Source organism: Hylobates moloch, unplaced genomic scaffold (assembly GCF_009828535.3).
Source record: "Hylobates moloch isolate HMO894 unplaced genomic scaffold, HMol_V3 SCAFFOLD_5, whole genome shotgun sequence".
NCBI lineage: Eukaryota > Metazoa > Chordata > Mammalia > Primates > Hylobatidae > Hylobates > Hylobates moloch.
Genome location: NW_026652280.1, coordinates 132,333,105 through 132,403,277, shown reverse-complemented (window position 1 = coordinate 132,403,277; position 70,173 = coordinate 132,333,105). Strand labels below are relative to the sequence as shown.

The window sequence follows — 70,173 nt, the reverse complement described above, 5'->3', positions numbered from 1 at the left end:
AGTGTAGTAGATTATATTACTGTTCACCCCATTTGCCCCTCTTTGTGTGAATCCAAGCATGGTCATAGCACTGACTTTGGCCAATGAAATGTGAGCAGAAATGATGTGTGTTACTTCTGGACAGAAGTTTTAAGAGCCAATGCATGGTTGGCTATGCCTTCTGTCTGCCGTGAAATCAGCAATGTTCCAGATGGAGGCAGCTTGGGTCCTAGAGTGAATACTGTATGGAGTAAAGCCGCATTCAGCCCATGACAGACATAAAGCATGAATGAGAAACAAAACTAGGATGTGGTAAGCCACTGATACTTCGAGATTGTTTGTTTCTATAACAAAATCTAGCCAATCCTGTCTGGTACACACAGTTTAAGTGACAAAACCTAAGTTTCTTTGATTTCTAAGCCTTGGGCACAGAAGAAAGGTAGTGGCATAGAGTAGGCACTCCATAAACATTTGTTGAAGGAAGGAATGTATGCTTGTTGCCCAGCATTGAACACAATACTTCAGATGTGATCCAATCCACATAAGAGTCATTAGGAGTACATTCTTTTTACACTGAACATCTGTTAATGAAGGCTTAGAGTGCATTAGCTTTTTTGTCAACTATACTTATTTCTTTAACAAAAAAATATTGTCTACCTAACATGTACAAGGCACAGAGTGAGGTGTCATGGCTGATACAAAAACAAAACATAAAAATGATTGTCTTCCAGCTGTTCATAATTTCATGAGTGAGAGTCACACATTCACAACCAGCTGTGTCACAAGGCAATGAATAGAGTTGGACAGTGTGTTTCGTTGACTGTAGACTGAGTATGGAACGAGGCAGTCATGAGTGTCAGTCATTTATCCACAAATACACATTGAGCATCAACAATGAGTTGAGTGCTATGTTCACTCCTGCAGATACAGGTTAAAAAAAAAATACAGTCCCAGTCTCAAAGGTCTCACAAGCTAGTGTGAGAGACAGATTATTTAATAGGGAACTATAATAGAGCATGATAAGAGCTATAATAAAGTTAAGCTCAGGAAGCTATGGATATAAGGAGGAAGAATATCAGCCTGGAAGGGTCAATGAAGGCATTCTGGAGGAAGTGAGTCATAAGTTGATTCCTAAAAGATGAATGAGTGTTTGCACATGAAGAAGGAGAGGGAATGTACTGATGTAGAGAAAAAGAAGTACATTCGCCTCGCCTGTAATCCCAGCATTTTGGGAGGCCAAGGTGGGGGGATCATGAGGTCAGGAGATGGAGACCATCCTGGCCAACACGGTGAAACCCTGTCTCTACTAAAAATACAAAAATTAGCTGGGCGTGGTGGCATGTGCCTGTAATCCCAGCTACTTGGGGGGCTGAGGCAGGAGAATCACTTGAACCCAGGAGGTGGAGGTTGCAGTGAGCCAAGATTGCACCACTACACTCCAGCCTGATGAAAGAGCAAGACTCTGTCTCAAAAAAAAAAAAAAAAGAACTACATTCAAGCCCCAGTGAGCAGTCGGTGGAAAGGCAAGGACATAGAGACAAAATAATTTGAAAGAACATGACTTGTTCTAGGACACAGCAAGTAATACACTGTCTTAGTCAGTGTGGGCTTCCCTAATAAAATATTATGGACTGAGTAGCTTAGAACAGAAATTGACTTCTTCACAGTTATGAGGGCTGGAAGTCTTACATTAGAGTGCCAGCATGGTCAGGGTCTGTTGAGGGTTCTCTTCCTGGCTTGCAGATGGCTGCCTTCTTGCTGTGACCTCACATGGCAGAGAAAGATTTCTTCCTCTTTTTATAAGGCCACCGATACTATCAGCCCCACTCTTATGATCTCATTTAACTGTAATTATGGCCTAAAAATACAGTCACATTAGGGGTTTAGGGCTTCAACATATGCATTTGGGAAAGGCACAAATATTCAACCCATAACATATACTATGGATTGAAAATAAGAAAAAATTTAGTCTGAGCATGGTGGCTCATGCCTATAATCCCAGCACTTTGGGAGGCCAAGGCAGGAGGATCACTTGAGACCAGGAGTTCAAGACCAGCCTGGGCAACATGGTGAAACCCTATCTCTACAAAAAATACAAAAATTAGCCAGGCGTGGTGATGCACATCTGTAGTCCCAGCTACTCGAGGGGTTGAAGTGGGAGGATCACCTGAGACTGGAAGGTTGAAGCTGCAGTGAGTTGAGATTATGGCACTGCACTCCAGCCTGGGTGACAGAGTGAGACCCTGTCTCAAAAATAAATAAATTTTAAAAGTGAGGTCAGAAGAAACAGAGAGGATGAATAGATTTCAGAAAAATTAAGAAGGAAATAGAATAAACAAGGTCTTTGGTGATCAAATGACTTGGTACATTAGAAGTCAAAGATGATCTCAGAAAGTTGGGTACCAGTGACTGGGAAAGTGGAATATGATGTGGTAAATGTGGAAAAACTCAAACTGCATTTTCCTCTGCTCTCACACAACAATCACAATCACTGGGTGTCCTCCAATTCAATTCCGACACTATCAACCTGGAGGTAGCGTTAGATCCCACAGGTTAAAGGCTGAGTCCCCAGGACATCCTGCCATACCCACCAGACAACAGTCACAAGTCCAGGCCTCTGGAACTTCTGATTGACTGGCTCAAGTTGAGGTTTCCACTACCCTCTTTGAGTTTGATTAATTTGCTGGAGTGGCTCCCAGAACTCAAGTAAACACTTTCATTTACGGTTTATTATAAAGGATATTACAAAGAATACTGATACGGTTTGGCTCTGTGGCCCCACCCAAATCTCCTCTGGAATTGTAATCTCCACATATTGAGGAATGGAGATGATTGGATCATGAGGGCGGTTTTCCCCATTGTGTTCTCATGATAGTGAGTAACTTCTCAGAGATCTGATGGTTTTATAAGGCAGTTTTCCCTGCTCTTTCTAGCTCTGTCTTTCCTGCCATCATATGAAGAAGTTCTTTGCTTCCCCTTTCCCTTCCACCATGATTGTAAGTTTTCTGAGGCTTCCTCAGCCATCTGGAACTGTGAGTCAATTAAACCTCTTTTACTATTATTATTATTATACTTTAAGTTCTAGGATACATGTGCACAACTTGCAGGTTTGTTACATAGGTATACATGTGCCATGTTGGTTTGCTGCACCCATTAACTTGTCATTTACATTAGGTATTTCTCCTAATGCTATCCTCCCCCAGCTCCCCACCCCACAACAGGCCCTGGTGTGTGATGTCCCCCACCCTGTGTCCATGTGTTCTCATTGTTCAACTCGCACTTATGCGTGAGAACATGTGATTTTTGGTTTTCTGTCCTTGTGATAGTTTGCTGAGAATGATGGTTCCCAGCTTCATCCATGTCCCTGCAAAGGACATGAACTCATCCTTTTTGATGGCTGCATAGTATTCCATGGTGTATATATGCCACATTTTCTTTATCCAGTCTATTATTGATGGACATTTGGGTTGGGTCCAAGTCTTTGCTATTGTGAATAGTCCTGCAATAAACATACCTGTACATGTGCCTTTATAGTAGCAAGATTTATAATCCTTTGGGTATATACCCAGTTAATGGGATTGCTGCGTCAAATGGTGTTTCTAGTTCTAGATCCTTGATCCACACTGTCTTCCACAATGGTTGAACTAATTTACACTCCCACCAACAGTGTAAAAGCATTTCTATTTCTCCACATCCTCTCCCGCATCTGTTGTTTCCTGACTTTTTAATGATCGCCTTTCTAACTGGTGTGAGATGGTATCTCATTGTGGTTTTGATTTGCATTTCTCTGATGACCAGTGATGATGAGCATTTTTTCATATGTAGGTTGGCTGCATAAATGTCTTTTTTTGAGAAATGTCTGTTCATATCCTTTGCCCACTTTTTGATGGGGTTGTTTTTTTCTTGTAAATTTGTTTAAGTTCTTTGTAGATTCTGGATATTAGCCCTTTGTCAGATGGGTAGATTGCAAAAGTTTTCTCCCATTCTGTAGGTTGCCTGTCCACTCTGATGATGGTTTCTTTTGCTGTGCAGAAGCTCTTTAGTTTAATTAGATCCAATTTGTCTATTTTGGCTTTTGTTGCCATTGCTTTTGGTGTTTTAGTCATGAAGTCTTTGCCCATGCCTATGTCCTGAATGATATTGCCTAAGTTTCCTTCTAGGGTTTTTATGGTTTTAGGTATTACATTTAAGTCTTTAATCCATCTTGAGTTAATTTTTGTATAAGGTGTAAGGAAGGGATCCAGTTTCAGCTTTATACATATGGCTAACCAGTTTTCCCAGCACCATTTATTAAATAGGGAACCCTTTCTGCATTGCTTGTTTTTGTCAGGTTTGTCAAAGATCAGATGGTTTTAGATGTGTGGTGTTATTTCTGAGGGCTCTGTCCTGTTCCATTGATCTATATCTCTGTTTTGGTACCAGTACCATGCTGTTTTGGTTACTGTAGCCTTGTACTATAGTTTGAAGTCAGGTAGCCTGATGCCTCCAGCTTCGTTCTTTTTGCTTAGGATTGTCTTGGCTATGCGGGCTCTTTTTTGTTTCCATATCAAATTTTAAGTAGTTTTTCCAATTATGTGAAGAAAAACAGTGGCAGCTTGATGGGGATAGTATTGAATCTATAAATTAACTTGGGCAGTATGGCCATTTTCACGATATTGATTCTTCCTATCGATGAGTACGGAATGTTCTTCCATTTGTTTGTGTCCTCTTTCATTTTGTTGAGCAGTGGTTTGTAGTTCTCCTTGAAGAGGTCCTTCACATCCCTTGTAAGTTGGATTCCTAGGTATTTTATTCTCTTTGTAGTAATTGTGAATGGGGGTTCACTCATGATTTGGCTGTCTGTTTGTCTGTTCTTGGTGTATAGGAATGCTTATGATTTTTGCACATTGATTTTGTATCCTGAGACTTTGCTGAAGTTGCTTATCAGCTTAAGGAGATTTTGGGCTGAGATGATGGGGTTTTCTAAATATACAATCATGTCATCTGCAAAGGCAGGGACAATTTGACTTCCTCTTTTCCTAATTGAATACCCCTTATTTCTTTCTCTTGCCTGATTGCCCTGGCCAGAGCTTCCAACACTGTGTTGAATAGGAGTGGTGAGAGAGGGCATCCTTGTCTGCTGTCGGTTTTCAAAGGGAATGCTTCTAGTTTTTGCCCATTCAGTATGCTATTGGCTGTGGGTCTGTCATAAATAGCTCTTATTATTTTGAGATACGTCCCATCAATACCTAGTTTATTGAGAGTTTGCAGCATGAAAGGCTGCTGAATTTTGTTGAAGGCCTTTTCTGCATCTATTGAGATAATCATGTGGTTTTTGTTGTTGGTTCTGTTTATGTGATGGATCACATTTATTGACTTGCATATGTTGAACCAGCCTTACATCCCAGGGATGAAGACAACTTTATTGTGGTGGATAAGCTTTCTGATGTGCTGCTGGATTTGGTTGGCCAGTATTTTATTGAGGATTTTCGCACTGATGTTCATCAGGGATATTGGTATAAAATTCTCTTTTTGCGTCATGTCTCTGCCAGGCTTTGGTATCAGGATGATGCTGGCCTCATAAAATGAGTTAGGGAGGATTCCCTCTTTTTCTATTGATTGGAATAGTTTCAGAAGGAATGGTACCAGCTCCTCTTTGTACCTCTGGTAGAATTCGGCAGTGAATCTGTCTGGTCCTGGACTTTTTTTGGTTGGTAGGCTATTAATTATTGCCTCAATTTCAGAACCTGTTATTGGTCTATTCAGGTGTTTATAGTATTTTCTGATGGTACTTTGTATTTTCTGTGGGATCAGTGGTGATATCCCCTTTATCATTTTTTATTGCGTCTATTTTATTCTTCTCACTTTTCTTCTTTATTAGTCTTGCTAGTGGTCTATTTTGTTGATCTTTTCAGAAAACCAGCTCCTGGATTCATTGATTTTTTGAAGAGTTTTTTGTGTCTCTATCTCCTTCAGTCCTGCTCTGATCTTTGTTATTTCTTGTCTTCTGCTATCTTTTGAATTTGTTTGCTCTTGTTTTTCTAGTTATTTTAATTGTGATGTTAGGGCATCAATTTTAGATCTTTCCTGCTTTCTCTTGTGGGCATTTAGCTATAAATTTCCCTCTACACACTGCTTTAAATGTGTCCCAGAGATTCTGGTACATTGTGTGTTTGTTCTCATTGGTTTCAAAGAACAACTTTATTTCCGCCTTCATTTCCTCACTTACCCAGTAGTCATTCAGGAGCAGGTTGTTCAGTTTCCACATAGTTGTGCAGTTTTGAGTGAGTTTCTTAATCCTGAGTTCTAATTTGATTGCACTGTGGTCTGAGAGAGAGTTTGTTGTGATTTCTGTTCTTTTACCTTTGCTGAGGAGTGTTTTACTTCCAATTATGTGGTCAGTTTAAGAATAAGTGTGATGTGGTGCTGAGAAGAATGTATATTCTGTTGATTTGGGGTGGAGAGTCCTGTGGATGTCTATTAGGTCCACTTGGTCCAGAGCTGAGTTCAATTCCTGGATATCCTTGTTAATTTTTTTGTCTCGTTGATCCAATATTGACAGTCGGGTATTAAAGTTGCCCATTATTATTGTGTGGGAGTCTAAGTCTCTTTGTGGGTCTCTAAGAACTTGCTTTATGAATCTGGATGCTCCTGTACTGCGTGCATATATATTTAGGATAGTTAGCTCTTCTTGTTGAATTGATCCCTTTACCATTATGTAATGGCCTTCTTTGTCTCTTTTGATCTTTGTTGGTTTAAAGTCTGTTTTATCAGAGATCAGGATTGCAACCCCTGCTTTTTTTTTTTTTTTTTTTTTTTCTTGCTTTCCATTTGCTTTGTAGATCTTCCTCCCTCCCTTTATTTTGAGCCTATATGTGTCTTTGCACATGAGATGGGTATCCTGAATACAGCACACTGATGGGTCTTCACTCTTTATCCAATTTGCCAATCTGTGTCTTTTTAATTGGGGCATTTAGCCCATTTACATTTAAGGTTAATATTGTTATGTGTGAATTTGATCCTGTCTTTATGATGCTAGCTGGTTATTTTGCCTGTTAATTGATGTAGTTTCTTCATAGTGTCGATGGTCTTTACAATCTGGCATGTTTTTGCAGTGGCTGGTACCGGTTGTTCCTTTCCATGTTTAGTGCTTCCTTCAGGGGCTCTTGTAAGGCAGGCCTGGTGATGACAAAATCTCTCAGCATTTGCTAGTCTGTAAAGGATTTTATTTCTCCTTCACTTATGAAGCTCAGTTTGGCTGGATATGAAATTATGGGTTGAAAATTCTTTTCTTTAAGAATGTTGAATATTGGTCCCACTCTCTTCTGGCTTGTAGGGTTTCTGCCAAGAGATCCGCTGTTAGTCTGATGGGCTTCCCTTTGTGGGTAACCCGACCTTTCTCTCCAGCTGCCCTTAATATTTTTTCCTTCATTTCAATCTTGGTGAATCTGACAATTTTGTGTCTTGGGTTGCTCTTCTTGGGGAGTATCTTTATGGTGTTCTCTATATTTCCTGAATTTGGATGTTGGCCTGCCTTGCTAGGTTGGAGAAGTTCTCCTGGATAATATCCTGAAGAGTGTTTTCCAACTTGGTTCCATTCTCCCTGTCACTTTCAGATACACCAATCAAACGTAGATTTGGTCTTTTCACATAGTCCCATATTTCTTGGAGGCTTTGTTTGTTTCTTTTCACTCTTTTTTCTCTAATCTTGTCTTCTCTCTCTATTTCATTAATTTGACCTTCAATCACTGATATCCTTTCTTCCGCTTGATCAAATTGGCTATTGAAGCTTGTGTATGCTTCACAAAGTTCTCGTGCTGTGGTTTTCAGCTCCATCACGTCATTTAAGCTCTTCTCTACACTGGTTATTCTAGTTAGCCATTCATCTAACCTTTTCTCAAGGTCTTTAGCTTCCTTGCAATGAGTTAGAATGTGGTCCTTTAGCTCGGAGAAGTTTGTTATTACTGAGCTTCTGAAGCCTACTTCCGTCAACTCGTCAAACTCATTCTCTGTCCATTTTTGTTCGCTTGCTGGCAAGGAGTTGTGTTCCTTTGGAGGAGAAGAGGCATTCTGGTTTTTGGAATTTTCAGCCTTTCTGCTCTGGTTTCTTCCCATCTTTGTGGTTTTATCTACCTTTGGTCTTTGACGTTGGTGACCTACGGATGGGGTTTGGGTGTGGATGTCCTTTTTGTTAATGTTGATGCTATTCCTTTCTGTTTGTTAGTTTTCCTTCTAACAGACAGATCCCTCAGCTGCAGGTCTGTTGGAATTTGCTGGAGGTCTTCTCCAGACCGTGTTTGCCTGAGTATCACCAGCGGAGGCTGCAGAGCAGCAAATATTGCTGCCTGATCCTTCCTCTGGAAGCTTCGTCTCAGAGGGGCACCTGACTGTATGAGGTGTCTGTTGGCCCCTACTGGGAGGTGTCTCCCAGTCAGGCTACACGGGGGTCTGGGACCCACTTGAGGAGGCAGTCTGTCTGTTATCGGAGCTTGAACGCCATGCTGGGAAAACCACTGCTCTCTTCAGAGCTGTCAGGCAGGGATGTTCAAGTCTGCAGAAGCTGTCTGCTGCCTTTTGTTCAGATATGCCCTGCCCCAGGGGTGGAATCTAGAGAGGCAGTAGGCCTTGCTGAGCTGTGGTGGGCTCCGCCCAGTTTGAGCTTCCTTGCCGCTTTGTTTACATTGTGAGCATAGAACCACCTACTCAAGCCTCAGCAATGGCGGATTCCCCTCCCCCCATCAAACTCCAGTGCCCCAGGTTGATCTCAGACTGCTGCACTGGCAGCGAGCAAGGCTCCGTGGGCATGGGACCCACTGAGCCAGGCACAGGAGGGAATCTCCTGGTCTGCCGGTTGCAAAGACCATAGGAAAAGCGCAGTAATTGGGCAGAAGTGTACCATTCCTTTAGGTACAGTCCACTCACTGCTTCCCTTGGCTAGGAAAGGGAAATCCCCCAACCCTTTGCACTTCCTGGGTGAGGCGATGCCCTGCCCTGCTTCAGCTCACCCTCCGTGGGCTGCACCCACTGTCCAACCAGTCCCAGTGAGATGAACCAGGTACCTCAGTTGGAAATGCAGAAATCACTCATCTTCTGCGTCGATCTCACTGGGAGCTGTAGACCAGAGCTGTTCCTATTTGGCCATCTTGGAAGCGACCCACCTCTTTTCTTTATAAATTATGCACTCTCAAGCAGTTGTTTATAGCAATGTGAGAACAGATGAATACAGATACAGATGAAGCTGTGCATAGCAGGGGAGGTGTGAGGGAAAGGGTGCACAACTTCCATGCCCTCCGTGGGTTTGCCACCATCCAGGAACTTCCATGTGTTCAGCTATCTGGAAGCTCCCAAACTTAGTCCTCCAGGGATTTTATGAAGGCTTCATTACATAGGCATGATTTATTAAACCATTGGCCACTGGTGATTGACTTTATCTTCAGCCCCTCTCCCCTCTCCCAGTTAGAAGCTTAGGCTGAAAGTCCCAATCCTCTAATCGTGGCTTGGTCTTTCTGGTGATCAGCCTCCAACCAGAAGATACCTGGGGACTGCCAGCCACTGGCCAATCATTACTGCACAAAAAGACGTCATTGTAGAGTTTCTAAGGATATTAGGAGTTGTATGACAGGAAATAGGCTGAAGACCAAATATATATTTCACATATCACAGGTGCTGTTCAATAAAGGAGAAGGATTTGGGCAGAGTGTGGAATGGATAATATTAATCATATAATTTGGAACATATTGAGTTGTGGGTATTGGTCAGACATGCAGCCAAAAGGGTCAGTAATTATATATACATACACGTGCACACACACACACACACACACGTATATATTTACCATATATATGTATATATTTATCATATAAATATATATGTATATATTTACCATATAAATATATATATATATGTATATATTTTTTGAGACAGAATCTTGCTCTGTTGCCCAGGCCGGAGTGCCATCGTGGCCCACTCTAGCCTCCATCTCCCAGGCTCAAGTGAAGTAGCTGGGACTACAGGCACGTGCCATAGCACCTGGCTAATTTTTTAAATTTATTTTTTGTAGGGACACTGTCTTGCTGTGTTGAGCAGGCTTATCTCACACTCCTGGGCTCAAGTGATCTCCACCTAGGCCTCCCAAAGTGCTGGGATTACAGGTGTGAGCCACCACACCTGGCCAGCAATTGGATATATTACTTTAGAACTTTGGAGCAAAATTTGGCCCCTAGACTTAGAGATGATAGGTGTATATGTTGTCCATGCTAGTGACCATTGGCAGTGAATAAGAACACCTAGATGAGATGAGCAGAGGGCTAAATGGCAAGATCATTAAATGAGAAGATGAGAGGAGGGAAAAGGATGGAACCCTGGAAAATACTAACATTCAAGAGATAAGTGGAGGGGAGAAAATAATATAATCCTGGAAGGCAAGAAATGAAGAGTTTTGAGAAGAAAACAGACAACAGTGTAAAATGCCCTTGAGAGGCCAAATAAGGAAAAGGCTGAAAATTCTATTACTTTGAGAAATTAAGAATTTATTGCTAACTGTGGCAAAAGCAGCTTCCGTAGACAGAGTGAGACCAAAAGATATTGGAGTGAATTAAGGTGAGAAAAGAGGTGAGAAAGGTAAAATGACAAATGTAGACCCCTCCTTTCAGTTCAAGAAGAAGGTTTGAAATTGTATTGCTAGGAGAAAGGGAGAACATGTTAACTAGGGCCAACTAGAAGGATCGGAGGTAAGGCTGGAGATTTTAAAAGAATAGTGATACCAATTTCTATCTGGTCTACCTTCATCAGCATCGTGTATAGGTTAGAGAAGGTGGGTACCTGGGTTCACCAGGATTGGGATTTTGCCAAGTGGGTATATAGAAGAATGAGGAAGAATGGAATTGAGAGTGTTAAGCAAGAGAAAGATTGAAAGGATGTTTTTAGGCTGCCTAGAGAAGGAAATAAAAACTAAAGGAAGCTGAGAAATTGGGGTGAAGTAGAAGAAGAATCAAGGGGCTTAGTGACTTTGATGCAATTAAAAGCACACATTGATAAGAAGATTGTACTCAGACATTGTACAATTTAAATTGTAGTTTAAGATTGCAGAAATGGAGCAATTCTAATTGATGACAAGATCTAGGAAGTAATTTAGAGTGTAGGCTAGAAAAAACTAGATATCGGGAAAAGATTAATGATCTGTGAATCTTGGATACTTGCGTGTGCTTATATGTTGATGCGATGAATCCACTGGAGAGGGAGAATGTATCAGTCAGCAGGAAACAGATGAAATACCTACTCTAATTCTAATGTGGAATTCTAACTCCACACAATGTGGAATCTTCTAATTCCACATTGGGATATTTGAGGAAGGAACTACTTACAACAGTGCAGTTACAATATAGAGAACCAACAGGATTGTAGAGAACCCTGAGGCAAGAAACAGTGAAACAATTACCTTAGATTTGAAAGGATGAGGGGAAGGAGCAATTACCAGAACCTGGAAGAAGGCTGTCTTGAGAGGACAATGACTTTGGTCAAAAGAAACAGCCAATCCAAGAGGACTTTTCTGGGAAGAATGCAGAGGAATAAATATAGTAGTTCCCCTTATCCATGGTTTCTCTTTCCAAGGTTTCAGTTACCCATGGTCAACCACAGTCTGAGAATATTAAATGAAAAAATTCCAAAAATAAATAATTCATAAGTTTTAAATTCTGCACTGTGCCAAGTAGCACAATGAAATCTTGCTCCATTCGGCCTGGGAAGTGAATCATCCCATTGTCCGGCATATCCATGCTATTTACGCTCCCTGCCCGCTAGTCACTTAGTAGCTCTCTCAGTTAGCAGATCAACTATTGAGGTGGTATGGCAGTGCTTGTGTGCAAGTCACTCTTATTTCACTTAATAATGGCACCAAAGCACAAGAGTTGTGATGCTAGCATATTTTTATAATTGTTGTATTTTATTATTAGTTATTGTTGTTAAACTCTTACTGTGCCTAATTTACAAGTTAAAAGTTATAGGTAAGTACATATAGGAAAAACATAGTATATATAGTGTTTAATGCTATATTTGCTTTCAGGCATCCACTAGGGGTCTTGGAACATATCCCCTGGATCAGGGGGGACTACTGTACCCTTATCTCATGCTCTTTTTTCTCTCAAGTACCTTGCTGGGGCTTCCCCATAGCCAAACCCTACCAGAAAGTAGAGGGCAGAGAAGTCTGTTGATACAGTTTATATAGACTTTGGCCTCCCCCAACACGCAGCTGGGTAGATAGAGAAGGATGTAAAGTTGCTCTGGAGAGGCAAACAGACAGCCATCCAGCCTAGTGAGATTAGAGACACTAGCTAGAGCAGGGCAAACTGATAATGCATATTTCTGACAAATTGGAAGAGATTGAGATTCAAGTCTCAGATAGTTGAATGGAACTTAAATAGGAACCATAACTTTGTTATTCTGAGAAGAGAGAAGTAGTAGAAAACGGGTTATATTTGCAGATAGCTTTTTATGGATTTCATTTTTTCTGTGAAGACATCTATTGAGACATAGCACAGGGAGGATGAGAATGGTGAAAGTTTTGGCCAGATCTGATTTGTGTGACCATCCCTGGAGGAAGAGGACACAGAGGAGAGGGAAGTCTTGTAATTGACAGGCTTTCCAGTGTCAAAGGGGTGAGTGAGAAGAAGTTTTCCCAAGCAAAATAGGGGTGTTGAGAAGACAGTAGCTGCAGATACCCATCACAGAGGTGAAACAACACGTTGAGCCTAGCAGCAGCATGTGACAGCTCATTTGTTTTCTCAGAAAGACTGCTTTATATGACAATACTCATGGTATGTACATGTTCCAATGAGTTCTTTAAAAGTCTCAGTACTTTTTTGTCACACATATTATTCAATTCTTAAGATTTTATGTAATGGCTAATGAGCATTAAAAAGCAGCATTCTAGTGATGCTTCCAAGGACAACAGCTAACACTTCTTGAGCACTTATGGGAGCTGGGCACTATGCAAACTGCTTTCTATCCATAATGTTATCTGATCCTCATAACTCCTATGAAGTACTGAAGTAGGCAGTCACTTATTGCTATTCTACTACCCGTTCCCCTTTCTTTTTTCTTAGTAGTGCCCAGATTTTCTCTGGGGACAAAGGGGGTCTTCCATTCTTAGCAACATTGCTAAAGAAGGGCAGATAGTTCCAGAGGGAGTTAGACTAGTCAGTCACCCATCTCCCTTGTCTCAATAACTGACTGGTCAGAGCTGGGCACGTGACATAGAGTGTTTCATCAGGAACTTGGGGGTTCTTGTTGGGAATGCTGGGACTCCCTCTTCCTCTGAGTTGCATGTGGTATGAGCATGGGAGGCCTAGAACGGCTGCAGCAATGCGGGGAGCTGGCCTCAGAATGCGATGACCACACAGAAAAGGGCAGAGCTGAGAGAACATTAGAGGTGCTGAACTTGGAGCCCAAATAACATAGTGAACCTCTAAATCCAGCCAGCTGGGGCAGCACTACCTCCAAACTGCAGTTCCATGAGCCAATAAAGCTCCTTCTGAGAAAGCTGTCGATTTTCTCTGAGATGCCATTTTCAAAATGGTAATGATAAAAAGAATTTTGCTTGCTTATTTTTAGAGTTAAATGAAATAATATTCAGTGGCAAATATTGATACTCTAAATACTTGTCGTTCTTGTAGATTGTGACAGTGTACCATCCTGAATACACTTTCATGGGATTGATTAGTATGTAGCTCTTTCTAACTTATGTACGTATACTTTAGAAAGTTTTATACTGCACAAGTATAAAGAGGCAAAATTATTTTAAGTAACGTGCATTTAATTTTTTTCTATTACAATATTATACGCATCATAGAAAATATAAATGGTCTATATAATTTATAGCTGTACTAAGTGTTTACAGTCTTTCTACAGAGATTGAGCATTGGGTCTTTGTTCAGCATCTAAATTCTTCATTATTTATTGTTCCATGGGAAATTGCCTTGGCTTTGACTATTTTCAACTTTTAATGATTGCAAGAGCATTGGACATTAGAGACATGAGGATTACCTGTATTTAAGTGGTCTCTCAATTTCTTTTTGTTTCTCAGATTCTGTCCTTAGGTTTGTGTTTATAGCATTTTATACAAAACAAGATAGGTGTGATCCTTAAAAGTTGTTTTTGGTTTTGTTTTTGCCTGCAATATATTCATTAAAACCCCAAAGAGAAATGAGATACATTTCTGTTCTTATGGTTAAGGACCTCTAATGCTATTTGTCACAAAAATAGAAAGATGGGAAAGTAGAAGAGTAAATATATATATAACGAGTTCATTTACATGGTTTTCACATGCTTAATCTTGCAAACCCAACTCGTGACAATAAATTTATGAAAACAAAACATTAAAAAACTTAGAAAGTAATAATAAACTATAAACACAATGCTACTGAAGCTCAGCTACAACAGCACATTCTCAGCTCTAGTTTGGATGGAACACAAGTGTTTTAAATTGCAGTGGGTGGAGGCCCCGGCAGGAAGGAAGCATCGGATATTGCTGGAACATATCTTTGTTTGAGCAACAGCTAATGAAAAAGGTCACCATTATGCTTTGCTTTCAAACACTGGGTCTGTTTTGAAATTAGTACTGCACATTTCATCACAAATGCTGGTTTATAATCATCGAGGTACATAATCCTGCAGTATTAATGTTGTTTTCTCTTAAGTCGCAAGTAAAATCCAAAGCTTATGTTCTCACCACTGTTTTGATCAGCATGTCAGTAAAAGATAAAATGACTTTCTATTTATGGACTCTGGGATTCCTGATTATTTACAAAATTCCAATCTTGAATTTAGAGGAAATTCAGCCTTCTAATTTTTTTCCTTCAGTTTTAGTGTTACTTGTACTCTTGTTAAACTCATCGCTGGCATTTGAAATGCAAGCCTTTTTGGACTTTGTTCCCTAACATTTATTGCATTTGTTTAGTGGATTATGTGAGTGGCACAGAAATCCTAAGAAAGAGCTTAACTTTTCTCTGCAAAGTGTTTGCTGACAAATGCGATAAACTTTAGAAGACCACCTTCTAGGAAGGGCTGACATATCGAGAACAGTAAAAACAGTAGTACCAGACATTTCTGCCACAATTTTTTCGGCAGTGGGGGGGAACAGAAATCTATTAAATAACTCAGTTTATATTTTTGGTTCTCCCTTTTGGCTAGGCTGTTGTATTCCCATGTCCACAGCACGTTCCACTGTGGGAGCCTGGAGCTCTTAGAATAAACTTTGGGAAAGGCTGGGTCCACCCTCTGGGGATAAAGGAGCCAGAGGGAGGAAGGGGAGGGGGTAAAGGAAAAGGGAAGGGGGCGGCTGTCTTCCTGTGTTTGGATGACCTTTCCTTATGTTTATCTGGAGGGACTGGGCAGCCACGCTGTGTTTGGTGTCAGCCTGCCATGTTGTCACATGTGATCTCTTTCTTAGCTTTATGTGTAGAGAGGACCTTTTCCTCTACTGGGAGAACTAGATTTAACTCTCTGAATTATGAAAGAAAAAAGGTGTACAAGACTGTTAGGCATTGGGGCCCAGAGATAGAAGTCTTATGAAACATGCACATATGCCAGTGTGCAGCAGATTCCCTAAGGGAAAGGCTTAGGCATCTCTTGGAGCCGTCTGAAGGCGGGCACACCTGTACTTCTTTCTTCTTGCTGAGAGCTGGCCTGGAGGCTGTCTTGCTTCTCCTGAAGCCTCATCATTTAGTACAATGCCCTTCACTTGTGGGTATTCCTTAACTATTTCTTGAATGCATGAGTGAATGGATGAATACATGAGCAGAGTCACAGAGAGGTGACTGGGCAACAGGCAGTGAGGTTCCTACAATACTTAATTGATTTGCTAGTCCCTGCTCTAAGAGCCCTAAGTAGCTCCACTTTAAAGAAACCAGTTTCAAGCTTCTCCGTCTGACATTCCTGGTGGGTGAATCACTTGTTTCTTATGGGTGGGTGAGAATAACACCTCTGGTTTCCACCTTTCTTTTTAATTTTAGTGCTGACGTCATCTGACCTGACCTTAGCTTGAATGTTATTTTCCCAGAGAAGCTATCCCTTAATCATCCTACTCTCCCACGCCTGAATTAGATCCCCCCATATACCTCTTATGAATCTCTATTATCTTCATAGAATGTAATACAATTTTTAACTATATTCATGTGGGTGATAATCCATCCTATGTCTGATTTCTCCACTAGATTACAACCTTCTTGAAGATAGGGGACCATATTTATTTTCTCATCACTGTGTTCTTTGCACCTGGCATAACACCTGGCATATAGGTACTATGGCATATAGGCTTAATACCTGGCATATAGGTCCTCTATACACATAAGCACTCAGCAAGCCTGTGTTCAATTAATGAATGAGCAGATTAATGAGTAAATTATATTTGGAAGGAGAATTCATACCAGGTTACTGAGCAGGGTTGGGGATAAAGATCAGAGTCCAAAAGCCCTATCCCAATCAGACCTTAGACACACTAATGAGTTTGAGATTCTGAAGAGGATGAAGTGCTTAGCAGACATAAGTGACATTGGGCATTTTACCTTTGGAAGCTAACTAGTAGTCTGGACTCCTGGGAGTACCAGAAACTTTCTCTTTTAACTCTACCCAAAGTAGCAACTTCTTCCACCTTCTCAGTAATAGCAGTATTCTTGGTTACCAGGTATCTGAACCACAGAAAGACTCTTGATGTTTTCCTCTTTTTCACGTCACACAGCTTCACAATACCTCTTGTTAGTTTTTTCCTTTCCATTCCCATGAGGGCCTTTTAATCTAGTGAATTAGTCGGTTTCTTTCTCTTGCAAGTTCCAGACACACAATTCCAATTAGCTTAAAAGCAAAAACTGGGAATCACGTTGTAGGGAAGTTGATGGGGACAAATGGCTTCAGACGTGTCTAGATCCAGGGGCTCAGATGTTGCTCAGGACTCCACCTTTTTTGCCATCTCCCTGATAAGTTTTTAAAATGAACACCTATAACTCCTGACTCACAATCTCCTCATAGCACCAGGAAGGACTCTGCACCCATGTGACTGTGGAATGAAGTGGAATCTGTCACTGCAATGGGGAGGGAAGGAAGGCTCTGATTTCTTGGCCTGGGCAACATGTTCAGATTTCTGCCCCCTTGTATTGTGGCTGGGGGGGATGAGGGTACAGTCATAGATAGAGTTCCTCAAGGAAAAGAGGAATTGTGTTACCCAGATAAGCTGTGGAAGAGGTGCTGGATAATAAAAAACAATAGAATGCCTTTCTGCAACAGCCATCCTGATCCAGGTGCAGTGCTAGGCCCTTAACCTACATGCATCAGGATATACAAGGGAAATGAGGCTGCACTGTGGAATCAGATTGCTTTGGCCCAAATCCTAGCTCTTTCTCTTACTCTCTCTCTTATTTTGGATGAGTTAACCTCTCTAAGTCCAGTTTTCTCATGATAAAACAGTGATGTAAAGTATTCAGTAGAATATTACTCAGCCTTAAAGAGGAAGGAAATTCAGCCTCTCAGCTCCTCCCATCAGCAGATGGCCCAGTCTTTAGTGAGGCACCAGCCATGTCCCTGAAACACCATGATGAAAGTGAAGGCCAGAGTAAATGAATTTGGCCACACTGGGTGCCTGGTCACCACGGCTGCTTTTAACTCTGGCAAAGTGGATATCATCACCATCAATGACCTCAACTACATGGTCTACCATGGAATCACATGGTTCCAGTATGATTCCACCCACAGCAAGTTCCACAGCACCATCAAGGCTGAAAACGGAAATCCCATCACCATCTTCCAAGAGTGAGATCCCACCAAAATCAAACAGGATGATGTTGGTGCTGATTATGTTATGGAGTCCACTGGCATCTTCACTACCATGGAGAAGGCTGGAGCTCACTTAGAGGGGAGAGCCAAAAGGGTCATTACCTCTGCCCCCTCTGCTGATACCCCCATGTTCGTGATGGGCATGAGCCATAAGAAGTATAAAAACTTCAAGATTGTCAGCAATGCCTCCTGCACCACCGGCTGCCTAACCCCCTGGCCAAGGTCATCCATAATAACTCTGGCATCATGAAGCGACTCAGGATCACAGTCCATGCCATCACTGCTACCCAGAAGACTGTCATGGCCCCTCTGGGAAACTGTGTTGTGATGGCTATGGGGCTCTCCATTACATCATCCCTGCATGTGTCTATTGGTGCTGCCAAGGCTGTGGGCAAGGTCATCCCCAAGCCGAACAGGAAGCTCAATGGTGTGGCCTTCCATGTACCCACTGCCAATGTGTCAGTCATGGACCTGACCTGCTCTCTGGAGAAACCAGCCAAATATGATGACATCAAGGAGGTGGTGAAGCGGCATCGGAGGGGGCCCTCAGGGGCATCGTGGGCCACAACTGAGCACCAGGCTGTCTCCTCCAACTATAACAGTGACACCCACTCTTCCACCTTCAACACTGGGGCTGGCATTGCCCTCAACAACCTCTTTGTCAGGCTCATTTCCGGGTATGACAATGAATTTGGCTACAGCAACAAAGTGATAACCTTCATGATCCACATGGCTTCCAAGAAGTAAGAGCCCCCAGACCACCAACCCCAAGAAGAGCATGAGAGGAAGAGAGAAGCCTTTAGTTGCTGGGAAGTCTCTGCCACACAGTCCTCCACTACACTGAGAATCTCCCTTCCTCATTGTTTCTACATCAGACACCCTGAAAAGGGAAGGACCTAGGGAGCCTGACCTTGTCAGATAACATTAATAAATTCTCCTGTACCCAGCCAAACAAAAAGGAAGGAAATTCTGACATATGCTATAACATGGATGAGCCTTGAGGACATTATGCTAAGTGAAATATGCTAGTCACAAAAGGACGAATACTGTATAATGCAACTTATATGAAATGCCCAGAGAAGTGAACTTCATAGAGACAGAAAGTGAAATGGTAGTGCTAGGGGCTGGGGGGTGGGGTGAATGGGCAGTTAGTGTTTAATGGGTACCGAGTTCCAGATTTGCAAGATGAAAGAGTTCTAGAGATGGACGGTGGTGATGGTTGCACAACAGTGCAAATATACTTAAAACCCCTGAACTATACACTTAAAGATGGTTAAAATGGTAAATTTTATGTTATGTATATTTTACCACAATTTTTAAAGAAGTGACATAAGGGTTAGATGAGACCACAGATGTCAAGTATTTAGTGCAGTGTGAGTGCATACGTAGTAAGTGCTCATAAATGTGAAATATTATTCTCATAACAGCCCTACAGATATTATTATCTTCATGTTTGTAGTTGAGTAAGTGGAGATTTGGGGGTTAAGTAAGTGGGCCAAGCCCACCCAGCTAGAAAGTGGTGAGACCAGACTCAAACCCACTGCTTGAGTACTAAGGCCCTGCTATTTTCTATTATGCCGTGTTACTTCCCAGCACTCTGCTTGCCAGCTACCACTGCCTAATATTTTTAAATATTGCTTTGATTATGTTAAGCTTCTGCCTAACAAAACTTAAGGGATCTACCTGTGGTCTAAAACACAAATGCCTCTTCCTGATACAATTCTTTTTGCAGTCTGACCCCAGTTACTTTTCTAGCCTCATTTTGATGTCAAGGCTCTGCTTTACCTTCCTTTGTGTTTTCTATGCTCTTAGCATATGCTAGTTATTCTGCTGGAACACTGTTGAAACTCTACCCACCTTTTTTGGGGGATGGGGGGACAAGGTCTCACTCTGTCTCCTAGGCTGGATGGAGTGCAGTGGCGCCAGCACGGCTCACTGCAGCCTCCACTTCCTGGGCTAAAGCTATCCTCTGGCCTCAGCCTCCTCAGTATCTGGGACTACAGGTGTGTATTACCACGTCTGGCTAATGTTTTATTGGTTTGTATAAATGGGATCGCAATATGTGGCCCAGGCTGGTCTTGAACTCCTGGGCTCAAGAAATCCTCCTGCCTTGGCCTCCCAAAATGCTGGGATAACAGGCATAAGCCACCACACCTGGCCTCTACCCATATTTTGATGCTCAGCTCAAGACCCAGCTCCTTCAGAAAACCTCACCTAACTGGGAGAGAGACGGGTCATTTCCTCCTGTTCACTACTACAGTGTTTATTATTTGATAGCAACACATAATATACTGCTTAAATCAAAGTTATTACTTCAGCTGTTCATGTCTTAGCCCCACAGCAGTGGAGAGCAGGTATTGTACCTATTACTGCTTTAAATTTCCCTCAATGCCAGGTTAGTGTTTTGCATTAAGTAGCAACTTGATAACAATTTCTTAAGGATGCTGATGCAGGAAATATGATTAATGATGACTAGTTCAAACAGTCATGATTTGGATTTAAGAAAAGCATGTATTATTTTCTTTTTGCTGGAAAAGATACTGGAGTTTCTCCTTGTACTTTTAGGTCAGTTCAGGACATAATGATTCCTAGTCAGCTTGGAAATGAAAAGATTGAGCCTGGTTAAAAAAGCAAATCTGCTGGTGAGCCTGTGTGAGAGGTAGATGTCTCTTGCTGATTACATTCTGAGAAACAGAAGCAGGTAAAAGTGTTTACAGAGCAACCAGAGATGCGGCAGTGGTTATTTTGAGAATATCTCAAAAAACAGAAGAGGTCATTTTAGGTTCTGCAAATAGTGCCTCCTATGCAAGTACTTCAGTCTCTACATAGGTACTGAAAATGTTAATCATGTATAAGCCCCTAAACCTTTCTAAATAACGCTGTCACTCACCTCCAGCCCCTGCTCAAAGGTCCTCTGTGGACCATGTAAAGGATCTGCAGACATGCCCAGGAAAGAATCAAAGCCACGGTGCTGGAAATGGCAGCATCAGCCAATATCCACCAGGATGCTCTTGTGTGCCAGTCCTGAGTGGTCATGGGGTTTGTTCTGAATGGTCAGTTTCTGTTCTTTAAATATGCTGAATATCACCTCTGGGCAGAGAGAACAGCACTGGAAGTGAAGGCAGTTCTGTGTGGTAGGAGCGCAAAGCACCAATGAGAGAATGACAGAAGACGGGTCAGGAAACACAGGTAAGGACCAGAACTTGAAGGAATTCAGACCATTTGGGCAGATGAGCCATAGATAACTATTAGGCAGAAAGGTATTATAAGCAGCTGTACATTTTTGAAGGATGAACAAGACTATTTATTAGGCTTTTGTAATGGACCTGATGAGAGGTGAGGAAGACTTGAATCAAGAACTTGGCAGTGCCAATAGGTGGCGGGGGGATGAATATAAGAGATATATTTTGAGGTCAAATTGACTGGATTTATGATTGAATGGAGAGAGTGGGAGTAGAGGTGTCAAAAGGAATCAGATCTGAAATGTGAATATTCTAATTGGTGGTATGTGCTAAGAATACATTGATGGTTCAAGTTTATTTTCACTGTCTTACCTCAAAGTTCAAGGAATAAGTTGTGGTTAATCATACATATGGTACATGAACAGAGCAGTTGAATGTGAGGTTGCTGGCAGCTCTTGAAAAAAGCAATCACCCTGCCTGACCACATTTTGGTTCAGTGAGAGTCTAGACTGGAACAACAACTCATTTAGAATTGCATGAGACCTGCTTCCCATGGCTGAAAGAAATATGGAGAACGTTCTGAGGCTGACGAGAACTATGAAAACAGCAGTCACATACCTTTGGACAAGGCCATTTTATAACCAATTTACAAGGCATCATTTCTGCTTCCCTGCAGTAGTCAGGCCCTGGGTATCATTGGGATTGGCACAGTTTCTTTGAGTCTTTCTCCACCTCACAGGCAGTCGGGCTTAGAGAGCTGTGATGGGGACGGGCAGGGTCTTGGGTCTGGGAAGTCCCAGAGGAAAGACTGCGTTCTTTCCCCAGGTTGAAGCTGTCAATCACCCTGCTGAAGGCTGGATTCACAGAGACAGAAAATGTAAAAGGGCTGCTTTATGATATCCATGGACGTGCCCTCATGGCCGTGAACTTCAATAGTTCTTAACTTTACTTGCCTAAGTAAGGGAAAACATAATAAATCAATAGGCAATTTGAAACATTAGTAGACTGTTATGTTTCATCTGAATTTTAGGTCTTCACTTTTGTAACTCAGGATTTTATGTGAAGCTATATTTCTTTAAAGATGGCAGCATTTTCTTCTTAAAATGAGGATCAGGACTGTGGTATCTTTACAGTATTAAAAATAAACTGTGCTTTGGACCTGCAAAGAAATATTCAGATGTCATAACCTGAAAATAACCTCTGAATTTTCCCACACTCTAACAAATCTCCAAACTGCCAAATGGATATGCACCAACATTTCCAGATTCCCCTGGGAACACATTTGAGAATGCTTAGTTCCAAAGAAAGAAAATGTTAGGGGAAAATATCCACACTCAAATAATAGGGGTTTACACCAAAAGTGCTCTTCTGTCAAAAGAAAGTATCTCAAGTGTAACATGGTAAAAAATATATATATACACAAGATAAATTATTTATACAATAAGAAGTTCAATTGTAATTTAGCTTTCTTGTCCACAAGAAACATCTTATATAAAGATGTTTAAAGCAACAACAAAACAAAAAAATTACACCTCTCTTCATTTATTCATATATATTATTATTTGGTGAAAGACAAACACAGTTACTTCTATTCTGTCTTTACTGAAAGGAAGACAAATAAATAAAAGTATCTTCATTTTTTTTTTGCCCTTTTCTCCTTCTGCTATGCTTGTCTTGCCAAACCCAATCCCAGTGTAAGACCAGCCAAATCATTCTTTACGCCTGCTCCTGAGTGGCTGAACATTGATGAAAATCACCTAAACTGCAGATTGATGCCACTATAAATACTTGGTTGCCTCCTTATCTACGGGACAATCTGATGGACTAGCTCTTCCATTCTTCACAACTGTTTCATATTGTCATTCTCTTCAAACATCTTATCACTTCCTTTTTATCTTATTCTAAATATGTGACTTTGAATAATATTTCCTCTAGAAAATATGGGCAAATCATAACCAAAACTCCAATGGGATTTTATAATGGAATATAAAGCAATTATAAACACTGTCCAGAAAAGTAAATACATAAGAATAGCCAATAAAATGAGAAAAACAAGAAAAATGGGAGTAATGTTGACCTATCAGTTATCAAACAAATTATAGAGCTACCATAATTAAATAATGTTAAATTCCTGCTGGAATAGACAATACATCAATGGCAGAGACCAGAGACCACATGTAAGGGTAAAATAAGATAAAGGTAGCATTTCAAAATGATGAGAAAGGATAGGATATTTAACAAATGGTGTTGAAAAGTTGGCTATCCATTTGAAAAAAATACAGTTATATGTCTACTACTTACCAATTTTGAAAAGTTAAATAGATTTTAAAAGCTATACATTAAATATAAAACAAAATTTCAAAAGTACTAAATGGACATATAAGAGGGTAGTTATAATTTTCTTAATGGGAAAGGCCTTATAAAGCAAGACATAACCCAAGAAAAAGCAAGACTTTGTTTCTGTACAGTTCTGCCTAGCAAAGCACTGATGCTCCTTCTTTTTCTTCCTGTAATAGCAGTCATGCCTAGTACCCAAGAATTAAAATTACTCTCTGTCCCTCCTCTTTATGCATCTTTTTATCTTTAATGGATTGCACAGGGCCTGGCACAAAGTATGTGCTCTAGGCTTATTGATTTCACTTGACTGAACTCAAATTACTTTGATTGTGCTACAGTCCTGGGGAGAAATAGACTTTAATCATCAATACTTAATAATACCCAAATGATAATAATCCTTCCTCATTTATAAAAAATTTTTTCATAGGTTATTTTATGAACCTCCTCTCCCCTTCTCCACAAAAGCCCCCAAAACACTAGAAAGTAGGCAGGAAAGATGGTAGTAGTAAGGTTCCCAATTTACCCACCTTCCCCATCCCCTGCTTCAGAGACATTGAGTAGTTTCCCCAAGATCTTGGTCTGGGTCTCTTCCAATTAGGTCATGCAGTCTCTGATTACAATTTGATGCAAAAAGCCAGGTGGGGCATTTGAGATTCCATTCCTTAATTCTACAGAAACACATAGTGTCTAGAAAAATAGGTTAAAAACTAATGTGTAAGGCCTACTCTCTTTTTCTACAGAGATGGCACATAATCCCTGCTAAAAATACCCAAGCCAAGTCACGTCATCATTTTTTTGGTTTCTCTTTCTGTTGGATGGGGTTGTATCTTGTGCACCATTTCAAATCCTCCTGATCTCACCTCTTAGTCCAGCCACTGCGCCAGGATCCCATTTTGAGCCAGTTTCAAAGGTACAACCTGACATGGCCTTGTCTCCTCCTGCACCTTCTACTTTTCACTTCCTCCCCTGAGGTTCTGTGGTGTCCACTTGGCATTTATGTGTGTGTAACCCTGAAGAGAGGGGAGTCAGTGCTCATGGACCACCCCTGATAGATGGGAATGGGAACCTTTGGGTAAATGCTGCCCCTTTCAGTTCCCAGGATGGACAGTTCTGAGACACATTTCATAAGTTTCCTCAGGAGGTTGTGTGGGTCAAGGCTGCCTGCAGCGTTGAGCAACTTAGTGATCCCAATTTGCACTGGACTGCCTCCTTCCCCTCCTCCTCCTCCTCTCTCCTGCTCCCTGGGATCACATTCCCAAGTGTACAACAGGGGAGCCATTGGCTCAGGCTCTTGTTGCGGGAACACCCAAACCAACTGGGATTAGCCATTTTCTTTTAAAGGAAACTATTGCTGTACAATACTTCCTAACATTTGTTTCATACTTTCAAGCATCCCTATTTCATAGTCACAACAAACTTATGAGAGAGCCACAACTATTTCCATTTGATAGATGAGGAAACTGAGGCTCAAAAGAAATTAAGTAACTTGATCAGGATCACAACAGTGAAAGGATGGTGGAACCAGGACTCAGCAGAGGTCCTCTGAGAGGGGAGGTCAGGGCCCTCTTTGCTATAACACAGCTGCCTCCTATCAAAATGTTTGCAGAGTGCTTTGATGTCAGTGCCTTGCACTCTGGAAAGTGTTCCTCCTCGCTTATCAGCCCTCTGCTGTAACACTCACAGCTGTTCCAAACATGTCCCCGCTTTTTCTAGCCGCAGACACATTATGCACAGATGATTTTTTTGTTGTGAACAAGCATAAAGGAATAGATCAGTAGCTGGAGAGGAGAATGTGGGACAAGATAGGGGGTTTTGAAGGTGAGAAATATGAGCAGATGTATACGCTAAAGAGAATCACCTAGATGAGAGGGAGGGATGGATGATGCAGGAGAGAAAGAGTGAATGAGAGGCCATAGGTCCCAAGGTAGAAATAAAGAGCCTATCTTTCGAAGACATGAGAGTCAATTCCTCTGTTACAACCAGAGGACAGAAGAAAAAACTCCTATAGATGAGTTCCGGTCTCTAGGTAAATGGCGATCTCCCTTACTCAAAAATACAAAACAAAGGGATGTTCTTTGGGTCTTATGCTGCACACTTCATGAACACAGGGGCCATGTCTGTAGCCCAGTACTGATATTTTAGAAGGCTCTCAGTAAACATTTGTGGTTGCTGAATAAATAGATATGAGTAAACATACATTCCCTTTACCACCAAAAACTTCTGAGACTAACACTAAATGATTAAGAAATGAATAAAAATGTCATTAAGAATTTTAGTAAGAGTTCAAATGACCCACAGATAAATCACTCCTCCAATCCTTGCTATTTAATATCGGTACACATGAGGTCCCCAGAAAACTGCCACAACTGCCCGAGTGTGGGGTGGTGGAGTCCTCACCTGGCAGCAATACCTGGGCAAAACAGACACAGGGGTTGTAGTAGACAAAGAGCTCAAGCTGAGTTCACAGGGTGGGGAAATAGTGAAGAGGAAGGAGATCCTCAGCTTCCTGTCCCAGGTGAAGAAAGGCGTCTATGGCCTGGGAAAATGGGCACTCCATGCCTACCCCCAGCTGGATGAAGCCATGTAGTAGTGTCCAGGTGCCACCCTTTCAAAGGCACATGCTGGAGCGTGCTCAATAGAAAGCAAACATGCTCTTTATAAATATACTGGAAACATTTCCCTATGAGGACCACTAAAGGAACTGAGTATGTTTAATCCAAGCAAAAAGACTCAAGAGGACCACCATAGTAATTTCCAAATATGTGAAAGGCTGTGATCTTTCCAGCACAATCCCTTTAAAACCTCTGAGTCAACCGCTCTTTGACCTCAGTTGAGCCTCCAATTGATTAATCCTACTTCCTTTTTGCTATCTCACTTTCTTCGTTGGTTAGCTCAGATTTCAAAGGCCAACATGGTAATCAATGTTGTATTTATACCCTCAAATTTCTCACTCTCTCACCTATTTGGTGCTTATTTCAGTGATAAAGGGGGGCAGGAAAGGGGGAGTCAAAGGCCCAGGCATGGGACAAGGCAGCCACCTAGGGTCCAAGACCTCACTTTCAATTCATGAAAGGGAATCTTTCTTCCCCATGCCTGCTGTTTTCTTCCATGTGGGGACATGAACTAGTGTCACACTCTTGGCTTCCTTCTACTCTCCCACTTGCCCTTCTCTACTGCACTCTTGCCAGATGGAATAACATACTTGATTAGTGGCTTTGGAAGGAGAACTGAGCCTGCACCAGATGGGGACACCTTCCTTGCCTCTCTCCTCTTGGCAACGAGCGCCTACAAGGAGCCACTCATTTCCTGACCTATTTCCTCCATGCTGTTAGTTTCAGAGAAGCCTACCTTGGAGAGGTCTGGGAGGGTTCACTGAAGCTTGGGTCTGGATGGGTAAGCCTGTCTAATTCTGGTGTTCAGTAAGTGAAAGGTCAAATCTAAGCCACATTTCCCAGCTATTAATGTCTTTCCTTCTAAAGGGAGCTTGCTGCCTTCGATGAGCATTGATTTCCCTCTGTTCATGGAGGATGAAGGCAAAACTCCCAATGGAATCAATCTTTTCTTCTCTCCCTCTCTCTCTCTTTCTCTCTTGTCTCTACCCACCAACCAGTCTGTCCCTGGAAAGAACATGCCCTCGACTGCACCTCTGCACCAGAGGCTTGGATAGGTGCAACACAAATGCTTGTCAGATCAAATAAAATAATGATGTTATTATGTCTTAAAGAAGATCATGTTTGAGGGTTAAGAGCAAAGTGGGGTCTGGAGTTTGGTGCTTAATCTTAAAGACCCAACAATAACATCAAATTTTAAGTGATCTCAAACCCTTCGTGCTGCCTGGCAATTCCAGCTGATTTCCTCAGTCAACTCACTCTTCCATTCAAGAGATTATTTCACTGATTCTTCTCTCTTCTCAAGCCCTCTTGCTTTTAACTCTTGGTTTGCTTCTTATTTCCCTGAAAAAATAAGAGCATAATAAGAGAGCTTCCACATATGTACCACTAAGTCCACTAAAGGTCCACATCTGTATCCTCACATGCTGTCTGCCCTCCCATTACAATGCAAGGCTCCTTCTGTAACTATGTTCATCTCCAAGGCCAGCCCTCACCTGGGCCCTGTGTCTCTTCTTCCCCCATGCAATGACCTTGCTCTTACCATCATCCCCTCTTCTGCATCAGTTTCTCTCTTTCTACTGGATTATTCAGATAAACATACAAATATATAGTGATATCTCCCACCCTTAACAAACGAACAACACCTTTCTCTCACATATCCTCTTCCAGTTGCTACTTCGTTTTTCTGATTCTCATTGTGACAAAATTCCTTGAAAAAGTTGTTATATTTGCTGTCTTCACCAACTCTTCCTTCATTTTCTCTTGACTATACGCCAGTCAGGCTTTCCTTCCCATCCTTCCACATCCCCCTAACTCCATTGTCAGGATAACCAATGAACTCCACATTGCCAAGTCCAGTGACCAGCTCTTAGTTCTCATTTTACTTGACCTATTAGCATTGTACAGATCTGATCCTGCCTTCCTCCTTCTTCATTTTTATTTGTTTTTTTGAGTGGTTTTAGGTTCACAACAAACTTAAGAAGAAGGAACAGAGATGTCCTTCCTCCTTCTTTTTTTTTTTTAAGACAGAGTCTCACTCTGTTGCCCAGGCTGGAGTGCAGTGGTGTGATCTTGGCTCACTGCAACCTCGGCCTCCCAGGCTTAAGCGATTATCCTGCCTCAGCCTCTCAAGTACCTATGATTACAGGCGTGCACCAGCACATCCAGTTATTGTTTGTATTTTTAGTACAGACAGGGTTTCACCATGTTGGCCAGGCTGCTCTCGAACTCCTGGCCTTAAGTGATCCATCCACCTCAGCCTCCCAAAGTGCTGGGATTACAGGTGTAAGCCACCACACCCTGGTCCTGCCTGGCCCCGCCTTCTTCTTTAAAGTTTGCTTCATTAGTTTCTGAGTCATCCTTCCCTGTAGGTACTTCAACCTCAATGACTACCCCTTCTCAATCTCCTTTGCTGGGTGCTGCAGCTTCCCAAATTCTGAATGGGAGAGTGCCTAGGGCTCCAGCCTCAGACCCCATCCTTTCTTCTAAGTCATAAACATTAAAATTCCAGTATGGGCCCCTTCCCTGAACCCCAGACAGACCTCAATCACCTTCTCAACACATCCTCCTGGATGTCTAATGAGTGTGTGAACCCATGTGTCAAAACTTGAACTTCTGATCTTTGCCCCTAAACCTATAGAATTTCCCATCTCAGTAAATGACAACTTCACTTTTCTAGTTGCTCTGGAAAATCTCCTTCCCTTTCTCCCCCTCCTGCTGCTCCTCGCCCCAAGGCCTTTGTACTCTCTACCCGAGATGCTCTTCCCCCTAGTTATCCATCCACATGGCTTGCTTCTTCCTCTCATTAGGGCATCTTCCATAATGGCATCATCTCAGAGAAAACTTCCCTGACTAAGAAACAAGACCCTCTTTCTCCCCACAATCACCCCGCTTTGTTTTTCTTCAAAATACTTGTTCCTATTTGATATTACCCTTATTATTGTTTAAAGTGTATCTCCCCCCCATCTCACGCCAGTTAGAATGGTGATCATTAAAAAGTCAAGAAACAACAGATGCTGGAGAGGATGTGGAGGAATAGGAACGCTTTTACACTGTTGGTGGGAGTGTAAATTAGTTCGACCATTGTGGAAGACAGTGTGGTGGTTCCTCAAGCATCTAGAACTAGAAATACCATTTGACCCAGCCATCCCATTACTTGGTATATACCCAAAGAATTATAAATCATGCTGCTATAAAGACACATGCACACTTATGTTTATTGCAGCACTATTCACAATAGCAAAGACTTGGAACCAACCCAAATGTCTATCAATGATAGACTGGATTAAGAAAATGTGGCACATATACACCATGGAATACTATGCAGCCATAAAAAATGATGAGTTCATGTCCTTTGCAGGGACATGGATGAAGCTGGAAACCATCATTCTTAGCAAACTACCACAAGAACAGAAAACCAAACACTACATGTTCTCACTCATAGGTGGGACTTGAACAATGAGAACACTTGGACACAGGGTGGGGAACATCACACCCCAGGGCCTGTTGGGGGTGGGTAGCTTGGGGAGGGATAGCATTACGAGAAATACCTAATGTAAATGACGAGTTAATGGGTGCAGCAAACCAACATGGTACATGTATACATATGTAATAAACCTGCACGTTGTGCACATGTACCCTAGAACTTAAAGTATAATAAAATAAAATAAAATAAATCTCCCCACTGGGAGGTAACTTTTTGAAGGCAGTAAGTTTGAACACTTTGTTTACTACTCTGATCCCTAACACTTACAACAGTATCATTTAAAACATAGCAGCCGCTTGGTTTAAGAATGAACTTCCAGGGAGTTAAAGTTGTTCAAAAGCACAAGGCTGCTTCAGAAAGCTGCCTCTGAGAGTCATTGCATTAGGCAAGCAGTGACCATCTGGGCGGGCATCAGTGACATGAATAAGTATTGGGGTTAACTGAACCCAAGACTCCATGATTCTGGGGGATTGTGCTCCCTGAAGTCATCAGTAGCTCCCTCAACAAAGAACCCACAGGTCTTTCTCATTTATGACACTTACAGATGAAGTTTTCTCTCTCCTTTCCCTCTGCTTAAGAGGCAGCACTGAGTTGGCCAAGTCCTCCACCTATTCCCTGACCACCACTCAGACAGACCCCTTTGCTGGCTCCTCTTTCTCTTGCTAGCCCTTTAAACCTGTGTGTTGCCAAATAGTTTTTTACTTTAACGCTCTCTCTAAATGCCTGTTAATCATTATCTAAGATGATAGCATGAGAAAGATTGCAAAAATGCTAGGAGTAATATTTAAAAAGCACAATGCATTTTGCTTTGCATGTTGGTGAAGTCTCCTGATTTTTATTCAGAAGACCTAGGCTTGAGCTACTTACCCATTTTGTGTCTGGGGACAAGACTCTTAACTTCTCTAGGCTTCTACTTCTGCATTTATAAAACAAGGAGAATAATATCTCACCTTACATGCATTATCTTAATGTATGAGGTTTGGGTGATATATGTGTGGATAGGTTTTATAAAATATAATCTGATCTATAAATAGAGATTTTATTATGATAAACCATAAAAAGGGGTCACTAAACCATTGTCTATAGAAGATAATAATTGATATAGGGCTGGGCATGGTGGCTTACACCTGTAATCCCAGCACTTTGGGAGGCCAAGGTGGGCGGATCCCTTGAGGTTAGGAGTTCAAGACCAGCCTGGCCAACATGGCAAAACTCTGTCTGTATTAAAAATACAAAAATTAGCCAGGTGTGGTGGCAGATGCCTGTAATCCCAGCTACTTGGGAGGCTGAGGCATGAGAATCTCTTGAACCCAGGAGGTGGAGTTTGCAGTGAACTGAGATCACACCACTCCACTCCAACCTAGGCAACAGAGCAAGACCCTGTCTCAAATAATAATAATAACAATAATTGGTATAGGGAATTGTCGTTTCATGTCTGTGTCTGTAAGGAGAAAGTTGTCCTTGTAGGCCTGTGATTGTTTTTAGGCCCTCTGTCAAGATCCAATCAAATCAGTAACGCACTATAACTGCCCATAGATCTAGGCTTATAGTCTCAAATAATGTACAAATATGCAACCAAAATAATTGAGCTGAACTGCTTCTTTTGTCCAAATAAATCAGGCCACTTTTTCATATCTAGAAATTAACAGTTCCTGAATCTTTTTTTTTTTTTGAACAGGTTTTTGCTCTGTTGTCCAGGCTGGGGTCTAGTGGTACAATCATGGCTCACTGCAGCGTTGACCTGGGCTCAAGCTGTCTTCTCACCTCAGCCTCCCAAGTAGCTGGGACTACAGGCGCATGTCACCACACGCAGTTAATTTTTAATTTTTTGTAGAGACAAGGTCTCACTATGTTGCCAGGTTGATCTTGAAATCCTGGGCTCAATTGATCCTCCCACACTGGCTCTCTGGGATTACAGGCATGAGCCACCGCACCCAGCCCCCTGAATCTTCATTGGCTTCATTCACACCAGCCCTGCCTGTTTGCTGCTGGAATCTGGCTGGATCATCTTGCCAGGAAAGGGGGCTTATTTGGGGTTTCAGGCAGGCATATCACCACATTCCTGTATAAGACTAGGGGAGTTTCAACATATTCCAGGCTGACCTTTCCTTTCAGTTGCAGATCAGACAGAGTCAACCTTAGTTTTATTTAGTTGGTTTATTGTTGTTTTCCCTCTGTGACATAGAAGTGTGCACTTTGAGGGGGAAAAAATCCTACCTGTTTTACAGTTAGTTCCATGAGAAGTCAAACTAGTTATTAAAAGTAAGAAATATTTTAAGTTGCTCAGCTGAAATTTTAACAGCTCTTGTCTAATCGTTAACATACAAACCTCCCTAACCAGAATATTTGTGGGGGATGACTTCTTAACAGGATCTAAAATCAGCACTTTCCCAAAAAGCCTGTTAAAAATTACACATTTGGAATTTTGTCCTAGTCTGACTAGGCTGCCGAATTCCCTTCTGATGTTTCCTGGGGGGTGGGGAAGAGATAAATAGCCTGATTTCATTTAATGTAGCACATTTCTTTGAAATCTGTTGTCAGATTTGAGAATTTGCTGAAAGGTAGGGTGACCAATCATCCCCTGGATTGAGGGGTTTCCAAGGACACAGGATTTTCTTTGATTTGGGAGGCCAAGTTGAGCTGATCATCCTAGAAAGGAAACCCTAGTCCAAATCACTCACAGGACAGGTGAGGAAACTGAGGCCCAGCCAGATGAAATCATTTGCCACCATATTACATAGTTAGCCAACATTGACTGCATTGCTGGGACCAGAACCCAAATCTTCTGAGTCTTAGTTCAAAGCTCCCCTGACCCACTTGACTTCTCCAAACTTAAGTTTGATGACTGGTTTGTCGGTATTTGACCGCTTTATTTAGTTTATATGTGAGCAGAGGAAAGCGATAGTCCAAGTACATTCTAATCAGTGATCATAAAGACACAGATGTTCTAAAGCAACATAAAAATAACATCTACCGAACACCCATGTTCACAACAGCATTACTCACAATAGCTAGAATGTGAAAGCAACCCAAATGTTCATGCATGGATGAATGGATAAGCCAAGTGTGGTATATACATACAATGAACTATGGGATTCAGTCTTAAAAAGGAAGGAAATTCTGACATTTGCTTCAACAAAAATGAATTCTGGGACATTATACTAAGTCAAATAAGCTAATCACCAAAAGATAAATTCTGTATGATTCCACTTTTATGAGGTACTCTATGAGAGGATACTTATAGATCTAAGATATAAATACTATACTTAGAGTGTTTGTCTACTCTAAGTAGTCAAAATCACAGAGCCAGAAAGTAGAATGGTGGTTTGCTGCAAGCTTGGGGGAGGGAGGAATGGAAGTTATTGTTTAACAGGAACAGAATTTCAGCTTTGTCAGATAAAGAGAGTTCTGGCCAGGCACGGTGACTCAGGCCTGTAATCCCAGCACTTTGACAGGCCGAGGTGGGCAGGTTGTTTTAGCCCAGGAGTTTAAGACCAGCCTGGGCAACATGGCAAGACCTCATCTCTACAAAAAAAAAATACGAAAATTAGCCAGGTGTGCTGATACATGCCTGTAGTCCCTGCTATTAGGGAGGCTAAAGTGGGAGGATTGCTTGAGCCCTGGAGTTTGAGGACGCAGTGAGCTATGATCTTGCCACGGCACTCTCAGCCCAGGTGACAAAGCGAGACCCTGTCTCAAAAAATAAAAGAAAGAGTTCTGGAGATGAATGTAATGATGGTTGCACAACAATATGAATGTACTTAATAACACTGAACTGTACACTTAAAAATGGTTGATAGTACATTTTATGTTAGATCTATTTTATCACTTTTTTAAAATGGACAAATAAAATAACCACAAATAGCTCATCTATTCCATTGGTGCAATGTTGCTGTTAAAGAGGTCTGCAAAGTGCTTTGCAGCCATTTATTAGCTTTGGGATGTTTTGTCAAATCAAACCACATTCTTTAGATAAGGAGTTTGGTTTGCTTTGATATTTGGTGACCTTCCCTTAGCTAGGGCATAGGATTTCCAGATGTGCAACACTCCCAACTTCTAGCTGCAAGCTCACAGCCTGGCACATAGTAAGTGCTCCATAAACATTTTTTAAATAAATAAATAACAGCAAGGGCTAATATTTATTTGAAGCACTTATTCAGAGGTGGGTTGAACTTGAAGCTGGTGACGCTTAAGCTTCAGGACGTCTCGCTTTAATAAGCCTTTTCTAGACCTTGTGTGCGGGCGAGGGGAGGACCTGAGCAATGTGTTCACATAGTCACATATTCATATAAAACTTGCAAAGGTAAGATTTAGCTTCTTTTTATTAAAGAGGGCTTCCAAAGTTGTATAGTCTTCAAGTCCTTTGAAACCCAAATCTGTCCCTGTACTTACTGCCTTTCTAAGTATTCTATGAATTCCTTTCCATGGTTTCCTCATGCAATTCTCACAACAACCTTATGAGGTTGATGCTATTATCTTCACTTCTGAGATGAGGAAATTGGGCAGCTCCACCATGGTTACCCCATGAGGGAGTGATGGGCAAGGACTTTCACTCTGGCATTTGAGGCTAACTCTACAACCCCACTGAACACTAGGGATGCCCCACTGAACACTAGGGATGGCCAAACCTAACTCTAGCTCATGTTAAATTAGGCATGTAGCCAGGGGTGGTGGTGCATGCCTGTAATCCCAACACTTTGGAAGGCCGAGATGGGAGGATCTCTTGACCCCTGGAGTTCGAGACCAGCCTGGGCAACACAGCAAGACCTCGTTCCTATGAAAGAGTTAAAAATTAGCCAGGCGTGGTGGTGCATCCCTGTAGTCCCAGCTACTTGAGAGGCTGAGGTGGGAGGATCTCTTGAGTGCAGGATTTGAGGCTGCAGTGAGCTATAATTGCACCACTGTATTCCAGCCTGGGTGATGGAGCAAGATCCTGTCTTAGAAAAAAGAAAAAAAATTAGAGGTGGTCTCGGTAAGTACTATAATTTCACCTGATGTAACTGTAATAGCAACGATTGCATGATTGGCTGGTCTTTAAAAATAACCTGTGATTTGGGGAAAACACTTATTTTACAGGTTTTTTCCTGTCTGTATCCTCACTTCATATTTTTGTTTGGTAAGATAGAAGGAAGTTTGGGAAAGGGGAAAAAGAAAAGGGCAAGGCCAAAGAGGAGAAAGGAACAGAGATGTCATCCTATGTTAAGGAAGATTCTTCTTGCCCCCTCCACAGTTTCTTTCTCTTTCTTTTTGAAGGATGTACAAGGGTGCTTTGTCTCTTGGGGAGTTCCTCTCTGGTTTCACCTATTCTCTGAATCTGCTCAACTTCTACATTAGAGTCCCTATTTCTAGTCTGACAGTCCTACAAGTCAAAGGGCAGAAAGGAATCTTTCCTGTAAACATCCTCTGGGCCACTCCCGGAAAAGGTGACCAGCAACCACCGCTTCCTGTCTTTATTCTGACTCTTGGAGCAAATAATACAGTTTTCTATTCCTCTAAGATTTCTTGGAGCCAATAGGAGAACAGAACTGAAAACGTCATAGGACTGAAAATATCCTCCTATTGAGGATGCTGCTTTCTTTAGATTCAGGTTCTCCACTTTAAAAAGTCATTCCCACCCCTGTATGGCTTCCATACAGATGCTGGGGATACGCGCTGTGCCTGGCACTTAGGAAATGCTGCTTACTGACTCCCACCTCCTCAGAGAGGTGCTGCCATTCACCCAAAGTCAACCCCACCCCAGTTTCGTGTCCCTCTCCCCCACTGCCCAGAATTTTCTGTCTTGATTTCCCTATTTCTGACTGCAGTGCAGGTATCACCCAGCTGGTCAAACCCCAGGGTCACTCTGCCCATCCTTCGCTTCCCTCAGACCTCATTAATCACCAAGTACCATGGGTTTTCCTTCTTATTCATGCCCATACTCATTCTCTGTTTTCCATTTTCTTTGCTGACAGTTTGTTCGAGGCCCTGCTTATTTTGGGTCTGGGACATTACAATTGCTTCCTGGCGGGGTTCCCTGCCTTTAGAGTCGCTCCCTGCTGAAAGTGGATTTGTCATGTAGCTAATAAATCTCAAGCTCCAGGACAGATGCTTGTACCTAATTTTGTATCTTGTGACTTTATATTCTCGATCTGCCCCACCCCCTATCCATTTTGCACTCAGCTGCCAGATTAATCCTTTTTACAATAGGTTTTATTTTTTGAGCAGTTTTAGATTCACAGCAATATTGAGCAGAAAGTAAAAAGAGTTCCTGTGTGTCTCCTGTCCCCAGACATATATACACAGCCTCTCCGATTATCAGCATCCCACATCAGTACATTTGTTTCAGTCAATGAACCTACATTGATACATCATTATCTCCAGAGTCCATAGTTTACATTGAGTTTAATCTTTTAAAAATACTATTCTTTCGGCTGGGCGTGGTGGCTCACGTCTCTAATCCCAGTACTTTGGGAGGCCAAGGCGGGTGGATTATCTGAGGTCAGGAGTTCGAGACCAGCGTGATCAACACGGTGAAACCCCATCTCTACTAAAAATACAAAAATTAGCCGGGCGTGGTGGCAGGTGCCTGTAATCCCAGCTACTTGGGAGGCTGAGACAGGAGAATGGCTTGAGCCTGGGAGGCGGAGGTTGCAGTGAGCCAAGATCGTGCCATTTGCACTCCAACCTGGGCAACAAAGCTAGACTCTGTTTCAAAAAATAAAAATAAAAAATAAAAAAATACTATTTTTTCATATCACTGGTCTGCTTTAAAACTGTTCATAAAAATGCTGACCATCAGGACATATTTCAGAATTGAAGGAAAAAATTGAAAAAATTAAATAAAATTCTGCCCATATCTCCAAAGTCTATGTCCTTACTTGGATATTCAAGGCTTTCCACAATCTTCCCCAACTTTCAACCTGATTTCTCAAGAGTCATCTGTGCATGCTCTTTGCAGGGGGTGCTCTTCACCGACTCCCACCCGCCGTCCCCATTGTCACATCTGTGGCTTTGCTACACGTAAAATCTGATTGAATTCAACTCCACAAAAATGTGCTGTGACTTACTTAATCTAGGATGTCTATCTGCCTCCATTCTGACCATGAAAAACCCAGCCAGTTTACTATGCCAGTCCACGAGCCCCTCCTGGCTGCAATCCTGTTTGCCTCAATAGCAGCAGTTTCTAGCTTGAGAGGGGTTGAAATGGACTAGTAAGACTTTTAAAAACAATAATAAAGTACCGGGAGGCCGAGGTGGGTAAATCACCTGAGGTTGGGAGTTTGAGACCAGCCTGACCAACATGGAGAAACCTCGTCTCTACTAAAAATACACGATTAGCTGGGTGTGGTGGCACATGCCTGTAATCCCAGCTACTCCGGAGGCTGAGGCAGGAGAATCACTTGAACCTGGGAAGTGGAGGTTGCAGTGAGCTGAGATTGCGCCATTGCACTCCAGCCTGGGCAACAAGAGCAAAACTCCATCTCAAAAAACAAAAACAAAATAATAAAGTACAACATCTGATTGTCAATTTTTTATTCTGCCAAATAAGAACTTAAAAAACAACTACCACCATCACAATATCTTATTTTAAAAAAGACATTTACTAATCAAAAAGCATGAAAGGCATAATATCAGAATAACTGTTGGTTCTTTAAATGTAATTCACTTAGCTTTAGGAAAAAAATCATTTTTAAAAAAAATTGTATGACTGTCTGAGGTAGCGATCTCCACCACCTGTTTCGCATTTAATCACAGGCTGCTTTGGGGCACACTTTGCATTGTTGCCTCTCTATTTAGCTTACTGTGCGCATGTTATTTCCCCAACTGGAAGGTAAGCTTTATAAGGAATCTGTAAAAGGACTGCATGCTTAACTTTCCAGCAAGGCTTTGCACACAGAAAATGTTCAATAAATATTTGTCGAATGAATGAATCAACCTTTTCTAAGCCTGTGCTAACCAATAAATCCCCTCTTAATGGGATCTGAGCGCCCCATCCTGAGGCAATTTCTCTCAACAGACTTCTTTAAAATGAATTATCCAGTACAAATTGCTTTACTTTTGAGTGAAGCCTAAAAATAAAAATTGTTTAAACCTGATATGAAAAGTAAACAGTTTTTTCCTCAGGGCAGTAGCAAGCCCCAACAAGGAGGAGAATCAAGACACAAACACACTTCTGTACCTGCCATTTAATTGATCCTAGTTATTTTGGGCTTTGTTGGTAGGCATGCACACAGTCCATGCTTCTGGCTTGACTTGACTGCATAGGGTGGTTGGCATTCTTTCTGGGGCTCTCATCCCTGTGCCTAAAGCCTCCACAATAACCATGTTGTACCTTTCCCGCTCTCTACTCGGGTAACTTGGAAAGAAGGGTTAGGAAGAAGCTTAACATCTGGCTAGCCAAGCCTTGGTTTTCGATTCCAGAGTTGATACAGAGCAATTCAGAAAAGTGTCTTTTGGATTTACAGCATTGTTTTTGCTCAGAATCTCGAGTTACCTTCAAAACATTTAAATAAGATAAGGCCACATGCTTGCTTAAAACATTCATCAACTTTCAATTCAATTCCATTCAACGGCTATTGATTGAAGACCTGGCCCTGATGACCAGGGCCGGAATGCCAGGCCCTGTTCTAGATGTTAGGGATATGTCAGTAAACAAAGCAGACAAAACTTTCTGCCTCACCGAAGCTTAGAGGGAGGTAGGACTGAGGTGGGGGAGACAAACAAGAAAGATAATGAATAAATAACATATTATTTCTGTGTTAGAAGGTGATAGATGCAATGGAAACTAATTGGAGCAAGGGGGTGTTGCAATTGAGACGGGAGGGACAGAGGAGGCCTTGTTGAGAAGGTGGGTGGAGCAAAGGCTTGGAGGAGGTGAAAGGTGTGGCCATGAGACCATTTGGGAGAAGAGGAAATGCTTTCCATATTATGACCTCACCCAGCACCCTCTCACCCTGTGGTCCTCCCACATGGATCTCCAGCCGCCCCTGCAGTCTCCTCCCCACTTCCAGGCTTCACACACATTGTTTCATCCTCAGGACTGTATTTTCCTTCCCTGTCTCTTGACCAACTCCTCATCCTTCCGACCTCAATCTAAATGCCACCTCCTCAGGTGGGCTTTTTTTTGCTGCCCCTCATCCATTAGAACTTAGATGTCCTGCCACAGTCATAGCCCTCCCTTCAGATACTTAATAAATACTGTTTGAATGAATGAACAAAGAAAAGGGCTCAAAGCGGGTGTTGCGGACAGGGATTCTGACTCATTGATTTATCCCCAGTGCTGGGCACATTGTTGAAGGTATTTGGTAGACTTTATCTTCATAAATAAGCTCCATTATCAGGGATGGATAGAAGGATTATGTTATGGCTTACTTAAATTTAAGCATAATAATACTATAGACAAGATTTTTGAAAGGGGGAGTGAAGCATTAATTTGTGTTACGGGGAATGAATTCCCTCCTTCCTTCACGTTTTCCAATGAAGCAGGCCTTGGTTTCAGTCCTTGGCCCACACGAGCCCTGTTCAAGGAACATTTCCCACCAGTGATGGTGCCTTCCTGTCTGAGATCAGCATGTCCTTCAATTTATTCTGCAACTCAGTCAAATTAATTAAAACTAGATTTGTCCTGAGAGTTCGTTCATTAAGGTGTCACTGTATATCAAATTCCCAATTGTCTGGGATAATTAAAACATCCTAAAGATTTCCCCAAATTATTTATACTTTTGGGAGTATAAACCCTTGTAGGGTTCAGGACACACTACCCCAAAATATGGCACCTTCGCACTTCAGAAAACCCCAGAGGCAGGAAGGTTACGCTCACCTTCCCCTTGCCTTTCTCTTAGAAGGAGGTCATAAAACCTTCTTTCCAGAGGTGCCCACCCTGTAGCCAGGGGGAAGGAACGCCCCTATCTTTGAAGACACAGAGACATAGAGAAGAATCTGAACAAACAAGCCTTGCTAAGTTCCCCCTAGTTTATTAGCATTAGATCATACAGCTTTTGTCTAATCATCTCCACAATCATCCACTTATTCATCAGACTTAGCATAAAAACCCACAGGTTTCTCTGTCTCTTTGGATTTTCATTTCCGAAGCTATGCCATATAAAACTTACATATTACATAAATTTATATGCTTTTCTTTTGTTAATCTGTCTTTTGTTATAGATGCCTCAGCCATGAACCCAGCAATGGGTGAGAAATTTTTCCTCCCTTACACTCCAAAGGTATATTTTTATTGCTATTTGCTCAGGAAATGCCATAAGGATGATTTAATGATTTCAAATCGCCACCTCATTTGACATGCATTTTATGTAACATAAAAATCATGCAATATGATTGAAACAAAAGAAATTAATTAGAACAAAGAGAAAAATACAAGCAAGGCAGTAAAGTGAAACAAGAAATAAAACCACTCACGACACGGAAATTCCAACTGTAAAGACTCAAGTAGTTTCTGGAGGGGGATCACAAATTTGGCTCTGAGCAATGAAGAAAACAGACCAGTTATAGGATTCACAGTGTTTTATAACATACATACCACGGTCTCAGGAGCCTTAAGACCTGAAAGACATTTCTCCCATATGTCCTCAAAAGGGACACTGATGTCATGAATGACACTTAAAGCAGATGAGTTTCCAACAGCTGTTTCTTATGGTATCACTCAAGGAGCCTTTAACCTAGGGCCTAATGACAAAGTGAGGTCCTTTAAAATTCAGTTCTCTGAGGGAATGACATGATGCAGTTCAGAAATGAAGTTTTTTAATTATCTGACTTGATCCACAGATAAAGTTTAAAATATCTAAAATATCTAAAAGAAGGCCAAGTGTGATGGCTTCCATTTGTAATGCCAGCACTTCGGGAGGCCACGGTGGGAGGCTTGCTTGAACTCAGGAATTTAAAACCAGCCTGGGCAACATAGGGAGACCCTTTCTCTACAAAAAATGTAAAAATTAGCTGGGCATGCTGGCTCATGCCTGTGGTCCCAACTACTCAGGAGGCTGAGGCAGGAGGATTGCTTGAGCCCAAGAGGTCAAGGCTGCAGTGAGCTGTGATGGCCACCACTGCACTTGAGCCTGGGAGACAGAGTGAGACTCCATCTTGGAAAAAAAAAAAAAAAGAAAGAAAAGAAAAAGGAAAGGAAAGGGAAGGAAGGAAGGAAAAGAAAGAAAGAAAGAAGGAAGGAAGGAAAAGAAAGAAAGAAAGAAGGAAGGAAGGAAGGAAGGAAAGAAAGAAAGAAGTAAGGAAAGAAAGAAAGAAAGGAAAGAAAGATGGATGGCCTGCAACTCTCCGTAAATGTTGTTTTCTCCAGTCAAGCTTCCATAAGAATTAAGCAGCAGAGAAGTCAAGGATAAATTGTCTGGCAGGTACCCAACAGCTGAAACTCTATACTTCTGATTAGATGCAGATGTATACCTAAGAACTTGGCATCCACTTGTGAAAGTGAAGGTTCCTAACCAGGCCATGTACTTGTATAGACCTACGTCCTCAAAGAGGCAGACTACAGTGTACCCATGGGTAGGGGCCAGATTTCCTTCAGGAAATAGTCCACGTTTGCTATAACATCACAATAAATGAACAGCCAAGATCCATGGAGTGGCCATGGTGTGGGACATAGATAACAACCCCCTTACCAACATTAGACACTGCACAGTTAGTTTTCTGTTATCCTGTTTTGGTTTTATCATGTATATCTCCCCACCCATTTGAGTAGTTAGTTGAGAATTGACTGTTAAAAATGAAATCAACCTGCAGAGAAAAAGTTATGTTGGATGAATCACTGGGGCCCTAGGCTGTTGGCTTCATGTTTAATTTGGATGCTTCCCAATCCAGTCTTGAGTAGGTCACCCCATATAGCTTCCTCCATCAGCAGGATGATTTTGTTTTAGAAAATATGTACACTTGGTAAACTGTCAAAGTGAGTTGTACGTAAGGTATGTGTTGTTCAGAGGGAGAAAATATTTTCAGCACTACTTGAAGTCTTTATACCTGACAATGCATTAAGAATTCAACACAGTAATCTTATTGTTTTAGCTGTTGCTTTTACCATTACTCATGCAGCATGACTGGGAAAAAAATTAATGATCCCCCCCCAACCTCCACAGTGTTTGGTGTGTGTGAGTTAAAAAAAAAAAATCTTTTGGTTTGGGATGAATGCGTCGAACAATCCACCATCTGGTGTACAAATATTTTTATAGACACGAATCCAAATACCACAAAATCACTGCCATGGCTCAGGTTCTGTGAATCTTTTTCTGAGGTAGACTTTTTATTAAATGTGATTATTCTTGAACTATGAGACTCTCTGCAGGAGAATTAAGATTTAGCCTTGAGAACAAAACTCTTCATGTTGACCAATATTTTTTAAAAGATGGAAAGAACTCTCTCTCGAGCTAATTTCAAGGAGGACGAAAAAGAACTTTGTTTTTGTTTTTGCTTTTTTGTTTACATACTAAGCATATACAAACTGAATCAGTGACAACTTCTGTTACATTCCTGCTGTAATCCTGGCTGGTGGAAGAAGATAAGATACCAGTAAGCTCTGCGGGCATCAGGTTTCAGCCCTGTCAGGTGTAATCAGAACCCTGGTCTTAAAACGAAGGCCTCCACTCCACCTCCTCAGGCAGAGGACACTTCATTCCCCAGCCCCAGGCACTAAGAGGAAAAGGAAGGATCCATCCCGTAAGAGCAAAATAAAACAAAATAGCAACACTGGGTTTGTGTGTTCCCTTTAACTCTTGACACCCTGGAATTAATGCAAAGTGGTCTGTATTTAATATCGAATTCCCTTCCCTCACAATGCGATAATGACAAGAGATTTTTAGAAGGCATGGATTGTAGTTTTAGAAAATTAAGATTCTCCTCTGAACCTAATGTAAAGAAAATTGATGAGTCTGTGCATTTGATGGGATTCCTAGGTCAGCACCATGTCGTGAAGACATTTTCTGAGATAGTGAGTTTGCTCAAAATGTCACTTCAACTTTTAAAGCATGGAGAAAATTGCTTGTCAGTGAATGTACCACTCAGAGCAAAATAGAATTTTTATTGCTAGATTTCCTTTCAAAGTTAAAAATAAGGGTAAACAGAACCAAAAGGCTGTTTGGGGGAATGTAGTGATCTGGGGAAGAGAATGATGGCATATCGTTGGAGCTTCCAGCTTTGCTAGTGGAACTCATTGGAATGTCCATGAAAATCACCACAGAGCTCAGACATAGATCTTAACTGGCAAAACTGTCCTAAAATGACTGGACTCTGATGCAGCTGCCTTGGGAGAAGTGGGAGAAATAACAGTCCCACTTCAGCGATCGGCAAACTAAGGTACAGTGGAAATTGAGCGGTCGGGCAAGTGTCACCAAAAGTCAGTGGTGAGCGGGAGACAGGCCCAAAAGAGCTGAGGAAGTGTAAACTCCGGTGATAAGGCGATAACTTGAGGAAATTAAAACCCGGTAGTGTGGGAAAGAACAATTAGCCAAGACAGAGGGGCAGGAAGGAATACAGAATGAATTACAATCAGAGGAAACTAGCCAGCAACAAAAGAGATGAACTGGCGGGGGCGGGGCGAGAGGGATGGGAGAAGTGACTTAAGAATGCTGGCCTCTCTGGGTTCCATTACCGCCTTCTTGTTAGGTCGCCATCGCTGCGCTCATAATTTAACCCCTTCATGCCTCGGAGTGTCTAACTCCAAGGCAGCTATCTTTATCCATTAAGTTATTTGAGACTGTACTACGAATATGATGAATTCTAGATAAGAATGGCTGCAACATTAGTTTAGAAAAAGTTACCCCCCCAAAAAAAGACAGAAGTTTAAGCTTCTATAGATTAGCAAAATATTTCCATCAGAAACATAAGAAGGAACATGTAAAACACAAGTATCAGCAAATGCAGATGTTTTAAGACCAAGAAGAAAGTGTTTATGAAAATGAACTATTTTAAAGGAAAACATGTAAAAGTGTTTAAAAATAATTTTGATGACTATCGAGATGACCTAAGGGGATGAAATGTCCTATAACTAGTAGGAAATGATAGAAAAAAGTATGATTGTTTTATGAAAATAAGAATTTGCTTATTTTAAGCCAATGAGTTTGTCACACATGATTATGGGCACAAGAGAAGATATGCCATGAGCCCAAAATTAAATTGTCTTTTACTTCAATCCTAAAAGTCAATAGGCAGAAAGCTAAGAGGAAGCTCTTCTTTAATCAACCAAGATGCTAAAATCATGGAGAGAAAGGCAAAAAAGACCACAGCAGCTAAGTCATTCAAAAGAAGGGGGAGAGTTGATTTCATAGAATGAAGTGGAATGAAGATGCTAAGTAGGAGTAGAAAAACATGATACTATTACAAAGGGCTGATTGAGCAAACAAAGTGGATAATAAGGCAAATTAAAGATTCCTATAAATCCTGTGTCCAGCAAATGAATTAACTGCTCAGACTAATAAATGAAGAAGCATCACACAGAAGATAATGATTAAATGTCACCATGGGAAAACAGAAGGTTCCTGGTTTATAAAACCAGCACACTTAAAAAGAAGAAAAGGGTGGGGGCATTTGAAACAATACTAAGAGGCTTTAAAAGTGAACTGAAAAAAGAAATGTAAAGTAGACAGTGATGGAAGGCAGCCTTAGAAGACATCTCAACGATACAAGATTCTTTAAATATCTTAAAGGGATTGTGGGTAAGGAGGAGCATCCGGGAACTTGAAACATTAAACTCGGGTTTATTTTAATTTATTTTACTTTAATTTTTTGGTCTTGCCTTCATGAGGCCAATAAATGTACCAGAAATGGAAACAGTGTCAGAGAGTGATAAATTAAGAACAATGAGGAATTCTCTTCCAATAAATTAGCTCAAGAAAAGATAACTCCTGAGTGGGAAGAAAAAGCTGCAGAGATTAATACTACCTTCATGCAGCGTTTGGATGGCTCCTAGGAATCACAAAGATACCTGGGGAAATCAGAGCCAAGTAAATCTAGTACCCTTCAAAAAAAAAAAAAATGGACTACCGAAGAAGCAGAAAAATGCTAGCCTTCCAACTCGGGAGCAATTGAAATATTTAAAGTATAGATAAAGCAACCAAGGTGGAATTACCAAATACCTAGAAATATATGAGTTCGGCAGACAAAACAATCAAGTTTTAGGAAAAGTGACCTCCTGAATAAAATCCTTATAGAAGTTTTTAGGCTTTTGAATTTTGGCCACTATACTACAGTTTATAGAGAAGATGAATAAATGGACACCTATTAGCAACATCATGATATTCTGCAAATGGCATTTGTTAACTAACATCATAGAATACAGACTGATAAGGAAGAATTGGAGCAGATTAAACAGTCCTCTCCCCCTGGATGTGCTGACATCAGCGTAGATGCAGAAGTATCCATTAGCGTAGGCATCCAATGACCGGAAAGCTAGTGGCATCTGTCACACGTGCGTTGTACAATTGCAATGCATTGTATGCGTGAGCAAGAGCACCTCAATCTCAGATTCATTTAAGCAAATAAGTCATCATGGAAATAGTACCTATGAAGAAATCCTTGAAGAGGTTTTGGAATGAATGGTTTGCTGGGCAGGCAGGATATTTCTGATACAAGAAGAGCCTCTGAGAAGGCCCACAGCCAGGAGTGGGAAATAGGGCTGAGGAATCAGGAACAGGGCTGAGAGAGCATAATATTGGTAAGAAGTGATGGGAAAGATGAGGTAGCCTATAGTAGGAGAGAGATCTGAGCATGGGCTTTGGAGTGAGACAACCTGGTTTGAAGCCTAGCTCCATAGTGGTATAATCTCTCCCCCACCCCCACTCCGACCTCTCTGTGCTTTGGTCTCTCCATCTCAAAATTGGAATTTTAATAAACTTACCTTAAGGACTGTACTAAGAGTTAAGTGAGATGTTCTGTGTTCAAGCACCTAGAAAAAATAAGAACTCCAATATTAGCTATTGCTGTGAATGAATTGTAGTCAGTCCAAAGATGAGAACACTCGCCTTCCTCACTTCCTTGGGGTCATCTCTTTTGACTTTCTGCTGCCTTTTCAAAACTTTTACACTCTCTAAGGACAACAGCCCTACCTGGCTCTCTCACTCTAAGAGATGGTGGGAAGGACAGTTTCACTCTCGATTTCCCTGTTCTCCCCTCAAAACACACTCTTTCTTCTTAGCCCCCTCTGCTGTTTCTGAGAACACAGTGCCCCATTTCTTTCCAAGGCTAAAACCTCTTTGGCAGCAGAGAACCCGACTGTTACGGATTCAGCAGTTGACGGTTGACCTCCAGCAGGTTGGTGCTCGGTCAGTAAGCCCATTCCTCTCTCCCAGCTGCAGTAACTCCTTCCTGCCAGCCTCCAGCCCTGCTCAAGTCTTCTCTGGCTCTGTGCATTTCTTCCTCCAATGTGCAGAGCCACCACCACCCACTTCTTTCCTTCCCTGCATAAATGAAACTCCCCTCTCTCTAATTTTTACTCCCCCTTCCTCTGCTGAAGCAGCTGGTTTGATGGCCACCAAAGAACAAAGTTTTTCTCCATCTTATTCTATTCTAGTTTATTGTGGTTCTGTGTTACCTCTATTGACACATTGTTTTCTCTTTTCTGATGGTTTCTTTATAGTCTTCTTTTTCTTTGCTCAGGCTGTTCCTGTAAGTATCTCCAGGGATTCTAGACTTGGCTTGTTCAGTTTCTCACACTGTTCTGAACAACCTCATGTAAACCTTCAAGCCCATGATTTATCATTTCTTTGTTATTGTTGTCGTTTTTGAGACAGAGTCTCGCTCTGTTGCCCAGGCTAGAGTGCAGTGGCCTGACCAAGGTTCACTGCAGCCTCGACCTCCTGGGTTCAAATGATTCTCCCCTCAGCATCCCAAGTAGCTGGAACTACAAACACATGCCACCATGACTGGCTAGTTTATTTATTTTTCTGTGGAGACAGGGTCTCACTATGTTGCCCAGGCTGGTCCTGAACTCCTGGCCTCAACTGACCCTCCTGCCTTTGCCTTCCAAAGTGTTAGAATTACAGGCAAAAGCCAGTGCACCTGGCCATTATTTATCATATCTCTGCAGGTCATTCCTTGACTATCCTTCTGAGGCTGGAATTTCCAATTGCCTTTTGAAATTCTCACACCATTGCCTTTTCATTCATTTATTCATCCACTCAAAAATATTTATTGAGTGCTACTGAAACATGTTTAAAACTATCTGATTATCGTTCTCCATCCCCACTGTCATCTGCATTTTGTCCTGCCTTTTCTCTGGGTAAATGATATCCTTTCCTTTTCTTTTTTTTCTTTTTTTTTTTTTTTGAGATGGAGTCTCGCTCTGTCGCCCAGGCTGGAGTGCAGCAGCGCGATCTCCGATCACTGCAGGCTCCGCCCCCCGGGGTTCACGCCATTCTCCTGCCTCAGCCTCCCGCGTAGCTGGGACTACAGGCGCCCACCACCTCGCCCGGCTAATTTTTTGTATTTTTAGTAGAGATGGGGTTTCACCGTGTTAGCCAGGATGGTCTCGATCTCCTGACCTCGTGATCAGCCCGCCTCGGCCTCCCAAAGTGCTGGGATTACAGGCGTGAGCCACCGCGCCCGGCCAATGATATCCTTTTCTTAGGAGCAGAAGCTAATTTCATTTCTTTGCAATCTCCCAGAGTGACTTAGTATAGTTTCTAGAACTAAATGGGACTCCATAAATACTGTTGAATTATATTGAGCTGAAATCATACATGAAGTGATAGACAGTTATGAGAAGGATCTTAGAGGACACACATCTATTCATTCTTTGGCAAAAACACAAATAGACTAGTTATCAATTAATACCTCTCTTGCACTAATTTTACTTTTAGCATTAAGATTCTAAAATTCTATACAAGTAGTGCAGAAAATTTATGTAAGAGGCCTAAAACCATTAATTTTAAAGATGGAAATAGAATTGTTCATAGAGAGGACTATCCTTTGTTTAGCAAAAGACCTTGGATATGAAAGATGAAATCTCCAAAGCTAACTTAATTTGTATAAGTATCAAGAATTGAAAGCTATTACATGCCTGTAATCCCCGCACTTTGGGAGGCCAGGGTGGGCAGATCACTTGAGACCAGGAGGAGTTTGAGACCAGCTGGCCAACATGGTGAAACCTCATTTCCACTAAAAATACAAAAATTAGCCATATATGTTGGTGCATGCCTATAATCCCAGTTACTCTGGAGTCTGAGGCATGAGAATCGCTTGAACCCAGGAGGAAGAAGTTGCAGTGAGCAAAGATCGTGCTACTGTACCCTAGCCTGGGTGACAGAGGGAGACCTTGTCTCTAAAAATAAAAAAATAAAAAAGAATTGAAGTCTGAATAAAAAAGAATGAGATTATGTCCTCTTCAGAAACATGCAGCTGGAAACCATCATCCTCAGCAAACTAATGCAGGAACAGAAAACCAATCCTACATGTTGTCACTTATAAGTAGGAGCTAAATGATGAGAACTCTGACACAAAGAAGGGAACAGCAGACACTGGGCCTACCTGAGGGTGGACGGTGGGAGGAGGGAGAAGATAAAAAAAAATATTAAGGCCGGGTGCAGTGGCTCACGCCTGTAATCCCAGCACTTTGGGAGGCTGAGGCGGTCAGATCACAAGGTCAGGAGATTGAGACCATCCTGGCCAACATGGTGAAACCCCGTCTCTACTAAAAATACAAAAATTAGCTGGGCGTGGTGGCGCATGCCTGTAATCCCAGCTACTTGGGAGACTGAGGAAGGAGAATTGCTTAAACCTGGGAGGCAGAAGTTGCAGTGAGCCAAGATCATGTCACCACACTCCAGCCTGGCGACAGAGCGAGACTCCGTCTCAAAAAAAAAAAAAAAAGTTATTATTGGGTACTAGGCTTAGTACCTAGGTGACAAAATAATCTGTACAACAACCCCCCCATGTCATAAGTTTCTCTATATAACAAACCTGCACTCGTACCCCTGAACCTAAAATAAAAGTAAAAAAAAAAAAAAAAAAAGAATTGAAGGCTGAAAGCCAGAAGGGAAGTGAGAAAGAGGAGCTCAGGGCAGTGAAATGAAGTGGAAATGTTGTAAGGAACTCTACATATAAGTGGTTAAGAGTGACCAGGTGAGTTTTAAACACAGGGATGTCCCATATTTGGTTTGAAGTTATTGGCTGTGCAGTGTTGTAATTTGATGTAACTCCCATCCTATATCAAATTATGTTTACATAATTAAGAGAGTCCACTAAAGTGATTTTTCCTGAGCAAAGAAAGTCTGCTCTGTGTTCTGATATATATTTTTAAGCACCTCTCACTCTATCACCCAAAAGTGTCAGCTGGGTTCCACCTACTAATGACCAGTTATTCTATGAGATGATCTGAAAGATTACAGAATGGCTAATAAAGGGAGTAGCAAAAGCCTGTCACACAATGAATACTTGAAGAACTACCAGGTGTCTGTTTGACAGAGGGGATTGCCCTGCATGGCCATGAGATGTGCGTGACTCACCCTGGAGAGGGGAGCTCCTGTACAAATTGACCGTTCATGGTCTTAGTTCTGAACTGCCTTTCTGGACCCTTCTTTCTGTTTCTCCTCTACTTTTGACGCTCTGAGCTAGCAAGTTTGATGTCCTTCTTCTGTGCCCTATCCTAGGTCTGGGCTTGATGTTCACCGATTTTGTTAGGTAACATGGGGTACCTTAAAATGGCGCCGTACCTTAAGATGGGGCCGGTTCCGGGTTCTTCTCCCCTCCTTGACCGGGCACTGTCTGAACCCGCCAAAGGAGGGCCAATCAGAAAGAAGCATCTCCCGCCTTCCCTTGGGCCCGCCCCTAGCCCAATCCACGTAGGCCCAAGGGATATAAAACCCAGCACACCAGCAGCCCTCTCTCTCTTCTCTTCCTTCTCCTTGCGTGGTGCCCCTGGATACCTCCAATAAAGATCTCTTGACCGCGACCGGTGTAGTTTGGTCTCCGCCCGGCCCCTTTCAGATTTTCCCTCAGCTCTGACTGTGACTCCTTTCAGCTGACTCTGACCCTGCTCTCAGCTGGGCTGCATCTGCCCATCTCAGGTAAACATGGCTGGGCCTAGGTAAACTGTGGGACCTTTCAGCTGGAGCTCCACTCCTGTGCGCGGAACACCTGGCTGGTTTGGCAATTGAATCAGACACTGGGAAGGCATGAGCTGACAGCGCTCTTCCTTCAAATATTTGGAAGGGGCAGTTTCCTTATTCACTATGGCCTTGAAGCAGAGATTAATGCTTGGGCACTAAAAGGACTGAGTGTAACTTAAAACAAAAAGGCGCTCGACAGCAGCCAGAGCTACCACAGCTGTCATTTTGTCCTCACTGAAAGGGCTCCAGCAAAGGCTGGATAACCATCAAGTGGCAACGCTCTGGGAACGTTTGCAAAGGGAGCCATGCATCCTACAGATAATTTTACCAGCAGGTTTTCAGTTTCCTTCAGCACTGAGCTTCTCAGATTCTAAACTTTTATAATTCTTTCAGTTAAAAAAAAAAAGTCAGATGCATCTGGGCACGGTGCCTCACGCCTGTAATTCCAGGACTTTGGGAGGCCAAGGCAGGCAGATCACCTGAGGTCAGGAGTTCAAGACCAGCCTGACCAATATGGTGAAACCTCGTCTCTACTAAAAATACAAAAATTAGCTGGGCATGGTGGGGTGCACCTGTAATCCCAGCTACTTAGGAGGCTGAGACAGGAGAATTGCTTGAACCCGGGAGGTGGAGGTTGCAGTGAGTTGAGATTATCCCACCGCACTCCAGCCTGAGCGACAGAGCAAGACTCCCTTTAAAAAAAAAAAAAAAAAGTCAGATGCTTGACCAGAAGGGACAACTCGGAGTGAGAACCACTGGAGGGTCATTCGCGTGTGGTTGTTGCCAAGGAGGAAATTAAAAACTGAGAAACAGGACAGTTAAAATCCAAGTTGGGAGAGGGGAACCTCAGATCCCTTCTGAGGATATAGTTAAACTGTCTGTGTTTTCTGTGCCAAATAGAGCAGCTTAGACCTAAAGAATGTCAGCAATTTTCATCCTCCCACACAGCTACTTTATAATAATTAGTTTTACTACTTTTTTTCACAAGCTATTACTTTAATGATTTTAATTAAGTTGTTCATGCACTTGCGTTGTTTACAAGCACTTTTTATAGCACATCAATAAACAGCAGAGGGAAACTACCACCTTGGAGGGAGCCAGGCAGTTTCTGCTGGGCAGGCCGCAGCCCGGAGCATGGAAGTAGCTTCTTCCATCCTACACTGGAAACCATCCAGCATCCCTGGCCCTCCAGAGAGGAGCCAGACTCCCTTCCCTGGGAAGAGACTATAGTCCTATCTGTATCCTCCGTGGTCATTGCCCGTCAGTCACAGCAATGAAGAGCAAATTACCTGTTTTCTGTATGTTCCTCTGACAACAACTGCCACAGAGTAAATATGAAAGGTTCTGGATGATTTGTTGTCAGCTTTTATTAAAATTCCACATACTTGGCATTTCTTAGCTATCTGGGTTGACTCCTGGTTCCACCCCTTGCTAGTTGCGTGACCTTGAAAAAGTGACTTACCTTCTCACATTCTCAGTTTCTGTATCTGTCAAGTGAAGGTAAAAGCACCAAACTGGTAGAGTTATTTTGAGAATTATATGAGTTCCGAGTAGGAGGGTGCTAAGACCTTGCTGGTTAGAGTGGTTTTTCAATCCTGATCGCCTCCTTCTCCCTCTTAGCTTCTTTTCTCCTCCCCCTCCTGCTTCTAGTCTAGGCTTCTGGCAATTTTGACATAACAAAAGTGGGATTCCTTCATTCCTGACTTCGGAGCCTTTCCTTACTTCATTACTGCATGATAGTTCTCAAGCCTGTTCTTTACATAAATACAAAAAGGAGAAAGTGAAATAGTTGAGGAACTGACCGATTTGAAGGCGCTGCCACTATTTGATTCCTCCTGTTCGGACATCTGAATGACCCCAAGTTCCTGTTCTTGAGGCTGTTGTATCATGTTGTTAAAAGCTATGCATCCATTCTGCTTGGAATGTGTCCCTCAGCCTCATTCTTCTCCACTTGCTGGGGGCCATCCCACCCCACGGGAAGGTAAGTTCAGGCTCGGAGGGAAAGACACGACAAAGTCTTGCTCTTTCATTTTTGTTGTCTAAAATCATGTTTCGTGCTCTTCTTTGAACAAAATCTAGGACTCCAGAGATGCCCTGTTACTTTTCTTCTAGCAAGTCTCTAATTTGCTGAGGAGTAAACTTGTAATGAAAAGAAACCAGAACTCCCCAAGGTAGCTCCCCCCTCACAGTCATTCCTCAAGGCAGGGGCTCTTTAGAGCAGATCCCAAGAACTCCATCCTTTCTGTGAAATAGGGCTGCTAACTCGCCACCTGTTAAGTATGATTTTTTAAAATATATTTTTTGTTAAAACTGATTAATAGAGACAGAAACTTTCACTCCAAGACCTTTCCTATGATTAGATCTAGAACAGGGACTATTTGGTCTATGTTTGAACTGAAAAGTTTGCCCTTGACCTCATGAATTGTATTGTTCTAATTAAAGTGATAACTGCAGTATTAGTTTTTATATAATTTAAATAACCAAACCGAGACTGCCCACTTAGGTTTTCAAAAGGAATCTATTAGCATCATCTTGTGCCTATTTTGGTACCGCTTAAAGAACAAAACTTTCAGCCTGGGGCTTGCCTGTGTTCAAAAGGCATCTTCTCGCGCCCTCTTGTGGTATGTTACAGAACTGGGAGAAACAGCAGATACAGGATAACGCCTCTGGTTCCAGGAATTGCACTTCCTGCTGTCATAGCTATTAGTGATTCTTTGAAAAATCATGGCTATTAATAAAAATCACTTTTATTAATTTTGCTTGTAAGTTAATAAAGCAAATTGCAAAGCAAATATATGTAATTTGCTTTATTAATTTACAAATATAAAGTAATATGAGAAATAACAAGTCTCATTGTAACCTCAAAAATGGAAATCAAGGTGGGAGGCCGAGAAGGGTGGATCACGAGGTCAGGGTTTCGAGACCAGCCTGGCCAACATGGTGAACCCCCATCTCTACTAAAGATACAAAAAATTAGCCGGGTGTGGTGGCACGCTCTTAGGAGGCTGAGGCAGGAGAATCGCTTGAACCTGGGAGGCGGAGGTTGCTGTGAGCTGAGATTGTGGCGCCACTGCACTCCAGCCTGGGCAACAGGGTGAGACTCTGTCTCAAAAAAAAAAAACCCACAAAAAGTTAAAGCTGGCCAGCCAAAGAAAACATAAACTATATTTATGCTATTTCCTCACAGCAGCAGCACTTTGGTTTGTAAATGGAAGTGCCCACCATCTTGGTAACTAAGCTTTCTACACACTAGGTGCTGCTCTAATTTTGTCACATGTGCATTTGCACCACAAAGAAAAATCTCTACCATAATCCTCATTTCCCAAAGAGAAAACTGAAGCACAGAGAGGGAACTGCCAAGGGCCAGTGACTGGTCAGTGGCAGAGCTGGCGAGTGAAGCTGGGACTGAAGGCCAGCCACTGCAGAGGCCAAGGGAGAGTTTTCCCCTTGTTTCTCTGAAGGTTCTCTGAAAAAATCAACTAGCAAAAAGCAGGTTAATCGGAAAAAAGGCATACACATCTATTTAACATGTATATACGGGCACCTTCAGAATGAAGACTCAAAAATACAAGAGAAATTGTCCATTTTTATGCTTAGGTACACCACAATAGGGACGGCCATGTAGAAATATGACTGGATGAAAAGAGTATGATCCAATGCTAATAGACTGAATGGGGACGCCCAGCAAAGCCTGTCTGTCTGGATTCTTCTTGGCCTCCTGAGCATCATTCCTTCCTTCTGGGTATGGGGCAGGACCCTCTCTGGAATGGGGGGGTCATATGACTCATAGTCAAACAAGGTGGGTCAGATAATTTCTTTATAGCCTGTTTTTATACAGAAAAGTGGACAGAAAATTAAAGTAGTATTTTTCAGTTTTATGACTAGCTTTGGGGAGAAAAGGTTCTAGTTTCTATGACCTGCCTTGGGGGCAGAGGGATTCTAGTTTCTGTGGCTAGCCTAGGGGAAGTATGGCACTGATAGGGTGGGAGGGCAGGGAAAAGGTTTTGCTTCTGAGGGTGCTTCCAAGGCCTTCATTTTGAGGCATTGATTGCTGGGCCCCAACACACCCCTACTTCACACTACCCACGACTGTGGCTTTGGGCAGAATTTTAGTGTCTATTGCCACCTGCTTTTAACCTTCATTGTTCTCATAGCCCTTTAGCAATGTCATCTAAGCACTTGGTAAATGGTGGTGTGAGTCCTGAAAAAAGCACCTGAAAAACCTCGCATTGGAAGTGGACTTTAGGTGTGATACAATTTGAAGTACAATATAAGAGATATTGATAAAATCTCATTTTAACCTCTAAAATGGAAACAAAGAAAATCCTTCCCATTTTTGGCCGGGTGCGTTGGCTCACACCTGTAATCCTAGCACTTTGGGAGGCCAAGGTGGGTGGATCGCAAGGTCAAGAGATCGAGACCATCCTGGCCAACATGGTGAAACCCCGTCTCTACTAAAAACACAAAAATTAGCCGGGCATGGTGGCACGCACCTGTAGTCCTAGCTACTTAGGAGGCTGAGGCAGGAGAATTGCTTGAACCCAGGAGGTGGAGGTTGCAGTGAGCCAAGATCACACCACTGCACTCCAGCCCTGTGACAGAGTGAGACTCCGTCTCAAAAAAAAAAAAAAGAAAAGAAAAGAAAAGGAAATCCTTCCCATTTTTTTACATTTGTTAAAACCACAAAATCTTAAAGCTGGCCAGCCAGGCAGTTGCCATAATATCTGTGCTGTACATTTAGGAGAAACTTTGCAGGCTTTCTCAACCTTGGCACTATTGACATTTTGGCCTTCAGAATTCTGTGTTGTGGGGGGCTGTCCTGTGCATTGCAGGGTGTTCAGCAGCATCCCTGGTGTCTATCCAGTCAGTGTTGGTAGCAACCCTCCAGTCATCACAAACAAAAATATCTCCAGACATTGCCCGATGGCTGGGGATGGGGCAAAGGAGAGGGCCCAAATTCTCCTAGGTTGAGATGGAACATACTATGAGAGAGTTGAGAAAAGGTAAAAATTAAAGTAGCATTATAGCCGGTATAATGTTAATTTCCCCAAGTTGTCCTAAGGCAGAGAAAGAATTGGAAACATGAAACATTGCCATTGGCTTGGCTGAAAGGTCATTTCCCAGAAAAGTACCATGAAACTACCATGTTATACGTCATGCAGGCTAAGCATGCAGCCCTTATGTTGATTCCTCTGGAAAAAATCGATCTTGAGTGTGTAAGATTTTCATGATTGCATTGTATGATCGCATCACAAAATGTGCTATGTTTTCAGAAAATTTGAAAGACTCTCATGATTTCTTGACCTTCAGGTTATCTGTGGGCTCAGAATTTGAACTTAATTTATTATCCCACTTAGCTTTCTCTGAACCCTTCTTCATGGGCTCTTCTTGGTTAATAGTTACAATTCCTCCTCATATTTGGTATTAGCTCAAAGATTTAAATATCTTCCTTCCACATACAGAATCTTCTAAGAGTTTTCAAGTACAGCCTCATCTCTTCCACCAATATCTACAAATGTCTCAATACCCTAATTTAAATATTTCACAATTTCACCCCTTTTTGTTACCATTTTTTACCTGTTCCTTTTTTCCATTATCAACCTTTCATTCAGCATTCATTTGATAATCACCTATTTATATTACAGGGACTTAATATAAATTAATATTTATATATATTTATATTAAGAGCCAGGGATACAAAAAACATTAAGCTGGTCCCTAAGGAGCCCACCCGCAGTCTGGTACAGAAGAGGAGAACAGAGAAAAACAAGCGTTTGCCAGGCAAAGGAAATGGCAAAGAGTACCCTCGGCAGAATGAATAACATATGCAACGACCAGAGCTGTGAATGGGTCTGGTTCCTTTCCATTCTTGCCTTCTGGTGTTCCCCAAAGACGGGAGCTCTTTCCCTCTCGCTATGACAGGCAGGGCCACCACATCAGGAAACTCATTTTCTGTAACCACAGCATGGCTTTTGCTCCAGGATCTGCCCCTCCTCCATTCACCCCTCTCTCATCTGCTTCATTCTCCCTTTCTGCTTCATCTCTGTCCTCTCTGTCTCAGCCCACCCTCATCTTTTGTCCTATGGCCATTATCACTAGTCAGACACAACTGGCATCTGTCCTAGAATCTGGCAAGGGCCTCCTGACTGCTCTTGACCACCATCTCTCCTCTTTGCAAACTGCCTGAACAGAAGCTATGTGACATGGATTGCAAATCACTTCCTCATGCCCAGCTGCAGGGCAACTATGTGGTATTTTCAGCCTTGCATGGGATGTAAGCTCTGTGGCAAGGAAGCAGTGGGGTGGGGGTGGCAGTGACATAGCCACCAAGTGTAGCCACAGGTGAAAAGCCAGGCCCCTGTTGGCGGAAGTCCAGGTTGATTTCCTCCCTTGCTCTCATTCTCACCATTCTTGCCATGGCCTGCCCGGCCCCAAATGCCCAGACCCCATCCCTTTCTCACCCTCCCTTCACGCCACACCTTGGTGTTCCTCAGATACTGCAAGGACACTCCCATCTCAGGCTCCCCGTGCTTACCTAGTCCCCCAGTCCCCGTTCTTCATCCTCTTAGCTGCATGGTTCCCTCTCTGTTTTCTCCAAATCACTTCTTGAATGTCACGTTTCCTGAGAACTCTCCTCGTCAGCCCTCATAGAATAGCACCCTCATGGTTCCCAGTAATTCTTACCCTACCTGACTTATTTCTGTCTGTTTACTTTCTGTCTCTCCTCCATGACAGCAGGGCCTTTGTCCATTTTGTTCTCTGCTGTCTTCCCAGGGCATTGGACAGTGTCTGGCATGCACTCAGTCCTCACTGAACACTGGCTGAATAAATGGTGGAAGAATCAAGTCCCCTTTCTGCTCCCCCTGACAGAATTGATATTCCCAGCCAGGAGGTTTGGGTGAGGTTTTCCCACCTCTGGGTGCTGGGAAAGAGTGGGAAAGGGGGAATGTGATGGCCTGGAAGTCCTATCCTCTTAGCAGCAGTCGTGGCTCCAGGATGTGCACCTCCCCAAGCCCAAGTTGAACAGCACAGGGGGTGGTTGGTTCAGGACAGGGAAGGTGTCCTATGTCAGTCCAGTCCAGATAAAGCTCCTTTGGCTTGATGGTTATGGGAATGGGAAGCTCTCTGGTCTCTGGATGGGCATAAGTGAGCCTGGTAAGAGTAGTATAGCTGCAGGTACTTTGCTAAAAGGAGAAACCGCAGCTTGAAAATTAGGTCAAAAGCTGAGCCAACAGCATCATAGACTTAGAGACCCAGAACCTTTACCACAGTGTCAAACTCTCCGAATTCTGCTGGATCTCCACAGCCTCTGGGCTCTGTGTTTTGTGAACTAATGGATTCCTATATTGTTTAAATCAGCTTGAGGTTAGTTTTTCTTTTTTGTATAGTTTCAAGCATGCTAACTGGTACACTGCTCTTAAAATGTCACCAGGCCCTGGTAATGTTTGAAGGACATTCACAAATTAGAATATTAATTCTTTATTGAATGAATGAATTCACTCATCAAGTATTTATGGAGTTCCATACACATACTTTAGAGAGTGAGCAAAATTGTTAGGGATAGAAAACCTATCTTATTTGAGAGAAAATGATAAGAAATGAAGAGTGTTTGACCTCAAGGAGAGAAGACTCAAAAGGGCCATGATAACATCTTCGTGACGAATGTAGTTTCATATGTTTGAAGGGTGTGATGGGTTGAGATATAGATTTAGCTGGAAACTGCTGGAATACGTGATTGTCTTCACTCTGTTTTGGCTGCCAACCCCTTCTCCTAAGGTACCAGAGGGAAATATATGAAATATATTCACAGAGAACAAAGCAAGGCAAGGCAAATCACGCAATTGGCTCAGGGATCAGCTTCAAACATTACGTTTCCTTTCAAAAAAAGAAGAGCTCTTTACCTAAGTTAGACTGGCCTGAATGGGCTAGAATCAAGGCAAGACAGAGGTCCTCTTCTGGTCCCTTCTGTTCCAAAGTCCAAACACTTAACATAGACCTTACCACTCCAATGGGAAGAGAGGATGCCCATGCCCATTCAAACCATATGGGGAGAACAATGCAGGAATAAAAGATACATGTGTGTCTATATCTTCCCCTTCCACACCCGCATCAAGTTTTCCGATGAGATCATAGCCCTAATCAACAGTAGAACTGCAACCTCATGACAGACCATGAGCCAGAGGTACCTAGCTAAGCCATGCAGGGATTCCTGACCCACATAAACTGTGAGATAATAAATTTTTGCTGTTTTTAAGCTATCAAGTTTCAGGGATAATTTGTACACAGCAATAGATAACCAACACAAATTGGTACACAGAGTTTCATTATGTCAATTTAGGTTATTTCCAAATTGTAATCTAGCATTAACCATCTTTGTACGTATATTTTTTGTGTATTCCTGAAGGTAATTGTGTAAGATAAATTATTAGACATGGAATTGTTTACTCCTATTTTGAATTATAATAAGTACAGTCAAATTATTCCCCTCCCCGAAAGACTACATACCTGTTATACTCCCATTAAAAATTTCTGAGAGTGCCTCTTGCCCTATAACCTTGCCCATAACAAGTACTACAGATCTTTATCATTTACCAATTTGAAATAAAAAATAATAGATATCATGTATTGATTGCTTGCTCCATGCCAAGCACTGCCCCAGGGCTTTAGATGCCTTTCTCCACTTGGTCATTGCAACAACCCTGTGATGTAGATACTATCATTACTCCCATTTTACAAAAGATGAAAACAAGACTTGATAAGATTACATCATAACTAAGCAGTAGAACAGACAGACTCAGGCAGTCTGACTTCAGAATCTGAGCTTTCACGACTGCTGAGATTGAGCTAGTCTCAAGTGGCCAATAAGCCCATTAGTACTCTTCCTCTGTGAACTGCATACTCATATTCTTTCCTCCTGTGCTGAATATCCTGTTTGCCACTTCACATTCACTCTCTCCATTTTCCATCTTGCTCTTGCCCTACAAGTGGGACCTCTTTGGGATTCGTCAGCATGGCGCCTGTGCCCTTGGGCTCCCAGCTGGGCTCAGCCAGCAGAAAGCCTGGCAGGAGATTGGAGGTAGGAAGGGGTTAAGTTCAAAGTATTTATTTCCTTAGGTCCCTTCCCGTGAGGTTGCCTCTGACCAGCTGTATCTTTAGAACAAAGCTCAATGATCTTCTGAACACGCCTACTCTCCCTCTGGGCTCTTGTAACCTTTCCCTCCTCTTATCTTTTCAGATCAAGAAGTGATAACTGGGGCTGCTACCTGGAGCTATCAGGTAACTGCACTATCTTAAGTAGTTTCATGAAATCACAACTAGATAAATAGTTTCTTCGTAAATAAACTCTCTTTGGTTTATCCTTGGGTATGTACTATCATTTTTACTTTTTTGTTATGTTGACTTTTCTAACTGAATTATAGATACTCTCCTCTCCACATTAGGGCACCGCCCTTTGTTCATCATGGGAACATTTCCCTCAGCTTGTTGCTTTCTAGTTTTATTTTAATGTGGCTTTTGTATAGGTTTACTTGAGTGAGGTCTGTTCACTCAAGACTCAAGAATGGAGTCTCAAGGTCACTCAAATGTGACCTAGAGTTTGAAAAATACATGGTAACTCCCCCCTCCCTTCTCTTTGGAGTGAAGTGAAATTCTAGATCTGATCCACTCATGACCCAAATATCAGCTTCCCCTCCATAAAAGGTTACAATCCTCTGTAAGCATTTGGGAAGATTCATCTTGTGTTCCAGAGATGCCTACCGGGAGCTGCTCTTCAGCTTCATGTGCGTTTTCCCTCTATCTCCTCTGCTGTGGAGCTCTGGTTACCTCACGGCTGCTACCTACCTGCATTTCCTAGGCGTAATCCCCTCCCTGCAGAGGGCCCTTCAACCAGGCACCAGTTGAGCTGAGTCTGGGGGAAACCACACTTTGTTTATTATATGCTCCCTTCATTTTCCGTAATACCATCACTCACTTTGAGGGGGTAGGGAGAAGGTGAATTGCCATTGAATAACATAGGATGGTGGGGGAAGAAGATAAAAACTGAGGGTTAAATGTGATTTTTCCAGAAGGCACTCAGGAAGTTAAATTACTTCATGAGAAGTTCTTCATGGGTGTGCCATGTCGCCAACATGACTCCCTGTTCTTAGATCTTTCTTCCAAGCTTCTTCTAACCCCACCTCTCAAGGAAACTCTGCTACTTGTCCACAAGGGTCAGTCTTATCCCAAGATTACTTCCCTAACCGCAGCAGTACCTTTTCCTTAGGACATTGAAGGGGAAGAGGAGCTCTTCCTGCACACGCTTATGGAGTGAACAGTTGCCTTTGCAAGTTCCCTAGAGCTGTGTGGGGAGAGGGTTCAATATTCCAAACACTATGGAGGAGTCCGGAGTGGGCAGCCTTGGTCTAGCCCCCTTGGAAGTATCCTGACCCACATAAGCTGCAGACCCCTATCTTCATGTTCCTATTACTGAGTGTGTTAATATCTTTCCCAAATCTCATGCTTTCAGACTGTGTCCCCTCAGGCCTCACAAAATGAGAAATGGACCCAACCCACGTGACCACTGTCTGAGCCACCCTGCGGCAGCTTTCTAGCACCTCTTGTGAAATGATGGGATGCTGGTTTTTTTTTTTTTTTTTTTTTTTTTTTTTGAGTTGGAGTCTTGTTCTGTTGCCCAGGCTGGAGCACAATGGCACTATCTCGGCTCACTGCAAGCTCCGCCTTCCAGGTTCAAGCGATTCTCCTGCCTCAGCCTCCCAAGAGCTGGGATTACAGGTGCATGCCACCACACCTGGCTAATTTTTGTATTTTCAGTAGAGACGAGGTTTTGCCATGTTGGCCAGGCTAGTCTCAAACACCTGACCTCAGGTGATCTGCCCACCTCGGCCTCCCAAAGTGCTGGGATTACAGGTGTTAGCCACCATGCCAGGCCAGGATGCTGTTTTTAACTAAGGACCACCCTTGTCCTTAGTGTGGAGAAAAATGAGAGAGAAAGGGTTGGTTACATATCTTTTGGAGGAGGAGAAGGGGAGCCAAAAGGGAGAGATGCATTTTACTTTCTCACCCGAAAAGACAACAGGACCAACAAGTCAGATCTGAGGCCACTGCTGGACATCAGTGGGACAGGACACTGGGAAGATGCCAGCTCCATGTCCTTGGAAGTGCATGATTAGTAGAGTGTCATAGAAAGGATGACATAAGAAGGATTCCCGTCTTTTGAAAGAAAACTCAATGTCTTTCTCTTTACCTGGCCTTTAAGTCGGTCTGTACTGTTTAAGAATACAAGTATGAAGTCCAAGTTGGACTTAGCTGACTTGTGAGGGAGGGAAAAATGCTAAAGGTAAGAGGATTAGGGGCCTGGAAGTAGAAAAGACACAAAACAGGCCATGCCACACTGTTGAAGGGAAAAGCTGTCATTATGGGGTGTGTGTGTGTGTGTGTGTGTGTTGTGTATCTGTTGCCAAAGACAGACACTGATAGGTGGGGCTGGGTAAAAAGACTGAAGAGATATGGTGTGTGTGTGTGTGTGTGTGTGTGTGTGTGTGTGTGTGTGTTGTGTAATGTTGCCAAAGACAGACGTTGGTAGGTGGGGCTGGGTAAAAAGACTAACTGAGAGATGATTAGCTGGAGAGAGGGAAAGGATGCCTGCTGTCAGAGCAAGGGCCAAAGAGTAAGTCCTCAAACATGGAGGGGACACCATGGGTGTGTAGAATCTGGATGCTCTGGGAAGGGAGGCTGACGGCCAAGGACCTGGGCACTCAGGTCCAGAGAACAGAGGAAAGTCCAGAGGGGGTTGCTCCATAAAATGACCCCACCTCGGAGGAGGACATTTATCACAGGGACTAGAGAGAGACAGTACATTTTGTAGAATCAGCTTTATTAAGGTTTAATTTACAGCCAATAAAAGTGACGTGGGGTGAAGAGGGACTGGGGAGTTATTACTCAATGGGCACAGAGCTTCTGTTTGGGGTGATGAGTTATGGAAATAGCGGTTGCACAACATTATGCATGTCATTAATGTAACCGAACTGTACACTTCATGGTTAAAATGGCATATTTTATGCTATATATATACTTTACCACAATAAAAAGTCACCAAATAATCAAAACATAGAAAATATTCATTACCCTCAAAAGTTTCCCTGTGCCGCTTAGCAGTTAACACTTTCCCCAACCCTGGCAAACACCAATCTACCTTTTGTCACTGTGATTCTGCTTTTTCTAGAATTTCTTATAAATGTAATTATGAAGTATGTAGTTCTTTCTGTCTGACCTCCTTCACTGAACGTAATTCATCCACGCTGTTGTGTGAATCCGTAGTTTGTATTTTTTAATCGCTAAGTGGTATTTCATTGTACGGATGTACCATAGTTTGTTTATCTATTTCCCAGAAAATGGACATTTGATTGGTTCCTAAGTTTTTTTTTTTTTTTAAAGCCAGCCTGGATTAAATGCCAGGCTGTCAAGAAGGTAGATCTCACTCTTACACAAAGATGAGGTACAAACGCTGGCTATATACAGTTATGAATAAGGACCCACAGACCAGCCCTATGTGTTTTCTCATGACAGCTTAATATCTTGAGCCACGATCTGCAGATGACCTCCAGATCTCAGATTTTCCTGTTCACAGTTCTCAAATTTTATTCTGTGAGCCATGCCCCATGTGGGGAGCACTGTGACTGAGAACCTATGTTGACAGGCTCCATGAACACTGTGGAGCAGCAAAGACGTTCTCCTTTTGTGCCTTGCTTTCTACATAACTTCCATGGCAGTTGCATGGAGATCCAAGGTAGGCCAACAGGAGTTTCAGATAACATACCATATTATAATATATTTAACATAATATAATTTATTATATATAGTGTCATATAATTTAATATAAAATATATAGTCATATTACTTGCCTGCATACCTGGTGCTCTTATTCTTGCATAAGAAAAAAATATCATGGCCAGGCATGGTGGCTCACGCCTCTAATCCCAGCACTTTGGGAGGCTGAGGCGGGTGGATCACTCGGTCAGGAGTTCGAGACCAGCCTGGCCAATATGGTGAAACCCCTTCTCTAATAGAAATACAAAAAAATCAGCCAGGCGTGGTGGCGGGCGCCTGTAATCCCAGCTATTTGGGCGGCTAAGGCAGGAGAACCACTTGAACCCGGGAGATGGAGGTTGCAGTGAGCCAAGATCACACCACTGCACTCTAGCCTGGTGACAGTGTGAGACTCCGTCTCAAAAAAAAAAAAAAATCATTATATGTTTGGAGTTATAATTTATTCAAAATCAACTTTTTTCTTTTCCTTCCTCCATAAAGGACTCCCTTACCTGGCTTTGGTGCCTCGGAATATATCTTCAGACTCTACTACGGGCAGCTTGCCTTTAGGAGTCCTTGGCTGGTATCTGGTTTCAGAATTTTGTTGACACACCTCACTCTTAATCTGGTCTCCCAACCTGTGCTGTGAGCTTGATATTTTAGATCATGCTTGTTTCCCCTGAGTGGCCCTGGGCAAGACGAAGGACAGTTAGCTTTTTGCCTATTTCTGACGCATGAGCCACAGGCCCCGAATGGCAAACCTGGTCACCTTGCAGATTTTTTCCATGGTCTCTGGTGAGAGGCTGGTGGTATTTAATGAGACTTCTCAGCCTCAGGCTTCAGTTATACCTTCCAGTGGCCCCAGGTGGCCTTGAGCACCCAGTAATTAATGTCCAAGGTCTCTGCTCAGCCGTTTTCTGTTTCCCTGCATCCCCCGTCCTCTGGTGGCCAGAGGAAACTACCCACCCTGGTCTGGCCTGTTGCTCCCATGAATGCTCAGTAACAATGCCTTTAGTTTCCTTCCTCCTACAGATGTGCTCAAATCAAGATATGAAATCCCAGACTGGGAGGAAGGATAGTGTAGGATTGGTGACCATAGTGGACATCTGTTGTTTTTCTCTGCCCAATACCACTCTCACCCCCTTCTACTGTTAATGGCATTCTTTTCTTTTTAACTTTTATTTTAGGTTCAGGGGGCACGTGTGCAAGTTTGTTATATAGGTAAGTTGCATGTTGTGGGGATTTAGTGTACAGATTATTTCATCATCCAAGTAATAAGCATAATACCTGATAGGAGGTTTTTGATCCTCACCCTCCTCCCATGTTCCACCTTCAAGTAGGCCCTGGAGTCTATTGTTCACTTCCTTCAGTTCATGTGTAGTCAGTGTTTAGCTTCCTCTTGTAAGAAAATGTGATATTTGGTTTTCTGTTCCTGCATTAGTTCACTTAGGATAATAGCCTCCAGCTCCATCCATATTGCTGCAAAGGACATCATCTCATTCTTTTCATGCCTGCATAGTACTCCATGGAGTACTGTATATGGACCACAGGTTTTTTTATCCAGTCTACTGTTGATGAGAATTTAGGTTAATTTCATGTCTTTGCTACTGTAAATAGTGCTGTGATGAACATACATGTGCATGTGTCTTTATGGCAGAAAGATCTACATTTCTTTGATGATATAGTTTGGATATTTGCCCCCACCCAAATCTCATGTTGAATTGTAATCCCCAATGCTGGAGGTAGGGCTGGTTGAGAGATGTTCAGGTCACAGGGGCAGGTCCCTCATGGCTTGGTGCTGTCTTCGTGATAGTTGAGTTCTCACAAAATGTGGTCATTTAAAAGTGTGTGGTACCTTCCACCTCCTGCTCTTTTTCTCTTGCTCCTGCTTTTTCTATGTGAAGTGGCTGCTCCCACTTCACCTTCCACCATGATTGAAAGTTCCCAAGGCCTCACCAGAGGCTGGGAAGATGCCAGCATCATGCTTCCTGTAAAGCCTTCAGAGCAGTGAGTCAATTAATCCTCTTTTCTTTATAAATTACCCAGTCTCAGCTATTTCTTTATAGGAAAGCAAGAATGTCTTAACATGTTTGAGTATATATCTAATAACGGGATTGCTGGGTCAAATGCTAGTTCTGTTTTAAATTCTTTGAGAAATCACCAAACTGCTTTTGACAATGGCTATAGTAATTTATATTCCTACCAGCAGTGTATGTGGGCATTCCTTTTTCTCTGCAACCTTGCCAGCATCTGTTACTTCCTAACTTTTTTTTTTTTTTTTTTTGAGATGGAGTTTTGCTTCCGTTGCCCAGGCTACAGTGCAATGGTGCTATCTTGGCTCACTGCAACCTCTGCCTCCCAGGTTCAAGTGATTCTCCTGCCTCAGCCTCCCTAGTAGCTGGGATTACAGGCACGCACCACCACACCCAGCTAATTTTGTATTTTTAGTAGAGACGGGGTTTCTCCATGTTGGTCATACTGGTCTTGAACTCCCAACCTCAGGTGATCCACTCGCCTTGGCCTCCGAAAGTGCTGGGATTACAGGCGTGAGCCATCGTGCCTGGCTTGACTTTTTAATAACAGCCATTAATGGCATTCTTTAGAGCCATTAATAGCTATTATTTTTTAAATAATTATAAATATTATTTAAAAAATAATAGCCATTATTATTATTAATGGCTATTATATGATCCTTCCTTATTTTACCTTATGGTTCTGAAATAGGAACAAATTCTAGTATCTTGCTCCAACCCCTAACCCCCACACACAGAGCGTGTGACCTAGCCTGGCCTTTCAGAGGCATTCTCTTTGATTCTTTCTCATCTGTCACTGGTAATGAAGATGTAAGATGTGATCCCAGAACTGCTAGCAACAGTATTCCCCATTATGTGGAGAAAACAAAAAACGAATCTCATATGTAGGAAAATATCTCAATTTTTCTCTGAAAATCTGTCACTCTCCCTGAAAGCACTTTTGTTCCAACTGGCAGTTACCATCCCTATCCTCTCCTGCCCAAAACATGGGCATGTGGCCCAAGTGTGGCCAATCAGATGCTGTCCTATGAGAATTTGAATCTTGAGCAGTGTGACACAAGAATAAATGACATTAGGATCATCTTAACAGCATCACCCAGAGACTGTTTTTTAGTTTCTAAATCTAGATTCCTGGATCTGCTGTGGTTCTTGTTCTCTTAAAGACTGAATTGTCCAACTTTTTCTTTATTTCTCTGTGCTATTCCGTAGTTCTGTAATAAATTTTATTGTTACTTACATTAACCATAGTAGATTTCTGCCATTTGCAACCAAAAAAACCTTCTAACTAATAAATCTTCTAATACCTGTTGCCTCTCTCTGTTAAAGTCCCTATCAATTATCCCTATTGCTGGCTTTATTTCCTCTACCAATATTGCATCTCCCATCTGTGAAGAACAAGAATGGAAAGTAGACTGTGATTCACAAGAGACTTATGAGGAATGGTGTGACTCAGAGAAGTAGTTGCTAAAATTCATTATCAAAAGACGAATCTCCTTGGGTCTCGTATGTTTCTGCACATCTTACAAGCACCATGACTGACACTTTTGTTATGAACTATCTTTTTAAGGATATTTGTATAGCAAACTACTTTGGAAGATAGAGTATCTTCCCCTGGAACAAAGGTGCGTGTTTACTTGCTGTCCATTATAAAAGGTTTTTGGTTTCCTAAGCTCAGGGTTTCTCTCTTGCAACACAATCCACTACACGTGCAGGTGTCATCTGGCTCTGCTTGCATTGATCTGTGCCAATTAGGGCTTAGGAAACTGGTACAAATGCCAGTATCTAACTACTGCTACTGCTGTGAGCAATAACGTTTTTTGTCTGTGATCCAGGAGTCTTGTGTCTTCTGTCAGCATCCATGAAACTGTGGCAGGATAACTTAGATTGTAAGTACAGCAAAATGTTCACAGTTCTTGACAGTCTTAGTGACTATGATGGGATATAGATTGATAAGTAAAAGAGGAATGATGAGGGCCTCACAGGCCAATAAAACTCCGTCTCAAAAAAAAAAAAAAAAGTTTTTGTGGGGAGCCTCTGGTAATCAGTAGTGAACAATGTTGACCAAATTTTATGATCAGGTAGGCATGAAATGGTTCTCTATTTTTTGCCAGTTGTGAGTTGGAATTGAAGAGTTGCAGGCTCATTGTGTGAGTCGAGCTTAAGAGTGCAAAGTGACATAAACCTGGTGACGCCCAGGCAGATAACAGTGTGGCTATGACTCTGAGTCAAAAGGTCCCCAGGCTGAAATAGAAGGTGTTAGACATGAGGACCTTGCTGCCCAATAGAAGGCACTGGACTGGCCAAAAATATTGTGACTTCATTTGGTTGAGCCGTGAGCAGCCACCACGTTGTCTAAAACTGAAAGTAAATGAAAAGCCTCACTGCTGGAGAGGCTTTTTCCCCTTTTGCCCTCTGGTCCCTCCCTCGCTCTCTACCCTGGCCTCTGCTACTGACAGTACAGATATTCAGTGGACCTTCCAAGCCCCTTACCATCCACAGGTATTTGGTATTGTTTAGCAATGGAATGGCCTCTTCAAAAATTGAGGAATCAAAAAGATTTCTGACTCTACTTCCCTCACCTTCTCTTGGTCCACTTTAGTAAGGCAGTTTGGTTAGTGAATGCAGCTGTCCCCAGAGAGAGATCATCTTCTCTTGGCGGCTTTTTGGATAATAACCAGGACAAAAGGAGTGGAAGGCTATGTAGACTTATTCTGAAAATGTGAAATTTCTTCCTGACCATTCCTGGCCATGATGCATCTTTCTTTTCCCTAATAGCAACCCCATGCCAGCCTGATGGCCAGGAGAGTTCAGCTGATTGGTTCAGTCGTTTGTATGCTCTATTTGGATTGACTTGGATTACAATGATAATTGCCACTTGGTTGAGCACATGCCCACCAAATCCCCCTACAGTGAGTGGCTCACACAGGCCAATGTGGGGGCTATAATGGGTCTCTATAACTTTTATAAAAATGTCCAACTTTCTGAACAAAGGTCTGGGTGTGATTAGGCGACAATTAAGAAAAGGTGAATTGCACCTACTAGAATGTTGAAGCAGGACAAAACAAACAACAGCACCTGAGATGGGAGTGCCTCAGACCCCGAGAGACACAAAATAGAGGGGGATTCGGATGATGTTTGTTTTCCAGAACCACCTCTGGAGCCTTCCTCATGAAGGAAAACTCTGACAAGGCTTTTCCAAACTGTCGGAAGGGCCTTAAATGGAACTGCCTGCTGGGTCTGCAATCCTCTGCCAGATGGTTCTGACCATGATTTGACTGCCACTTCCTTTAAACTTACTGAGAAGTCTATCAGAAACAACAGTGGATGGCCCCAGCTCCCACACCTCTCACAAGAACACCTGCTAACACCTCCAGATGTCTTTCCTAGCCCCTTCTCATAACTGTCACTCAGTCATTTTCTCTGGTGGAAAAATGCCACCCAGGTGGTGGTATGGAAAAACAGGTCAGGTTGGACCGGCTGCCCTCAGGCAGTCTTTCTAAAAACAAAGACTAAACTCATTCATTTAAACTAAACTGGGAATTTTAAAGTTTACCAACTGGCCAAAAAGTCATGTCGGAGGCATGTCAGCCTCTCCACCTACATGATGTAGGTTCCACTAGGGACCCCCAACAATTATAAACAACACTTTTTTTTTCCATGGACATGATGTATACCCTTGGGACCGTACTTTTTATATAGAACTCAGGCATTAACCTCTCTGCCTTCTGAAAATACATTGACTTAACGACTTAGCAATGGTCATAAGAAATCTTCAGATGTTTAAAGAAGCACCACCAGTAGATGACATAGCCCACTGAACTACAGATATCTCTCCCAAAAAGGGGCTACTTTTGGCTACGTGGGAGAGATTCCCAGAGAGATAACTGTATCCCTTGTTATGTATGTGTCCCCAGTATATAATTATCCCTATGTCAGGAGTCAGTTTAAAAACATGGCATAAATTAGTACCTGACTTTAGTTTAGATGATCAACACTACTGCCTCATTCCTGGAAGGCATTCCGGTTGGCCTCAAGTGTCCAGGGTTGTTATGAATATAATTGCCCTGGATTTCCATTTTGAGGGCCAAGACAGAGCCTATGCAATCACTGATATATATTGATGCTCCTGGATTAATGTCTTAGGCCAAGTGGAAAGACCAGTACAAAAACTTATGGAGAAAGCCACGTGACTCTCTAAAGTGGACCCTGATGATTCGTAGGATTTGTCCAGCTGCCTCGGTCTGGCACCCTGGGCAGCATGGTGAAGGTCAATCCTGTAGGTTGGCCTCATTCTGCTGATTTGAGTCCTCTTGATAATAGCTTAATTAAATGCTATATGAGACAAACGGATTTGCTCTTAGCCTCTATTCAGATTAATCAGAGTGGCCAACGGAGTGGCATATTCATGGGAAATTTTGACAGAACCCAGGGAGTATAGATAGACAAACTTATTATCTAGTCTAGTGTAGTAAGGATAATGTCTGCTTCTGGGAAAGAGTAGACAGGCTTACATTCCATTGTAAAATATTTGTTGGTTTGTCTGTTTGTTTTTGAGGCAGGATATCGCTCTGTTGCCCAGGCTGGAGTGCAGTGGCACGATCTTGGCTCACTGTAACCTCTGACTCCCGGGTTCAAGTGATTCTCATGCCTCAACCTCCTGAGTAGCTGGGATTACAGGCACCTGCCACTACGACCAGCTAATTTTTGTATTTTAGCAGAGACAGGGTTTTGCCATGTTGCCCAGACTGGTCTTGAACTCCTGGCCTCAAGGGATCCACCTGCCTCGACCTCCCAAAGTGCTGGCATTATAGGCATGAGCCACTGAGCCCGACCCCCATTGTAAAATATCTGGATTCTTGGAGCTTAGGGTTTCTCCTCTGTGATATAATCCATCACATAACACCTGACTCTTTTTGCATCACCCTGTGAGAATCGGGGCTTGGGCAACCAGCACAAATCCTCATACTTTGGCTACTGTTATTGCTGTGGGTAATAAGGCCTTTAACTCTGACCCAGAAGTCTCAGGTCTTCTGCTAGTACCTGTGAAACTATGACAAGCTAACTTGTTAGATTGCAAGTAGGGTAAAATCTCAGACACTTCACAGCTCTTGACATCTTTCCATCTTGTTCATAATCCTAGTGGGTTAAAGTTTTCCACCAAGTGAATTTAGCATAATCCTATTCCTTTCCAACCACAAAAGAAGAATTAATGAGGGACTAGGGTGATATTTGCTGTCTTCCACAACTCTCTCCCCATCAGCGGGCTTGTCCAGGCTCATTATCGTTTTTGTTTTTGAGACAGGGTCTCCCTCTGTTGCCCAGGCTGGAATGCAGTGGTGCCATCATAGCTCAGTGCAGCCTCAAACTCCTGGGCTCAAGGGATTCTCCCATCTTGGCTCCCCAAAATGCTGGAATTACAGGCATGCTGGCCATGGACAGGCTCTTTAAACAGGAAATTACCTCAGTGGGTCTCTCCAGGCTCTGCCTCTTGTACTGTCTTGTGCCGTCCTCTCTCAGCCTGTTCTTGGTCTTTGTCCACAATAGTTGTAGTGGTCATTATTGGTTGGCTACTCAGTATTCATTCTCTACCATTTTCCCACCCCTTGCAGGATGGTTCCTGTTAGAACTGCAACACTATTCAGACATTCGCTTATTTCCAAGCAGTGAGAGGAAGCTGATCCCACCCTCAGCTTCAGAGGGGAAATTGATCAGTCTAAGGGAAACTCATTCACTCCCTTTGCCAAAAGACCAATTCTGGCCAATGAGGATTTAGAAGTCTAAGGAGGAAACCCAGGCTGGAGTACAGTGGTGCCATCATGGTTCACTGCAGCCTCGACCTCCCAGGCTCAAGTGACCCTCCAGCCTCAGCCTCCCAAGTAGCTGGGGCCACAGGTATGCATTACC

At 42.4% G+C, this 70,173-nt stretch overlaps 1 long non-coding RNA gene and 1 pseudogene across 1 annotated transcript; one reads left to right on the top strand and one right to left on the bottom strand.

Moving 5' to 3' along the window:
* The first annotated feature begins 17,536 nt into the window (after positions 1 to 17,536).
* Positions 17,537 to 18,525, top strand: LOC116468381 (glyceraldehyde-3-phosphate dehydrogenase-like; annotated as a pseudogene).
* A 3,125-nt stretch (positions 18,526 to 21,650) lies between these two features.
* LOC131383539 (uncharacterized) lies at positions 21,651 to 49,027 on the bottom strand. Its single transcript, XR_009213680.1, has 3 exons — positions 48,830 to 49,027; positions 45,226 to 45,273; positions 21,651 to 22,119 (listed from the first exon to the last, which is right to left on the bottom strand). It is a non-coding gene; the product is annotated as an uncharacterized LOC131383539 (long non-coding RNA).
* Between the last annotated feature and the right edge of the window lie 21,146 nt (positions 49,028 to 70,173).